The sequence below is a fragment of the Arvicola amphibius genome, chromosome 2 (assembly GCF_903992535.2).
Source record: "Arvicola amphibius chromosome 2, mArvAmp1.2, whole genome shotgun sequence".
Taxonomy (NCBI): Eukaryota; Metazoa; Chordata; class Mammalia; order Rodentia; family Cricetidae; genus Arvicola; species Arvicola amphibius.
The window spans coordinates 98,000,287-98,071,985 of NC_052048.2; the positions used below are offsets into that span (position 1 = coordinate 98,000,287).

Below are 71,699 nucleotides of genomic sequence, written 5' to 3' on the forward strand. Positions count from 1 at the left end.
TATCAGAGATTTACATTACAGTTCATAACAGTAGCAAAGTTACAGTTATGAAGTAGCAATGAAAATAGCTGTGTGGTTGGGGGGTCACCACAACATGAGGAGCTGTCTTAAAGGGTCGTGGCATTAGAAAGGGTGAGGAAACACTGGGTTAGAGGAAGGGGGATTAAAATTAAATTAAAGTCACCACAAATGGAAGTGTCACCACGGGAAAACTCAGTCTTTTAACTTTGCATGAAATCGCCTGTGTAGACTCCTGTCCAGAAATATTGTATCTCACGATTTCTTTCCCAAATGCTTACAAGTCAAGAACATGTCAGTTCTCAGAGTTCCCAAATGATGAATTCCCCACACACACCCTTGTCTTTCCACAGTCGGTAATGCCCTATGCATTCACCTTGTGGGCTTCCAGGCCTGGAAGGGAGGAAAATGCACCCTGTTCACGAGGGTCCAGGGATCGAACCTAGGTTCTCATGCATGCAAGGCAAGCACTTTAGTGGTTGAGCTACCTTCCCAGCCCTGGTCTCGATCCTTTACACTCATAGCTATGTTGGCTATATTCATGGAGTAATGTTTTTTAAACCTGACTATAATCCGAGACACCTGAAGTCAAAGAGTTTCTGAGTAGGTCTAAGTGGGGACCCAAGAATGCACATTTTGTAATGCTGACCCAGACACTACAACTTATTAGCATCACAGTCAATGAAAAAGTCAAAGCTTACAAACAAAATTAAAGTGAGAAGGAAGCTTGTAGGTGACCTAGGTCAACTTCCTTAAGGGGCAAATGGGAACAAGTGTCCTGAGAGAAGAACCAGTTCCCTCAAGGTCACAGGGAATGGTAAAACAGGTTCCCTGACTCCAGACCCTGGGCCATTCTGTTACACAACCGTAGGTCATCAGGGCACGCTGATCTAGCTTTGTAATTTCCCATAAAGAAGAGTCACGAGAATCAACTGGATCAAGATTTATCCTGGAGCGGGGAAGCAGAGAGAATTTCAGCAGCTAGAAACAGGATGCTCTTGAAGAGTTCCTGAGTTCTGTTCCCAGCGTCCACATCAAGTCACTCACAACCACCAGTAACTCCAGCTCTGTGGGCTACAACGCCCTCTCCTGGCATCTATAGGTAACTGCATTTACATGCACAGGCACACGAGCATACACACATATTTAAATCTTGTTTTTAAAAAGATTTACATTGAATGTTTCCAAGAGAGCTGGGTTTTCACACACACTGAAATATATCTCTTTCACTCAAAAGAAAACAGAACAACATTATACACACATCCATGTCAAACCAGACCCTAGTAAACAAAATTAAGGCACAAATTTCTGTCTCCCAAAACCCTTAATTTGGCAGCATAACTACAATGCAAATTGTATCCTAGGGATGGCTAAATGACCTCAAAACTGGCTTTTAAAAACTAGATAATTTCTGCCGAGACCAAGAGAGCTCCAGCCAGACTTCATTCATTTAGCCTCTGGTCCTAGAAGTCAAATATCTTGTGCCACCTCTTAAGAGCAGGAAGTTTGAGATACACCATTACCATCAGTTGGGGGTGTTTTCTCGCTATAGAAAGAATGTCAAAAGAACACAAGTGTAGGAAATTGCTATAGAAATGGTTAGATTAAGTCAGGCATAGTGGTACATGCCTTTAATCCCAGCACTCGGGAGGCAGAGGCAGGTGGAGTTCGAGGCCAGCCTGGTCTACAGAGTGAGTTTCAGGGCAGTTAGAGCTGGTACGCAGAGAAACCCAGTCTCGAAAAACCAAAATATATGGATCAATTATAATTTGTCTACATAATATGCAATCATTATCTAAAATAAGATACTCAATACTCATAATCATTATGTAGAGAAACCAGATACAAAATGACAAAAATTGAATATCTTATAATTCTGACCAACTTCTTGGCATAGTTACATAGGCCTTTAATTCCAGTACTCTGGAGGCAGAGGCAGATGGATCAGTGAAGGTCAGATCACGTCAAGGTCAGCCTGGTCTCCATAGTGGTTCCAAGGCAGTCATAGATACACAATGAGACCCTGTCTCAATTTAAAAAAAAAAAAAACAACTTTTAGAAACAACCAAAAACTCATTTTTATGCCAAGAAAATAAAATATGGATCATAATTATAATTTCTGGTTTGTTTTTAATTCTTATGCTTTTTTCTAACTCCTTTGCTTTTTTTGGTTTTTTGAGACAGGGTTTCTCTGTGTAGCCTTGGCTATCCTAGAGCTTGTTCTATAGACCAGGCTAGCCTCAAAGTCAAAAATTCATCTGTCTCTGCCTCCAGAGAATTAAAGGCATGTGCCACCATGCCCAGCTCCCCTGTGTGTTCTTAAAGTTGAGGTCACAAGGGGGCTGGAGAGATGTCTCTGTGGTTAAGAGCATTGCCTGCTCTTCCAAAGGTCCTGAGTTCAATTCCCAGCAACCACATGGTGGCTCACAACCATCTGTAATGAGGTCTGGTGCCCTCTTCTGGCCTGCAGGCAGACACACAGACAGAATATTGTATACATAATAAATAGATAGATAGATAGATAGAGATAGATAGATAGATAGATATTTAAAAAAAAGTTGAGGTCACAAATGTGTATTACTTCCGCCATAGCCTTCTCCTGCTATATTTTTTTTTACTATAATTAGCCTTAAAGTACTACAATTTACCACCATATCTAGAAACTGAACCAAAAGCCAAAATTATCCATTAAGCAATACCTGACTGACAGGATTAACTGCCTGGGGTGTTGTGGGCAGGATTAGACATCCACTAATTAGCTGCCCGATCTCAACTCCATCACTTCCACAAAAGCTCTAACGGAATCCTCACCACATCTGGAGCACCAAGCTGGAAGGGGAAAGGTGAGGCGCACCAAAGCAAACTCCCTTCTCCTGACGAAGGACATATTGGTCCTGAGGCTTCTGATCTTCAAATTTGGGAGTGGGGCAGCGGGCAGGAGGCTCGCCCTCTCTCTTTGTCACACTTCCCCTTTGGATTTTCTGACCTGTTTTTGGCTGTGCTTGGAGGCTGCCTCAGAACCGCTACATAATTCAAATGCTGAAGCCCCAAATTGGACACAGTTAAAGGAAACTTCTAATGTCAAGTGAATCGGTAGGGCCAGATGGAGCACGGGCAAGGTCAGGGAGACTCCATCAGGCGTTTCCTAAATGGAAACGCAATCAATGCACAGAAACCTTAGCTGGTCTAGAAGATTACAACATCTGGTTAAAATTACTAAACAAGGGGACAGATACAAAGCAATACCTACCAGTCAAAGATTGCCACTGTTGTCCCAGGTTTAAAACATTTTAAGCCACAAACCACGTAAACCACCTTCAATGACAATAAGGGCCAAAATGGGTCGCCAGTTTCAGATCAAAATGACTCCTAACTCCATAAAGAATATGAGTATCAGAATGAGAAGGAATGGAACGCCTTGTGCAAATGTTACAGGAGAACCAAAACGTCACAGATCACATTGCAAACTTTAAATGAACCAGAGTTAGGAATGGGGTGGGGAGGACGACCCACAGACACAGCCCCTGGCCCATAAAGGTGTTTTACATTTAAATCTAGCTTGCTTGCTGGGAGCCAGCTTCTGAGCAAGCATTTGGAATCAGTGCTTCTTCGAGAAAGGCGCCCTGTAAAGTTGCTGAGACTGAAGCAAACATCCTGTTGAAAACTCCCAGCAATGTAATTCCACCAAGCACTGCAAACCTAGAAGTAGGCACAAGACTAAGTTCGGAATCCTCTTGTGGAACAGTCAGTGTTAAAGGCAAAAGAGTGTCCTTGGTGCGACTAAATGAGCTTTATTTTCAGGTTAAATTTACACATTAATCGTTTTTTAAAGGACTAATAAAAAAATTTTTCAAGCCCCGAGGCAACACTTGACTCTATAATAAAAGTTGATTCAAGAAAAACTTCAGTCTATAAAGTAAGTAATTTCTTTTGACTGCTCCTCAGGAGGAGGGATTTAATGATCCATGACAGCAAAATGGCCCAGTGTCTTTCTGCGTGGAGGGTCTCCTGGCCTCACCATTCACCCTTGATCACTGGCGACCTGGCAGGCGTGCACACACACACACACACACACACACACACACACACACCACATTCTTGGACTTCAGGCCAGTAGCCTTTGTTTCAAGCTCTCTGCTGGGATCCAGTAGCCAAAACTCCTCAACCAATGGCCACCACTGCCATCAGCCTTTCACAGGTTCCCATAGCCACTTTGGGGAAAAGTCGCGTTTCTCCCAAGTCCAGGTACTGCAGAAGACGTGGATGCCACCTCGGGGTGCAAACAGGCTCCCTAACACAAAACCACGGAACACACAACCCGGAGCAGTGCTGTCTTTCTTCCTAAAGTTCTTAACTAGGCAGCAGGAGCTTTCACCATGTGCCAGGAGCGCTTTAGCTTTGGCTCTGGCTGGCTGTCTCTCTCACTCACAGACACAGACACACAGACACACAGGCACACACACACACGGACACACGGACACACACACACACACACACACGAACACCTCCCACAGCCTTTTGCGCTCTCCCCTCTCCCCGCGGCCACCCTCACCTCGCGCCCTTTGTCCTCGCCCGAGGTCCTCGGAGCCCGCGCTGCCCGAGCCGGAGCTGCGTAAAGCCCGGAATCGCGGAGTCCTCCCGTCCGGGTCTTGCCGGCGGCCGTGCTTGGGGGAGACCTGAGCTGGGGCAACGGCTCTGTCCAGGTGTGGGCGCAGGAGGGGACTGACCAACCCTGCGGGTGTTGCGGCCGCCCTGTTCCGCCTCAGCTGCACTCACTAGCAGCCTCGTTGGGAATCTCACAGCGTTCACAGCTCGGGAGGGGTCCGCGCGGAAGTCGGAAGCCTCCAGGGACAGAGGTCAATTGTTGCTTGGCCGCAGTAGCCCGAGGAGGAGGTAGGGTGGGGGGAACGCGATAGGGAGCAAGACCCCCTCCCCCTGACGGCTCCACCCGACGCTGGGCGTGTCCGTGGACCGCAGGACAGCACCCTTGGCAGTTCAAGAGGACAGAGGTAGGGGACTCGAGTTCCAGACGTGCAGGTTAGTGAGCCCCTTGCAGTAAGGAACCTACCTAAGACCAGCAGATGACGATTCTGGGACCTGGACACCGCGGGTGGAACCCGAACTTCCCCAGATGCGAGCGTGGGTCAGAAAGATGAGCGCGGGAAGGAAGGAACAAACCTGATTGCCACGGCAGACCTCTCTGCCGCCGCAGAGGTGGTCACAAGCAGCTGGCAGAGGAGGTGGGGCAAATCAAACAACAGAAGGCACCCAGGACCGTCCTCATCATCTCCTCTGCCGCCACCATCCCTTTATGGGCAGTTCTGTGTTTTCAGAACTCGGCCAGGACGTACCCAGCGCCTTGTCCCCTCCTGCCATTCAAGAACTCCAGGAGGGGTGATGAGGTAGCTCAGTGGGTGCAGGAACTCGCAGCCAAAAACTGAACCCCTCTGTTGGATCCAGGAGCTCCCACAAGTTGTCCTCTGACCTCTGCAACACACGCGCGCGCGCGCGCGCGCACACACACACACACACACACACACAGGAGAGAGAGAGAGAGAGAGAGAGAGAGAGAGAGAGAGACTCTTTTTAAAAATGTACCAGAGCAGATGGCTTGGGCCAAGGTCCTAGAAAAACAGAGAGCCGGTCTGGCTAGGAGAGGAAGACAATGGGAGAATAAGGGTCAATCTCCTGCAAAAGTGGGCAGGTTAAGGGATGCTCCTCCTCTCCATTTTCACAATGGTATTGGCACCAGCTTCCTTTTCTAATTAGGAAATATATTCCAAGCACAGGCCAGACTAGGACAGTTATGTGAAGAACCCTGTCCTGATCCTAAGACCCAGCCAAGCCTAACTGGATGCAGATGTTTCTGTAATAAAAGTATTTCACGAAGTTGGGAGTCTAAGTAACCCTGCCTAGGATGCAGCGAGTTCCCCAGTACTGCATGAGCCTAAGCCAGGCATGGTGGCCCATGATGTAAAAAAGCCCTCCAGGAAATGGGGAATGGAGAATCAGAAGTTCAAAGTCATCACTGGTTACATTGAGTTTGAGGCCAGCCTGGGCTAAGTAAAACTGCAGATCAAGAAAAGAAAACATTTTCTTGCCTCCCCACCTAGACTTTATCAGCATAGCGCTCTCCATGTGGAATCCCACCCCTTCATTTGTAACCTAGACTCTTTGTTCTGCTCTGCTTATGAGAATGTTCCAGAGATTCGACTGGCCTTGCAGTCTGTTCATTGGAAGTGCTGAGTAATACTCCCTGTCAGGAGCCTGGGACAACTTTGTTTCCATTCTTCTGTTGATGGACATTTAAGTTGACCTAGCTTGCAAGAGTGCAAACAAGGCAGAAGTGAACATTCTTGAATTACAGAGTTACTGTAATTCAACCAATATGGCAACCAACATATTTACTTTGTGGTTTGGGTTTGAAACTGAAGTTGCTTTTAAAATATATATAAAGTTTCATATGCACATACGTATACAATGTGCTTTAATCATACTCCCCCACAACAATATTCTCTCTTCTTCTTCCTCCTGTTGAACTCCTTCCCCTATAGTTTTCATGTCTGTGTGTGTGTGTGTTTGTGTGTGTGTGTCTATATATGTGTGTCTGTCTGTGTGTCTGTAGGGGTGTGTGTCTGTGGGTGTGTGTGTGTCTGTGGATGGGTGTGTCTGTGGGCGTGTGTCTGTGTCTACATGTGTGTCTATGGGTGGGGTGCCTGTGGGTGGCTGTGTCTGTGGATGGGTATGTCTGTGGGTGTATGTACCTGTGTTTAATGAGACAACATGATCCCTGGGTGGGAGAGTTATTTGCCTGAAAGCATCCTTACAGTTTGGCTGCTCATCTGCCACACAAAATACAGGTCAAAAGTCAGCAAACTTTTTATAAAGGCAAGGAATAGTTAGTTTCCCCAGCATAATTGAGGCCAAGTTCTCTTATAAGTGTTTACAATGTACCCCTTAAAACTTTGAAAGAGGCTGGGATGTCATTCAGTGGAAGACACTTGCATGAGGAGTACTTGGTGGGCCCTGGGTTCTAGCCCCAATGCTACAAAACAAACAAATAACAAATAGCACCAGACTTAGCTCATGGCTGTAAAAGCAGAACCTAACAAAGCTGCAGTCAGCTTGCTAGAGAGGAAAGAGACTCCAAGTCCCTTCCTCTCTCATTCAGAAGGTCACCCTCCCCCCCACCCCACACACACAAAAAGATAACCACTTTCAACAAAGACCAAAGTACAATTGGGCTCAACATCAAACTTAATATGACCACGGTGTTACACTAAGAGGGGGGAGCACCTCCTCACACACAGATTCCTCTCTCATCCCTATGCTCACATACATTTCTTCCTCTGTGCCTTTTTATCTGTGTGTACCGAACAATCCCCTGCACGCATAAATGCATGGATGCTTCCGGCAAACCTTCACTGCTTATTATAATGACTTTGGGGGAAACACTGAATATTAACTTTGAAAATCTGTAATGAATTTTAGGAATGCATAGGCTCATACCAATTAGGCAGTAATTAGGAAACAAAGTGGGGCTCACTAGAAAAGGCACTGATTGTTTTGTAGCCTAATGAACCATCTTCCTGTTCCGAGTTCATTATCTTAAACACCAGCACAAAGAGAAACGCTTTTGATTGCTTTTTCCTGGAACTGAACCTGACCGGCTGATTTTATGTCTTTATTGAACTTGAGCCAAAACTTGAGAATAGAAAAAGAAGTGGTTTCAAAATATATTCTTAAAGGAATCGAATCAACCTGATTTAAAACGTTTTATTATCGACAAGAATAGGGCCAAACCAAAACCTGTGGTGGCTGACCTCAAACTTACTAAGGAACTGTCAGTCTCCAAGCCCATTCAGTGATTTGAGGTCTTTTCCCTAGAGGCCGTGAGGTCAGCCAGGCAATTAGACATGGCTTCTGGGCACCTTTGTCTCTTTGCCCAGCATTATCCTTTCAGTCACACACACACATTCCTCTCTGCCCCATTCATGCCCATCGTCCCGTGCATTCCTTTCTTACGAGGCTATTCATGTGTGGCTCCACCCCCTACACACATGTACATCTGTAAATGTGTAAAGCACATGTGGTTCTTTCCCACATACATCCGTGATTCTCCATGGTACATCTTTCCACACACACGGGCCCTCCCCATGTACCTTGTGACTCACACGTTTCTCCACTTGATCACAGACACGCTCTCCTTGAGCTTGTGTTTCCTTCCTGCCCCGCTCCTCTCAGACATTTAACTTTCTGCCATTCACGTGTTTTCACACCACTTTGCCAAATACAAATTCATTCTCTAGTATCTTTGTGTATTTGTCTAGCTGGATGCACACACACCAAGTAAGTGAATAGTCTTAAAAGACTAAGTGAAAATACAGCATTCATTCATTTCGAGTTGTGGCAGTTATTTAAGCAGTTGGAGCTGGCATGCAAGTGGAGGCAGCTTTTGGAACCTCCACTTGTGCCTGTCAAGCAGGTTAGGATCTTGTACGAGTCTCCTGCCACTTGTTCCTATACAAAGAAGGCTTTTAAATGACGTGAGGGTCCTTGGTGTTTGTTCTCTGATATAAGTAAATTGTACTCCGTTTATGTAGTTAAGTGGCACTCCCTAGGGTGAGTGTGTGCCTCCCCCCCCCCCATAGGGAAATGCTTACATCCAGTTTCCTTAGATGATCCCAAGATGTAAGGGTGAATAGCCACCAAGGCTGCCACAAAGGGACCCAGACTTACGGACTCACAGGCAGGGATGAAAAAGGATCTCAAGTCAAAGTGTGAGCAGGTTAGGGCCTTCTCTCAGCCTCCAGAAAAAAACTGTACAAGCCCCTCTTGTTGTCTCTCTTCTCCCTATGTTTCTTTACAAAATCTTTCCTCTGTGCCCCTCTGTGTCCCAATTTATTCCTATAGTGATACTAGACACATTGGATTGGGTTCTACCCTGAGAACCTCATTTGATGTAAATTCATTGTAAATATCCCCTCTCTAAAGAAGGCCACATTCTAAGCTATTGTTATGACTGAGTTGGGGGAAGGAACACAGCAGACTTTGATTTGTTTCTGCATATGGTAGTTTATTAGCAAGAGATAGTAATTCTAAACTCCACCTTTATCGATAAATAAGTCTGGGGCTGGGGATGTATCTCAGTTTATAGGGTGCTTGTCCAGCATGCAGAAAGTGCTGAGTTCAGTCCCCAGCACTGTATTAAACCAGACAAATGGTGCATACCATCCTGGGTTCCATAGCATGTTTGAAGGCCAGTCTGGCATACGTTGAGTCTCTATTACAAATAGTGTACCAGTGGTCTGATGTAGCAATTCCTCATTTCAAACTTGAAGTTCGAATCTAACTGAATCTCCTCCACTCCACCTTTCAAGGGATATAGCCCATTCCAACACACACACGCACACACACACACACACACACACACGCACGCACGCACGCACACGCACGCACGCGCGCGGGGTGGGGGGCGGGAGGGCGGGGGAGACTGGACTCCTAAGGTGACATTGCTCCACCTGGTGGCAAGCCAAGGAACTTGACGGTGCATTCACTGAGTATGGCAGGTCCGCAGCAGGGTGCATTCGATGGACAGCTCCTGTGAAGGAATCAGAGGCAAAGCCAACATATATCTCAGAGGCAGGGTGCAGAAGATTATCAGTTAAACGAAGCACTTTAGCAATCAACAGATCACCAAACAAACTTGAACAAATGGAACAGAAAAAAATTAACTCTACTCTGACAAGACATTCCTTCAAAATCAGGCTGCAGAATTGCACTTCCATAAAAACCACTCTGGGCTGTGCCATGGGGATTACAAATTCCAGAGCAACCTGGACTACACAGGAAGCTCAAGACAAGCCTGAGCTACACACTGAGTTCAAGGCCCATCTGGGTTATAAGGTAAGGCCTTGTTTAAAGATGAAGAGGAGGGAGAAGGAGCAGGAAGAGGAAGAAAAGAATGAAAGGGAAGAGAGGAGGAGGAAGGGGAAGAGATACAAGAAGAAGAAGGGGAGGAGAGGGAGCAAGAAGGGAGGAAAGGGAGAAGGAGGGATGAGTATTGTGTGATGTTTTACTCTTTTGGTTTTGGGGAGAGCACCACCCAGATCCCAAATAAATCACATTCATGAATGCCTGGTCTTAGCTCGGCTTGTTTCTTGCCACCTTTTCTTAAATTATCCTGACTACCTTTTGCCTCTGGGCTTTTATCTTTCTCTATTTCTGTATACATTTCTTTACTTCCTGCTCCGTGGCCTGCTGTGTGGCTGTGTGGCTGGTCCCTCATGTCCTTCTCTCCTTGTTCTCTTGCTCCTTCTTCCTCATTTCTCCTTCTATTTATTCTCTCTGCCTGCTAGCCCTGCCTATTGTTGCTCCTGCCTCACTACTGGCCATTCAGCTCTTTATTAGACCATCAGGTGTTTTAGACAGACAAGAACCACAGCTTCACAGAGTTAAATAAATGCAGCATAAACAAAAACAACACACTCTAAAATAATATTACTCAACATTTCCTCTTTTTTTCTTTTTAAACAAAAAAATTTAACTTGAGTATAGTAAGACTGTATGTATACAATAAGAACAATGATCATAGCCGGGCGGTGGTGGTGCACGCCTTTAATCCCAGCACTCGGGAGGCAGAGGCAGGCGGATCTCTGAGTTCGAGGCCAGCCTGGTCTACAAGAGCTAGTTCCAGGACAGGCTCTAGAAACTACAGGGAAACCCTGTCTCAAAAAACAAAACAAACAAACAAAAAGAACAGTGATCATATAAAGATTACATTCACAATGTACTGAATTCCAATTCATTTGTGTCTGGTAAATTTAAAGAAAATATTCCATTATCTATGCTATCTTAAAGAATCTAAAGTTTTGTACCTAACTTACTTTCTATCATATCTAAGAAAAAGTGCAACTATAACTATCTAGTTTTCAACTCCATCAAAGACACTAGAAGGATATATTATTTAAATAAATAAGAGTGCATTGCAAATGACTTCCAAACTCTTTAGAAATGACAGAGACATCTGACTGCCTGGATAGTTCCCCAAAGTTCCTTTGCAATGTTGGGGCATCCACCTTCAGCCTACAGGCCCATAGTATCTGGAAGACTTCTCAATGAAGCAAGAAATTTGAAAGAATGTCCCACCTACATTGACAGTTTGTCAGCCACTTTCTTCTGCATCCTGAAGAATGTCTGGCAGTTTCTTCTGTGAAGCAGGAATCCTGAAGGACCATCCCACCTTGTCTTGGTAAAATTCAGCAGTCACTTTCCTGTGGGTCCTGATTGTCCAGGTTTATACAGCATACTGTCAAGAGGTCCAGGCAAGAGCAGCTTCTTGCCCAAATGGCTAGCCTTGCCACATTGAAAGCAAACACCATAAGGAATTTCTTCAGCATCCATCATCTCTGAAGTAAGTTGGTGCTGCAGGAGCAGATGTGTCTCATTGTCATAAAAAAGCAAAAATTAGCAAAACATTTTAAATGTTTTGTAGGTCTTTGAAAGGTTTAAAGACCATCTATCTATCTAAAGTATATCTCCATATGATCTGGAAAACATACCTAGCATATTTACAAATTTGATTGTCATAGATCACTAACTACTGACCTGTGTTTCTTGATTATCCTAAATAGTTCATAATAATAATTTTCAAAAACTAGAATTTTGCCTTACATTTTTAAATAATCTGCATAGGTACAAAACCTTAAACAAGAACAGAAACATACATACAATATGTTGAACAAAAATAACCTTAAATTTGTATCAATATGTAAAAATCCTTTAAACAAGAGTAGAAACATATGTACAATGTGTTGTAACAAAAATTACCTTAAATTTGTATCAATATACAAAAGTCCTTTAAACAAGGGTAAAAACATATATACAATGTAACGAAATTGACTTTGAATTTGTATTCATATACCAAAATCCATGCCAAGGCAAAATATCTGCAATTACCTATTTTTCCTATATTCCCATATTCCCCTAAATTATAACAAACATCCATCACCCACAAAATAACCAAAAGCCTCCCATAACCCACTCTTGGGAATGTGGACATTGTATTCTCTAGACTGCTTTCTGCTGAATGTGGGTCAAGGCATCTTTAGGGTCCCAGAGGGAAAACTGAGATAATGACTAAGTCCTGGGAAGAGCAGCACTAACCTTTGTTGATAGATATCACCTGTCAAGATTCAGGAGGTCTCCCTGATCAAACCAGATCCAAATCAACCTGGAACAAATCCAGTCTCTTGTTTCCCGGGGGGGGGTGGGGGGGGTGGGGGGAGGGTGGTGGGAGCAAAACCACTCCTCCAAAGCATGTTTGATTCTCATTTGTCAAACATACTTTTTGACTTTTTTAAAGTTAAGGCATTCTTTAAATAGCTAGCCTGGTTTATTCCACAGTCCTGCTTTCAGTTCCAGGTCTCTTAGCACCTGCCCTTGGCTTCTCAGCAATCAAAAAATTCAAAATCAACACAAGTGCATACAGGATTCAGACTCTCTGTGTATTTCCCATCTTTATGTGGCTTTTTTCTTTTATATTACTTTTACTGTCTCATTAAAGACTTTACTAATTTTTAAAACTATTTCTTTCTATAACTGCCTATAGCCATTTTCTTTCTTATTCTATGCACATTGTAAAACACACTGGAACTTATTTAGAGTGTTTTTTTTATGTCTGGACCTCTTTTACTGTGTATCGCTAGTCTTTTTTGACCACACAAGCATTTAGACTGTTAAGCTACACCTGGCTCTTCCGCATTCTCCATAGGCTGACTCCGCCCACTCTCGAGCCTAAAGCTTGCCAAGAACTACATTACACTTTTCTAGCTGTGAAAGCCGGTACCTGTGTTGCCACATGCGGTTTTTACTTACCTTGTTAGTTCTAGTTTCTATTCTGTCTGCTGAACATCAGCACCACTTAAAGGAGCCATATCCTTTTTCCCCCCAGTTTTCTCAGGCTCTAGATGGATATTTGAGCCACAACTTGGTACACCAAAATGTTGTGTGAAATTTTATTCTTCACTGGGTGTCACCCAGTTTCCAAATAAATCACACACAGAGGCTTATTCTTAGTTATGAATGCCAGCCTTAGCTTGGATTGTTTCTTGCCAGCTTTTCTTAAATTATCCTGACTACCTTTTGCCTCTGGGCTTTTATCTTTCTCTATTTCTGTATACATTTCTTTACTTTTTGCTCCATGGCCTCCTGTGTGGCTGTGTGGCTGGTCCCTGATGTCCTCCTCTCCTTGTTCTCTTGCTCCTTCTTCCTCATTTCTCCTTCTATTTATTCTCTCTGCCTGCCAGCCCTGCCTATCATTGCTCCTGTCTTACTATTGGATGTTCAGCTCTTTATTAGACCATCAGGTGTTTTAGACAGGCAAGGAACCACAACTTCACAGAGTTAAACAAATGCAGTATAAACAAAAGTCACACACCTTAAAATACCACACTTAAAAATTTTGTCACACACCTCCCAACAGACAAGGGGAGGGGAAGATGAACAGGAAGAAGGAGAAGAGGGAGAGCAGGATGGGAGGAAGGGGAGGAGGAGGATTGATACACAGGTTTGAATAAGAAGATTCTCTGTGTGCACAGAAACAACTCTGTAGCATGAAGCAACATTTAAGGCCCTCTCTAATCATAACAGCAGCGACAAGAAAACAGGCTTTACTAAAACACAAAGGCCATAAACGCTGTCGGCGTGGGTGACGGCCTTGTCACTCTAAGCATCATTCACCTTCCCTGTCTCCAAAGGACATTGTGTCCATTACAACACACCTGCTTATTGAGTGCATCCAATCAGAACCTAGTCAGGGTCACCATGGCTGTGATGAAACACCATGACCAAACGCAACTTGGAGAAGAAAGTATTTATTTGGCTTAGGCTTCCACATCACAGTTCATTACCAAAGGAAGTCAGGGCAGGAATTCAAACAGGGCAATAACCTGGAAGCAGGAGCTGATGCAGAGGCCAGGGAGCTTACTGGCTTGTTCCCCATGGCTTGCTCAGCCTGCTTTCTTAGAAAACCTAGGACTACCAGCCCAGGGTTGGCTCCACCCCTCCTCCACCAATCACTAATTAAGAAAATGTCCTACAGTTTGAGATTGTGGAGGCATTCTCTCATTCTCTCTTTTGTGGTTCCTTCCTTTCAGATGGCTCTAGCTTGTGTCAAGATGACACAAAACTAGCCAGGACACCATCCACATTTGTTCTAAGCCTTCAATCTCAAAATACCATATCAGAAAAAAAATGAACTTGGTTTTGATATAATAAAGTATCAGTTTAGGAGACTGGGGACTTGCAGAGCCAGCAGGAACTAGTTTTCTATTTGGACAGTAAAAACCAGACCAGGACCCAGCCAGTGCCTTGTCGAGCACATCCAAACCCTCTGGGTTTTTAATGCGGTGGTTCTAGAGAGGACCTTAGAACCTGCATTTCTAGCAAACCCCCACCTCAGTAATGGCAATGCTGAGACCCATGCTTCAATGTCACACGGCAGAAGGAATAAGAGACATAAGCTCTCTCTCTCTTGTGTTCTTGTTCTATCTCTCTGTCTCTCTCCCTCCCTCTGACCCCCTCTAGGGCCAGGTATCCCAGGCTAGCCTCAAACTCATTTAGCTGTGGATGACCCTGTACTCCTGACCTTTCTGCTTCCACCTCCCAAGTGCCTGAGATTAAAAGTGTGCTACCACACCTGGTTTACACGGTGATGGAAACCGAATCTAGGTGTTGTACACACTAGTCACACACTCTAATCTTGTCCAATCTAATCTAATCCAATTGATCATCACCCATGCCCCCGTTAATATCTTTTATAAGGGCAGCCCAACTCTTGAGAGTTTTGTCCTGGTTACCTCCCAAGAGTCTAATTACCAGTTCTTTGGGCACCATCAGTTGTGAGCACATGGACTTCAGAAGGGAACAGGAATTCAGTCTCCAGTGACCGGCACAAAGGATCCACTGGCTAAAGCTCTGCTGAGTCACCGCAAACCCCTTAGTGCGCTGTCTAGTCTGTCAGCCTCGCACCTCCAATTAGTGTTCTTGGTATCTCTGCTTTACAGGGTGATGCATGAACAAGTCCCAAAGTCGGTCATTAATTTTCTCTCCTCCCCTGCATTGCCATGGTGTGTTAGGCATATCCAATTTCTTACACTTTCTGGTCATATGTCTTCGCCAACCTGGGAGCTCCTAGTATGCAGGACAAATCCCTGTCGCAGTTAGGCGACCCTTCAGCTCCTGGCCTACTGCCAGACACCTAAAAGATGCTCAGACAACCCAGGAAGGATTTGGACCTCAGGGAGCAGCCACATGACTAGGCTTTTTTTTTTTTTTTTTTTTGATTGTGGAAAGATTGTTGTCCTACAGGATTTTACTGACAGTCAAAGTTTTTCTTTTCTATCTTTCTTTATGTTTCTGTTTTTGTTTTGTTTTGGTTTGGTTTTTCAAGACTCATCATTGAAGAGATGGCTCAGCAATTAAGAGCACTTGCTGTTCAATTCCCAGCACCCACATGGCAGCTCACAACTGTCTGTAACTCCAGTTCCAGGGGATCTGACGCCTTCACACCAATGCACATAAAAATAAAGTTAGATAAATTATTAATAAAAAAGACATGGTTGCTCACTATCTAGCCCAGGCTGACCTCTAACTGCCGGTGGTCTTGCCTCAGCATCCAGAAGTGCTGTGATTCCGAGCATACAGTACCACACTTGGCCACGTCCTTCAGATCTGCTATGAGATTTACACAAACAAAGGTGTGCAGAGTACCAGACATACAGCAGAGGATGAATAGATGGGGCCTTAAAATTAGCCATGCCTGTTCTCCAGGGCTGGATCTCTCCAAACTCCTTTTGGTAAATGCTCTTCTGGTTGCTCTAAGAAACTCTTCCCCTCTGCACAAAAATGTGCTCTTCCTCTTCTAGAGATAACCCCTCCAAGGCTGTATTTTACCTCTACCAATTTTTGGTGAGCATTTCCTGAGCACTTGCTACTTGCCATGTTCCACACTAAATGCTGGAGATCCAAAGACTACGGAAGCCTTCTGACCCTTAGAAGTGTAAAATCTAGTGGGAAGCCCTTTCTGCCCTCATGAAGCCCCAGGTCTCACTCCAGCGGCTCAGGCACTTCCCTCCAGCCCAGAATTTCCACGGTGTGCTACCCTTTCAAACACGCAGGGGCTGGAGACATGGCTCTGCAGTTAAGAGCACTTTCTGCCCTTCTGAGAGAGCCAGAGCATCCAAGAACAGAGAGGCTCACAATCATTTGCAACTCCAGCTCTGATGGAACCTGAAGCCTCAAGTCTTTCCGGACATTGCACTCATGTGCACACACATACATACACATAAAAATAAGTGAATAGGGGCTGGAGAGGTGGCTCAGTGGTTAAGAGCACTGATTGTTCTTCCAGAGGACCCAGTTTCAAATCCCAGCACCCACATAAAGGCTCACAACCATCTGTAACTCCAGTTCCGGGGCACCTGGCAATCCTCACACAGACATGCTTGCAGGCACACCACCAATGTACATAAAATAAAAATAAATTATTTTGAAACAAATTTAAAAATGAATAAATCTTTTTAAAAGTATACATGTCTCGCCAGGTGTGTTGGTGCTTGCCTTTAATCCCAGCACTTAAGAGGCAGAGGCAGGAGGATCTCTGTGAGTTCCAGGGAGCTCCAGGATGGCCAGAAATACATAGAGAGACCCTGTCTCAAGCAAACAAAAAGGTACCCATCTCTTTTTAAGTAAATTATCCATTAAGTTGTTTGACCCCTCCCCCCCAGCAAGTTTATGCAGTAGGAACTCCCCATTTGACAAATTGAGAAACTAAGGCATAGAAAGGTTTTAGCACCTGGCATAAGACCTTCTGATTTCAAAACATGTCTTATGACTACAGGTAAATTTTTTAAGCTTAGTTTTTGTATGCATAGGTGTTTTGCCTGCATGTAAGTCTGTATAACATGTGTGTGCCCGGTGCCTGTGGAGACTAGAAGAGGGCATTAGATTCCCTGAGCCCGGAGTTAACAGATGGTTGCACATGGGTTATTGGAATTGAGCTAGGGTTCTCTGGAAGGGCAGACAGTGGTCTTAAAAACAGAGACATCAGGGCTGGAGAGATGGCTCAGAGGTTAAGAGCACTGCCTGCTCTTTCAAAGGTCCTGAGTTCAATTCCCAGCAACCACATGGTGGCTCACAACCATCTGTAATGGGGTCTGGTGCCCTCTTCTGGCCTGCAGGTATACACACATTGTATACATAATAAATAAATAAATAAATAAATAAATAAATAAATAAATAAATAAATAAATATTTAAAAAAAAAAAAAAACAGAGACATCTCTCCAGCCCCCAGTTAAAATGTTTTGTCTGTCTCCTTCACCGGAATTTGAGATCCAGTCTGTCATATTCAAAACAGTATCTTCTTGAGCCCAGTCCAATACGTGACACAATAAGGAATCAAAAACTGATTTAGCAAATGAAAAGGGGGGGGGGGATTACTCTGGTTTTGAGACAAAGTCTACCGCAGCAAGCTTCGAATTCAAGCACATGATCTCCCCGTATCAGCCTCTATGGTACAGGGCTTAGAAGCATGCGCCTTCCGGTTCCTCCAGGGTGGCTTGTTTAAGAGCATGTGCTAAGTATCATTTGATGCGTAGTGGGAGCCCGACAGTCAATACCCAATGTCCCTGGGCGCTGAGAAGGTACAGCCCACGGGTAGGAGATTCGGGAACGCCCGTTCCGATCCCCTGGAATCCCTACTCCGCCTCTTTCTTCTCCCTCTCCATCCCCTCCGAGGATCCATCCTCCGGGATACCGGGATACCGGGCCCCCAGCAGCAGGCGAGGACTCCTGTGCGCGGGATCGCGCCACAGAAGGCGGTGCGCATGTGCAAGGGCCAGCGCACTGCGCATGCGGGAAGATGGCCGGCCCGGGAACCTGAGCTCCTGCGCGGTCACCGTGGTCCCCTCCGCGCCTAAGCGCATCGGTGGGCAAGTGGGACCGCGGCGCTCCGTGGGTGGAGCCGAAGTGTTCCGTGGGTGGAGCAGGCGGCCAGACGCGGCGCCCAAAGGGGCCGCGGAGCCGGAATCGCGCGCGCCGAGCCGCCCGGGAAGGCGGGAGAGCGCGTGGGGCGCGAGGGGCGCGGGGCAGCATGAGTCAGCAGCGGCCGGCGCGGAGACTGCCCAGCCTGCTGGTGGATCCGGCGCAGGAGACGGTGCGCCGCCGCTGCCGGGACCCCATCAACGTGGAGAGCCTACTGGTGAGAGCGGGCCAGGACCACCGGGGGTCACGTGCTGCAGGGCGCGCTCTTTGCGTCTGGCCCTTTGCAGCCTTGTCGCTTGAGTGCCCCGGGGCTCTTCCTGCAGCTCCCCATCCAGGAACCGCCCTCTGCTTTTTACATATTTCTATTGCATTTACTTATTTTGTGGGTGGGCGGGCGGGCGCGTGGATTCCACGAGGCAACTTGGGGAAGTCTGTCCTTTGCTTCCACCTTTGCGGTTCGCAGGATGGAACTCAGGTTGAGTTTGTAAAGCTTGGTGGCAAGTGCCTTCCCGAACTGAGCGATCTCGCCCGCCCATCTGTACTGTTTGACAGGGGCAATGAAAGAGCGGCAATTCCCTCCATTCCCGGCTTCCCACAGTTCTCAGGGCCCCTGCTGGGTCCGTCCTTTGTCCGCTTCTCCTGTTCGCTGTTTTCTCTCCAAGACAAGCTATATCCATGCCGTTATGGCCAGTCCCGTGCCAGCTAGTTCAAGAGCATTGTCTGCTCACACTAACCTTGAGATTGTTATTCTTAGAGTTTGTCAGAACAGACTTGTTCTGATGTTATGTGGCTGGCTTGTGGCTAGGTAATAAGGAAGCTGGAGGAATCTCAGAATGACTGCAGCCTTTTCCCTAATTTCTTTCTCTTCTTTTAAAACAGTGATTTCTGCTTGGTAACCACTTGCTCTTGCATTCCCACCCAGTCTTAAGCACTCTGTAAGGTTCTAAATAAGAGCTCTCGGTTTTTGTCAATTCTAGTATCGGTTTCATACCTTATCCTGTGTAACTAACCACTCACTCTTGGCTGAGAATTCTCTACTGTGTTTTTGACAGCCACCGTGGGGGCCCCTTGTCCCCTTCTCTTTCCTTTTCAGACATGTGGGTGGCATCCAGGGTTCTCTACCCTCTGTTCATGTAGATGGCCTGTAATACTCCTGACTTGTGACCTGTAACCGTGGATTTCTTGAGGATTTCCTAAAGCCCCTCTACATGCTCACACTGGTAAAACAACACTTAACTTTTCATACTGCATCAGAAGATACTGTCCTCTGAAGTCTTAGATATTCTAATCCAAGCTGATGATTTCAGTAGCATCGAGGTAACTCCCAAATCCATATATCTTTCCCAGAGCTGTCCAACTGTATGTTAAATGTCCCTACTTAGATCTAAAACTTAAGAAAAATATGTCTGTGCAGATGTCATGTGTGTACTGGTGCCCACAGAGGCCAGAAGAGGGAGTTGAAGTTAGCAAGCGGTTTTGAGTTGGTATGTGGATGCTGGGAATTGAACTCAGCCCTCTGGAAGAGCAGCAAGCACTTTTAACTGCTGAGCCATCTCTCCAGCCGCAGATTACAAACTCTTACATCCAAAGCCAGATTTATGGACCCCTTCTTACCTAGGATAGCATTCTCTTTCTCACATCCCACCCCAGTGGTGGCATACCTACCTACCCTGCTGCCCAAGCCAGCACTCTAGACATTGCTGTTGCCTTTTTTTTCTTTTCCAGAATTGGCCCCTCCCTGCAAATCTATGAAATAACATCAGTAGAGCTGCCTCTCCTCCTGTCACATACTATCTGGCACTACAGGGCCATCCTGACCGATTTTCCTGCCACTCTTGCTGCCCCTCACTGTTGATGTGAACTTCTGTTATGAAAGTGTGTTTCTGATCTCATTTGCCCAGAAGAATTCATTGTGATTCCCTGGTGCTCCCAGGATAGGGTAGAAACCTCTTAATATAATCTAGCTGCAGGTTTTTCTTTTCTTACATTATTATTCTGTGGTTCCGTACTCTGTCCAGGCCTCGTTTCCTCAGGCTGACACCTGTGCATACATTTCAATATTGTCACCAATGTGTCTGAAGTCAAGCTTCATGGGTAACTTGTCTTTAGACAAGTGTCTTTACCCCTTCCTCAGCCTCCAGGCTGTTGTGTTAGCACCCTGTATGCCCCCAGACTTCTGTGCTCACTGCTCCGTCTTCTGCAGAACTTGGGTCTTTCCGCTCATTTCGTGCTATCGTGAAGACCTGGCCACACACAAAAACATTAAGCAAAAAGTTAATCCAGTGGAGACTCTGTGTTTTCTTGCCTGTAAAATAGTGACAACATGTCAATGGTTTTTTTAATCAACTAAAACAATGCCAAAGCTTAATAAGCCATTGTGCAGAGCAGTTCCGTGTCTTGCTGGGTGTTGGTTGCCAGGATGAGTGGCTTAAACCTGGTGTGGGCTCTGGAGCAGGGAGAAAATAGCACTGGAAGGAGGTGAAGTTGGTTTGCACGTTAGCAGATAAGGACGATCTGGGTGGTTGACATTAATGCAGTCACCTCTGAGAGATCAGTGTGCGCTGAACTTATGGAGCATTGTTCCCCCGTGGGGAGCTGGTCCAGAGAAACCTCTGCATAGAGAGAATTAACCATTTTGGAGACAGTGCCTTGGACACTAGTCTCTACAAGTCACCTTTCATTTTTATCACCCACCTTTAAAACTAGCCAGGCGTGGTGGCCCTGCTCTGTCGTGTCAGTCCTTGGGAGACAGAGGCAGAAGGGTGATGAGTTAAAGGTCTGCTGGGGCTGCATAGCAAGTTCCAGCCAACCTGGGGTGTACACTGAGATCCCGTCCCAGTTCTTACCCCCATCCTCTAAACCGAGAAGATTCTGAAGCCACTTAATCCGTATATAAGGGGAATGGGGCCAGGGGATGGTAATGCTCCCCTGTTGTTCCCAGATGTGACACAGAGGTTTTTTAAACGTGGGAACGGAGCATCAGGGAAGTAGTTTGGAAAATGCCAAGTGTGTAACTCATCAAGGCCATTGCTGATTGTTCTCTGAAAGTCCTGAGGTCTCTAATAGTGTCTACTGGGCAGTGGGGGACTTCTGCCCTCTATCCTTGTGGCAGCAAAGTGGCTCTGCAGAGTATTGTACAGGCATGGTGAGCACACTTATGTGGTCCTAGCACTCAGGAGGCTGAAGCAGGAGGATGGCATATTTAAAAACAGCCTGAGTTACATAGGAAGTTCTAGAATAGCCAGGATGTAATAACAAGAAGCTGTTTGAGAAACAGGAGGGATTTCATACAAGGGAAGAAAGCCAGTGGTGGAGTGAGAAACTGTTTCCGGTGTCCCTGCAGGCACAATGTATCTACGTTTATTGTAGAGTATGGAGCAGGAGAAGGACTTCTTTCTTATGTCTCATTGGAGTGTTGTCCCTGTACCAACCTGCGAAAGCAGAATTGCTGGCCCTTTAAAGGAAATGGGCAGCCAATAGGTAGGCAGTCTGTGTACAGGGCTTAGTCCTGTATCTCTGGGTTAAGAAAGGCAGCTTCTGCAGCAGGCAGCTATGAGTGCATAGTAACACTTCTGAATACTTGTTGACATACTTTTCACATAAGTGTGAGGAGGCTGGGCTTGTTACTCGATTCAAGAACCTTGCTATGAGGCGAGAGTACGTGGCTCAGTTGGTAGACTTTCTTAGCATGCGTGGAAGAACCCCAGTTCAATCCCAGGACCAAATGAACGGACATTGGGTACATATCTGCAGTCCTGGCACTCAAGAGATGGAGGCAAGGTCGAGTTTTAAGGCTAGCCTGGGCTATATAAAAGACCTCCCCTTCTCAAAAAGCCTTGCAGGCCAGCAAAATAGCACAGTAGGTTATGGTACTTGCTGCCAAGCCTGGCAGCCTGGATTCAAACCCCAACTGAGAACCGCATGGTGGAAGGAGAGCACTGACTGCCGCCACAGAGTGTCCTCCGGCCTCCACATGTACACCACGACACATACATGCACAAAATACATAAGTGTAAGAAGGAGAAGAGGACCCTTGCTTCAGTAGCCAGCCCCTGTCTCATACTGTGTTTGGAGAAGGCTCTATGTAAAAATAGCAATGACAGTTGGTCATACTTCCCTGTGGTCGAATTTCCCAAGTCTGCTTCAGAGTGTTGAGCTAGTCCCTGCCCACAGAAGTGTCAACTTCGGGGTTGTACACCCTGCAGGCCACATGCTCATTTCAGTCCTAAACTGTCCTAAAACTGGTTTTGTGGCAGGATGTCATCTCAAGCTACTATCAGATGTCTGTCATCTATTTCAGAGGTGACAAGACTCATATGCAGAGGCTCTGTAGCTCTGGTGTGAGCTGCTTTTCTGTCCTGCCTGGGCTCTGAGTGCCCCACCCCTGTCCCAGCTGGGCTCTAGCTGGACCAACTGGCTCTGGCTGCCCCACCCCTAGCCCACCTGGGCTCTAGCTGGCCCACCTGGGCTCTAACTACCCCACCCCTGCCCCAGCTGGCCTCTGGCTGGCCCACCCTGCCTTAAGCCAGCTTGCTGTCCCTTTCGTGCCACATTTCTTAGACCGCGAATGAGATTGTGTTGTGGTCTTGTTCAGAAGTCTTTGGTGGGTCTCTGCTGGTTAAAACAAGACTTTGGCATGGCCTTGATGTGGTTGGCCATCTCTTCAGGTACAAACCTGGACCACTCCCGTGTGGCCATAGCGTGTACGCAGGCAGGGAACAGTATTTCTATCTCTCTATCCATAGCTGCTTTGAGTCATGTCCTAACTATCATTCTTTACCGTCTTCTCCCCAGCACCTGCTGCGGTCAGTATAGGAGTGTCTGTCAGGACTTGTTTCCCACCTAAGTACCCTGTCTCCCACCCGCCTGCCCTTATCCACACAGAAGTCTGCAGCCTGAGAGGCCTGAGCCTGGGCGGGCCCTTAGAGGGAGTCACGCACCAGGTGAAAAGATGGACAGAATGATGATTAGAACATGACCCCAAGCCCCGTGGGCTACAGAGCCTCTGCATGTGATTCTCGTCACCTGACAAACTGCACCAGCTGTAGTTTGCGAGGATTCATTTACTCTCGCCTCATTACTTCGGGTGGAAAAGAAAATTTAAAAAAAAAAAAAGTATCATGGCCTGGCATGGTGGTCCATGTTTAATGCCAGCACTCAGGAAGCAGAGGCAAGCAGATCTCTGAGTTCGAGGCCAGCCTGGTCTACAAAGCAAGATCCAGGACAGCCAGGGCTACACAGAGAAACCCTGTCTCAAGGGAGGGTGGGGGGAACGGATGAATGTATCGTAGAACAATATTAACTCATTTACATTGCTGTTTATAAAATGCTAAGTTTGTTTTTTGTGTTTTCTTTTTTTCCAGCCGTCAAAAATAAGGATTAACCTAGAGGAAAACGTGCAGTATGTGTCCATGCGAAGTAAGTCGACTCCTGAGTGGGTTGAGTTTTGTAGTTTGAGTGTCACACGGTGAATGTGGCTAGATTTTTGTTTGTTTGGTTTTTAGTTTGGAGTTTTTTGTTTTGTTTTTCTACCGGCCTCTGCTTCCTGAGTGCTGGGGTTAGAGGCGTGCACCGCCACCACTACCCCGGAACGTGGTTGGTTTTGAGCGTGCACAAGGTCGTAGAGCAGAAGTGAAACGATTGTGAAGGGTACCTCCGTGACTGAGTTGGGGCGCAGTGACATCACTGAACATGTCACCGCCGCCTCCTATCCGCGTGGTTTCTTGTGGCCCCTTCACTCTTGCTGGCTTTACTCTGCCATAGGTTCATGTCTAGGGTATCGGATGATCTTTGTGATTGATGGCCCCATCATTGATTTCCTCCTGATTTGGTTCCTGCCATGGGGACCCTTTTCATTTACAGGCACCCAGACGTAGATCCTACAGACTGTCCTTTGTTTCCCTCAGTGTCTGCCACTCCTCTGTGGCTGGTCAGCAAGCTGGGTCAGCTTGACCCTTGAGGTGTTTCTTCCCACTGTCCCACGCCAGCTGATTAGGGCATCTGTACTCGAGTGACTAATACAAAATACAGCTGTGGATTGTCATCCATCGTGAACGAGGAGGCCAAGGCCCAGAGATTCATTAAGCAGCTTGTTTAAAGTCAGTGTCCACGCGGTCAGCTCTGAAGCCCACGTCTTCATCCCGTCCGTGTAGACCACCTCTTAACCGCCAGCTCTGGCTCTCCCAAACCCAGCCAGGGCTCTGTTGCCTCTTCCCCTCTAGCCTGAACCCCACTGTGAGCCCACTTTGTCCTTCCTTGGAGTGGGGAGCACCGTGCGTCATCCTACTGTGCTGCTCCTAGCGTCCTCCTCTATGAGCACCCAGTCCGTTCTCCACTCCAGTAAAGATGGCGCTTCTTGTTCTCAAGTGGCTTTGAGTACCACTCAGCATACCACGGTTTATAGCAGATCTCCTTATCCGGTCCATGCAGTTCTTTTGGTAGGGGAGCTGTCCCCAGCAGAGATGTTCAGTTAGATTTGTTCTTATAAAATGGCTGACACCCTCGGAATGTGCTTAACCTACGCTAACAGGACTAAAACGTACCCAATAAATGTCTAGCCAGTGAGTGGGTGTAAAATGAGAATAATGAACCCTGGCTTGTCTTGTAAGCATCATTCGATATCGTGTTCCCACATACTGCGATAACTCAGCAGATTCTGCGTGAAGTTAAATGTGCAGCCTTTAAGAATAATGAAGTGCACCTTGGCATGGTGTGCACACCTTAAATCCCAGCACTCAGGAGGCAGAAACAACAGATCTCTGAGTTTGAGGCCAGCCTGGTTTACAGAGCAAGTTTCAGGATAGCCAGGACTACACAGAGAAACCCTGCCTTGAAAAAAACCAAAGAAAAAGGGGAAAGAATAAAGAATGAAGTACATTTGCTCATACATCACGATTGTGATTTTAAAAGATCATACTAAAAACCCTTTGCCTCGAGAGATGGCTCAGCAGTTAAGAGCACTTGTTACTCTACCAGGGAACCCCGGCACCTCCGTAGTGGCTCGCAACCACTGCAGCTGCAGTTCTAGGGGATCCCATGCCATTTTCTGACCTCAGTGGGCACTAGACATACACACGGTACACACACATGCAGGCAAAGCACTCATACACATAAAATAAGTAAATATTTTTAACATTAAGAAAAACTATACCTGTGACCTGAGAATGTTGCTCAGCGGTAATGTGCTTGTCTGGTACCTGTAAAGCCGGGCTCACACCTCAATGTGCCCCAAAGAAGAATGAATACCGACTGTATATTGACACACAAACGTGTATTGTCAGATAATACGTATGAAATGAAGGCATTCGATTCTAATCCTATTTCTGAGAAGCAGAGATGATTATAGAAATTTCTTGAAGGGATATGAAACTTGAGAAAATAGTTACTAGAGGAAACTCACTCCAGCCTTTAAGGGAACCTGATGCCTTTGCTCAGACCAGCCAAGGTCGATTTGCCTTTCATCCAGTTAGAGAACTGTTGCCATAGAAACTAGCATGGGTCTCTGTTGCTGTCTTCTCTGATCCTAAGGGACTAAGCAGCTGTCCGAGAGGGCTGAGCATTGTCAGCTCACGTGCCGTGCTCTCGTTCACAGAGGCTCTGAAAGTGAAAAGGCCCCGTTTTGATGTGTCGCTGGTGTACTTGACTCGCAAGTTCATGGATCTCGTCAGATCTGCCCCCGGGGGCATTCTTGACTTAAACAAGGTTGCCACAAAACTGGGAGTCCGAAAACGGCGCGTCTATGACATCACCAATGTCCTGGATGGAATCGAGCTGGTGGAAAAGAAGTCCAAGAACCACATTCGGTGGATGTGAGTTTACGTCCATCATTCCCATTCTTTCTCCTTCTCATTAAGCCCTGTACAGCTGCAGCAGTGTTCAGGAATAGAGAACGAGGCTTTTATGATTCTTCTTAGGCAAAGACTGAGGTTTTCTTGTATCGCAGTGTACTTAAATGTAAGTGACTACTTAGGTCTAAATGGGAACATTAGGTGTAGAAGAATATCATTCAGATGGTGTGGAAAAGTTAAATGGAATAAGGTGGTTAATTAACTAATTTTCCCTATAAGATGCTAATAATGAAACATCTGATAAAGAGGAAATTTTAAAAATGTATTTTCTTAGCGTGACGTTAATAACAGAAGACATGATTCCCATGGGGCAGTAGAGTATACAGCCAGAAACCCAGCCCCTTCCTGGCTTGGGTTGGGTTTTTCTGGAGAGGAGCAGGCATCTGCCTTCTTAGCAGGTCCACTGCATGGCGGTGGTGCAGGTGAGCAGACACACTCCCCTGGGGGTAAACACAGACTCCATGGCCAAAAGGCAAGTTGCTAAAGAGTTGACATGACTGGGAAGGGTCCTGTAGAAAGGAAGCCTGAGGCTAAGACACAGACAGAGCTGTGTGTGCACAGAAAAAAAGCTGTATACTTGGGAAAAAGAATTTCGGCATTGGAGTACATTAGAGATACAACAGGGAGATGTAAAGCCCGAAGGTCTTCAGATAGCTAAGGAATGGCTGAGGAAAAGCGCCTGAAGGACACTGGTTTAGGACAGAATGCAGGCAAGTTTGATGAGAATTGTTTCAGCCATTCTGAACCTTTAATCCCAGACTCAGGAGACAGAGGCAGGTGGCTTTGTGTGCTTGAGGCCAGCCGAGTCTATATTTAGAGAGACCGGCCCAAGAAAAGAAGAAGGATGGGCATAACCACATAGATGGTGTTAAAGGAAACGCAGACGCTCTCACTTAGCCTGCTCCACTCCACAGGCAGCCTGCTTCCCTCCTGGCCCCTGCTGACCACATGTCTGTTTCCTTCCGTAGAGGATCCGACCTGAAGAACTTTGGAGCTGCACCCCAGCAGAAGAAGCTCCAGGCCGAGCTCTCGGACCTGTCGGCCATGGAAGACGCCTTGGACGAGTTGATTAAAGATTGCGCTCAGCAGCTGTTGGAGTTAACCGATGACAAAGAAAACGAAAGATATCCTTCCATCCGATAGGATGTCTGAGGGAGAGTTTGGGGGTTAATTTTCTTATTCGGGACATGAAATTAGGCCCTTAAGAGTTAAAGTAAACACAAGTATAGTGCTGTGGCCTCGAACATACATGAGCAATTCATGTTGGTGTAGACTCTCTGTGCTCCTGGGCCAAGTCTGCATGACGGCCGTTGTCAGGGACATAACCCAGTTTGTTGTGGCTTCTTAAAATTAAGGAGTATTTGTTTGTTTGGTTGGCTGGTTGGGTTTTGTTGTTGTGTTTTTTTGTTTTGTTTTTGTAATCCTGGATGGTAAATTGTTTATCAGCTTTTGTGAAAATCAGGTTTTCCCAAGTCTGTGAACAAGTTTCTTTCTGAAGCAAACTGGGGGCCCTGGGCCTGGGAGCCTGCCCCTGCTGGGCCCCCAGACCGTCCTGCTGGCTGTGACTCAGTGCCCTCTGTGAGTGTCGGTAATTCTGCTCCCTCCTCTCTCCACAGCAGTCAAATCCTATTACCACAGGACAGCTCTTAGAAAATCAAAGCAGGGCTCCCAGCGCAACAGCCATGCAGAGAATCTAGTCTAAAAGGAAGAAAGCCAGAGCAACTGGACTGAGGGAGTGCAGTGTCTGGCAACCTCGTAGGAGAGGTTGAAGGCACTGAGTGACAGAAAGGTGCTTAGAGGCCATGGGTGTGTGATGGCACTGGGAACTTGCTCTCTGGGGTCTTCCTATTTTGTAGACTCTTTCTTTCTTTCTTTCTTTCTTTCTTTCTTTCTTTCTTTCTTTCTTTCTTTCTTTCTTTCTTTCTTATGTATACAATATTCTGTCTGTGTGTATGCCTGCACGCCAGAAGAGGGCACCAGACCCCATTAGAGATGGTTGTGAGCCACCATGTGGTTGCTGGGAATCAAACTCAGGACCTTTGGAAGAGCAGGCAATGCTCTTAACCTCTGAGCCATCTCTCCAGCCCCTGTAGACTTTTTTTCTACCTTCTGGAGGGTTCTTACCCTAACCCTGAATGCTTTTTTCTTAAGCTCCCATAGTAAGAGCGAACCCTAGGCTCTTAACAGTGAATGAGAATTCACTCTGACTGTAGCGTAGGTGGGAATTTGAACATACTGCTTTCCCCTTTTCTGTGGTTCTGCTTTCTGTAATTTCTGTTGCCCACAATCAGGTATGATCTAAAAAATACTAAGTGAAAATTGTAGAAGTAAAAACTTTCAGTATGTTGTAAATGCACTATTATTATTGATTTATTTGGAGGTTTTTTGGGTTTGGGGATTTTTGGGGGGGTTTCTTGTGTGTTTTTTTTTTTTTGTTTTTGTTTTGGTTTTGGTTTTGGTTTTTCGAGACAGGGTTTCTCAGTAGCTATGGAGTAAGTCCTGGAACTCGCTCTTTAGACCAGGCTGGCCTTGATGTCACAGAAATCCGCCTGCGTCTGCCTCCCGAGTGCTGGGATTAAAGGCATGCGCCTAATTTATAAATTGAACCTCACTGTAGAAGCATGTATGAAGAGTGCATATAGGGAGATGCATGCTATGTATAGGGTTTAGTTTTGGCCCGTGACTACTGGGGATTTGGAACATCCACCCAGCACCCCATCCCAAGGGGATGATTACCTTCATAAGTTGTGTCTACATTCAGTATCTTTCTCCAGAAATTGCTCCAGTCAGTATTTGGTTTAAAATAATTCTTCGTTATAAATATTATAAAACACCATAAAAATCTTAATTTTTTCTGGGGGGTTATTTATTATATTTTACTTATATGAATGTTCTGTTTGCATGTATGTGTGTGCACTCCTTATGTACCTGGAGGCCCAAGGAAATGAAAAGATAGCTTCAGATCTCTTGAAACTGGAGTTAGGGTTGTGAGCCACCATGTGAGTGCTGGGAATTGAACCTGGGTCCTCTACAAGAGCAGCCAGTGCTCTTAACCACTGAGCCACCTCTCCAGCCCCAAGGATTCTTTTTGAAATAAAGTTACCATGAAGTTTTGGCTTTTCTTTGAACTGTTTACCTTCATTGTAAGTTTGTATCCCATAAAAGCCAAGCTATTCTAGTACCCGCATTTACATAAGAGGTGATCCGCCCATGAGTGCTGGTGCAGGCCTTTATTTCCAGCCCTGGGGAGTCAGAGAAAGGCAGGTCTCTGAGTGCAAGGCTAGCCTTGTCTGTATAGCAAGTACCAGGCTAGCCAGAAGTAAATAGTGAAACTTTGCCTCAAAAACAAAAACAAAAACGGGGGGCGGGGCTAGGGGTGGTGTCCTGTCTGTCCTGTCAGATCCTTGACCATCTCTCACACTAGCATATGTCACCTATCAGGACATCCACAACATCCAAGCCTTCCACGAACAGATTGTCATTGCAGTGAAGGCTCCGGAGGAAACCCGACTAGACGTTCCCGCTCCCAGAGAAGTAGGTAGCGCCACTCTGCAAGGAGTAAAAGAGGGAGGTGGGTTAGCTTCCAGGTCTGTGACCACTACAGTCGCTTGTCGTCTGTGTCCTTGTCAAGCTGTGTACCTGTCAGCTTAACCGTGAGCGAGGTGGGAGAGCCAAGCACAGAGGAGCGGGTGTGCTTCGGGAACCCACACAGTGACCAGCAGGACCGGACTTAGGACAGAGTTTGGCTGGCAAGTGCTGTCAACCATGCTGCCGCTGTCGGGCTCCATTGGCCTTAGTCTTCAGGTTCCAGAAGGAATAGCTGGTACAGCCGGAGCTCGACACCGAGTCATGGGCGTAGAGCCTGTGTAAGGCCAGCCTTCCTATCTGCTGCCAGGTATGCCAGGAAGGCTCATGTTGAGAGTAATTGTCCCCAGAAGGCCACGTGATAAGGACAGAGTCCAAACCAAAGCCGGTGGCCCTCAGCATTTGGATGGCTGGGTAGCCTCCATGCTGCTCATAGGCAGCCGTCACATACGTAAGGATTATTTCCACCACCCTCCTTTCTTTTGTCCCCAGCAGAGCACTGTTCGAGGGAGACCCCCTTACCTGACAGTATGCTGTCAGTCACAAAGAAGCACTGACTTTTCCCTCAGTCTCATTCAAATTGTGACTTGGTGACGTTCCCTAGTTGGATTTGAATTGAGACAGTGTCCAAGTAATGTATTCAGGAGGAGTTATTTGCACAGATGCTCAGCTCTTTAAATAGCCATTGATCTTGCAGAATGGCTTTTCTTTGGGGCGTGGTAATCCATTCTACAGGACTTAGTGGGGTTTGGTCTCCTAGTGCTCTGAGCTGCTTGGCCGGAATTGCTAAATCGCTCTGAACCTCTGAGCTCTCCCAGTCCCATTTAGAGCTCTGTGATTGATGTCCTCCAGGCTGGCTGTTCCCGGCAGTGTCCTGAATCAGTAGACTGACTATGTGTGGCTCTAGTGGGGACTGTGCACCTACTATAGGGCTTGCACTGTGGCCTTCAACTCGCTCTGGCTTCCTACTTGTCCTTGTAAATAGTTTTGTTGGAACAAGGCCACCTGTTTAGATATCACCCATCTGCTTTCATGCCACCATGGTAGAGTTAATAGTTGTGACAGACAGCATAGCCTAAGAAGTCATCTCCTCTGTCCACTTTTTAAAATGTTTTTGAAAACATGGGTATGGGTATGCTCACGTCAGTGCAGATGCCCTGGAAGCCTTGGCGCTGGCTCTTCTGGAGCTGGGATCACAGGTGGCTGCGATCCCCCTGACATGGGTGCTAACATCCAAGCGCTAATCCTCTGCAGAAGGAGCACACACTCTGTTTTTTGGGTTTTTTTGTTTGTTTGTTTGTTTGTTTGTTTTTGTTTTTTGTTTTGTTTTTGAGGCATGGTTTCTCTATAGCTTTGGAACCTGTTCTGGAACTCACTATGTAGACCAGGCTGTCCTCAAACTCATGGAGATCCGCCTGTCTTTACCTCCTGAGTGCTGAGGTTAAAGGTGTGTGCTGCCACCACCCAGCGGAGCGCACCCTGTGAGCCTCTCTTAGTTCCCCAGGAATCCCCTTTACAGAATGACTTAGTGGCTGGTGGAGTTTGGGGAACAACATTGTTCTCATGCATTGTCTAATGATAAAAGGTTTCTGTTTAAACCAGACCTGCCCTGGCTTTCCAGCCACAGAGCACAAAGGTGGTTGGCCTGTCTCTCCTACCTGGTACCAGGAAGGACATAAGAGGGTCCAAGTCTCTCTGAGAAGCAGAATCTCACCAGCTTGCTTGAATAAGATCCCAGAAAGGGGAGGAGCTAGAGCAACGGTGCTGTCTTGACTGTCCCATCCATGTGGGTGTGGGTGTGGGAAGGGTGGACTTGAGGAGAGCCAGGCCAGCTCCCAATGGGAAAGATGAGGAATCGTACGAAAATGCCTCTAAATATACTCAACCACTTTTTTAATCTCTTATGGGAAAGCCATTGGAATTTGCTTCTGGGTAAATAAAACTGAAGCCAGAGGATAATAGTCATTTAATCTAGTTTCTCTCTTTTTGTCTGATGTTTCAAACTCCATGAGTCATGTTACAATTTCATCTTTTCCTCTTACATCTTTTAACTGGACAGAAGACTCGCCTTCCTGTGAGCTCAGTACCTCTGCACTAGTTTGGAAACCCAGGCACCTTCTTGTGCAATACAGTGGGATACTCCAGAGCTCCCTGTCACCAGAGAAGGGGAAGGGGCTCCCAAGGACTCAGCTGCCATCTGATAGCTCCAAGACCGCTGGCTGCCTGCATGGTTAAGAGGCCTTTCCTGTGAATTGGCCAGTAGTGTAGAATGTAGTAACAGTCAAAAACATGATTTTCTCAAACACATGGTGGAAAGGAAACTATAAGAATTGAAGTTCATTGAAAACCTGTGACTAGTGGGACCAGTGCTCACTTTGACGGTTTCTGTGTCCCTTGTTAGGACTCTATCACGGTACATATCAGGAGCACCAAAGGACCCATTGATGTATATTTGTGTGAAGTAGACCAGAACCACCCAAGTGGTAAAACAGCCGATGGAGCAGGGGCCTCTCCATCTAAAAGCAAACATCGAGAATGCCCAGAGAAAGGTAAACATTCCAATTTTGTGATTAGAGAAACTTTATAGATAACTTGAATACATATCTTTAAGGTTTTTTATGATTTTTTTTAAATTATGTCTGTGTTTGCGTGTGGGTATATGCACATGAGTGCAGGCGCCCTTGGAGGCCAAAGGCATTGGATCCCTGGAGCTGGAATTACAGGCACTTGTTTGTGCACGTGAGGGGCACCCTTGGAGGCCAGTGGTACTGCATCTCATGGAGTTAGAATCACGGCACTCGTGAGCCAGCAGGTGTGGGTGCGGGAAAAAGAGCCCTGGTCCTTGGGAAGAGCGGTGGAGCTCTCCACTGCCGAGCCATCTCTCTAGCCTCTCCGTAAGGAATCAGTACACTCCTGTAATCCCAGTTTAGGGGATGCTGAAGCAGGCAGATCCGAATTACAAGTCAGCCTCAGCTCCATTGTGAGAGTCAATTTGTGGGGGCACCAGCTGGTAGACTCTTGTCAGAGAAAGCTGTCTGCGCTCTCTGGCAGGTGCTTTCCAGCCACAGGCTGGAGTTCCTGTTTGTCCTATGAGCCTGAAAAGATCATTCCAAGAGAGAATTCTGTGTAAGAGAAGGTTCTGGACCAGACAGCTTCATTTCTTTCAACTGTTGAGTAGTGCGCCCAGCTTCTGTTCCGGCCTTCACTCCGTGTCTTTGTGTGTCTCATTTCAGAAGACAGGCTTCCTCAGTGAAAGCCACTCAAAGTGGGCGACTGATAGCCGTGCACAGTGATGAAGGTTTCTGGGGCCTCCTGCATGGACGGATTATATCCTGGTTTGATCCTCAGCAATAAGTCTTCGTGGAGCGCACTGGGTCTCCCGTTCTAGATTCATAGCAGCGTTGAAGGCCAGTAGTGTTCTTGAGTAGCTTCCTGCTTAGGTTCCTGGATGGTTTCCACGTTCAAAATTAGCTTTCGATAACTCTTCACTGCCTCTTGTCAGTGAGACGGACCTCTGCCTCCTGAAATCATTTTATCAGAAAGAATGTCATGAGGACAGACAGATGACCAGCTGGTCGTGGACTCTGCCCTTCTCTGATGGACGTTGTTAGCTTCTAAGAAGAATTGCCTTACACTGGCTCACATCCGCGATTGATTAGGTGTCGTACACTGGCCAAACGCGGCGCCTTTGTACATATCTGTATCATGTTGAGATTGCTTATGAAATATGTCTGAGTGACACCTCTAACCTAGAGCAACCAAAATAATGTATATAAGGAAAAATGACAGACAGATCTCTACTTCAGTATCGATAACTTATTAGAACCCTCTGGATGGGGTGAGTGGAGTTTTCTAAAGATTTCCATGTAGGAGTTTCACAGATACACGGTGCATTTAGGTTCACGTACTTCAAGTATTTTAATACAGCTCCCAGTACTATTATGGGAGTCAGATACTTCTTGATCTTAAGCTGCCTGCAGAATTCACTGTGTCCCAGTAGAATGGTGGCGTGCCTCGAAGCATTGGGGGCACATAAAGGAATGCCCTCCGGCAACGGGTCAGTTCAGGGTGAACCTGGTCCTGGTGAAAGGGAAAGCATTATCACGCTTTCTGCGAGCAGATTTTATAGTGTTTGTGTGTGTAGCCTGGCTCCTCTGTCAGAGGGGCTCCCTCCCCTGCATTCATTGTACCCTGCCCCCGCTCAGCTCTCATCCCGCCTTCCCAAGCACCTAGCTACTTCTACCTCAGTGGGTAAGTCATTTACCTCTCTGTGCCTCAGTTTACTCAGTAACTTACCACTAGACTGTGAGCTCCGTGAGAAGCCTTTCCATAGTTGTGCTCGGCACCTCGCCCCACACCTAGTCCGGAACAAGTGCCCAATAGACGTCTAGCAAACCGGTGAGCGGGTGAGTGCGGCGTGCGGCCCATGGGACCTGGCTTGTTGTTGTCTCGGGGTCTGGGGAGCATCATTGGTATGTTAAATCTCTCATTTTACAAAAAAATGGGAGCAATTTGAAATAATGATCATGTATACAAAAAAATTCAAGTAGGGTATCCAAAAATTAAAGTATTAAAAAGATAATCCTGCCTGGTGCTTTTGATTCTCACAGTCTCTGCTGGTGTATTTTTCTTTTAAAGACATTTATTCAGCCTCATGATCAGGCTGTTACATTTAGCAATCAACAGCATGAGTAAAAAAGGTCCACAGTAAAACCCTTTGTTGACACTTTCCTCAGGACAGAATCTAAAATAGCCTGTTATGCAATTAGCCACAAATTCAGTCCTGGAGTTGTTTTGCCCATACACATGAGTATTGTCTAAAACATGGCTTCTTTGTAGCAGCCAGGCCCTGCCACCACTGTGTTTGGCTGAGTTCACAAATCTGTTGTGACCTGTAGCTTCCCTGGCTCTCCTCTCCTGCTAAGTTTTGTCTCCTGACTATAATTAGAACCTCCTGCCACTGCCATAGCTGCTGCTACTGCTGCTGCTGCTGCTGCTGCCGCTGCTGCTGCTGCAACCACCAGAGCTACCTTGTTTTCGTGGTTTAGCAAAGTACTGGTCTCCACCACCATAAAGGCCAGAGTTCCTGCCTCCAAAGTCTCCTCCTTTCATTGGTCCAAAAACTGTAGACTGATCATTGTAATTGCCAAAATCATTGTAGCTTCCAGCACCACCCAAACTGCTTCCATCATTACCGAATCCATTACAGCCATCCCCACTGCCACCATATCCACCACCACCACGGCTGCCACCAAAGCCACCACAACCACTGAAGTTTCCCCCACGACCAAAACTGTCATTGCTGCCAAAACCACCTCCATGACCACCACCAAGGGTTTCCGGAACCACTTGGACCTCTTTGGCTGGACGAAGCACTAGCCATCTCCTGCTTGGACAGGGCTTTTCTTACTTCACACTGTGCCGTGCACACTATGGTATTTCTGAGTAACAGTCTTGACCACAGAGTCATGGTCCTCAAAGGTGGCAAAAGCAAAACCTCTTTTTTTCTATTGACTCTGTCGGTCATGATTTCAATCGCTTCAATTTTCCCATACTGCTCAAAATAATCTCACAGGTGATGATATTCTTCTGTGTCTCCTTTGATACCACCAGCAAAGATCTTCACAGTTAAGTGGGCGCCTGGTTTCTGAGGATCCTCTCTTGACACAGCTTTCTTAGGTTCCACAGCTCTTCCAGCCACCTTACGGGGTCTTGGATTCATAGCAGTATCCACGTCCTCTACAGTGGCGGCGTGTGTAACAAACCCAAAGGCCCAGGATTGCTTGGTGTTTGGGTAACCATAACCACAGTCTATGAGTATTCCCCATTTCTCAAAATAGCTCCTCAGACTCTCATCGGTTGTTTCGAGACTCTCGTGGGTTGTTTCGAAGCTCAGCCTTCCAGTGAAGAGCTTCCACAGCTGTTCCTTGACGGCAGGGAAATGAGAGCCTTCAGCGATGCTTTCTTGGTCGCATCAGTAGGCAGAAAGGAATAAGCCAATGAACGTATCCTCTGCCGGTGTATTTTCAGATTCCTAGAAATTACTGGTAATCAGTATGTTTGGCCTCCAGATGTTCCTTCCTTTCTTATGTATAAAATGTTATCGTTTGAAATTAGCCAAAGGATTTAGCAACAGTTGTTCTCAACCTCCCTAACGCTGTGACTCTTTAATATAGTTCCTCGTTTTGCCGTGACCTCCAACCATCAAACATTTCATTTCAGTTATTTTCATTGCTACCTCATAACTGTAACTTTGCTGCTGTTATGAATTGCAATAACAAATAATAAATATCTGTGTTTTCTGATGGTCTTAGGCAACCCCCTGTGGAAAGGTTGTTCTATTCCCACAGGGGTCATTACCTACAGGTTGAGAGCTGCTCGCTTAGAAGCTACTCCATTTCCTCATTGGTTTAGTTAGTGGAATGATCGGAGGAGACAGGGAGCACAAGAGCAACAGCAAAGTGGGTAACAGTTACTGTCGACACATTTGATGGAAGGGAAAGTTCCGGCATCTGTGTGTAGTGGCCCTGGCCCTGGGGAGAGCTGAGCTCTGTGGAATGCACTGGCAGATGGTTCGTGTGTGCCTGTTAAACAGGAGAGGGAAGGGGCTCATCTGGTGAGGGCACCGACTGCCAGAGATCGGAGGGCACAGAAGAAAGGATAACAAGAGGAGGGAAAGCTGTGGGTAGTGTCCCAGATTCAAAGGGATCATTAGCAAAGGGAAGCAAAGGTTTCCGAGCCGTGGGACTGGCAGACTGCGTGAAGTTTGACACGCGTGAAACCCTGTGAACAAGAACCTCTCCAAGTTGTAAATGTGTCTAAATGAAGTATCCTCCATAGCTTCAGTCTGCTGTTTGGTCTCCTTTTAGAACTGATGGAATGGAGTCCAATGCAGGTTAGTTTCCAGGCCTTTCCTTCACTGTTCCCCACGAGGATGCTACCCACTCTCCTCCTAGTGCCTGGGCCACCCCTTCTGAGCTCCAGCAGACTCCTGAATCTAGACCTACGGAGGTACATGCCTGAGTGTCCGCGCGCATGCGCATGCTCCTGCCTTTCCCCAGTTCGCCACGAGGAGCAGTGGCTTGGTTCTTCTTTATTAGCTGTTTCTGTGAAGTGTCTCCAAGCAAGTGTTCACAGCCACCCTAGGGAAGTGGCTCTCTGTACCGAGATGTGTAACAGGAGAAGGGAACGTCGGAAGAGAGAACTCCAGTGTCAGGTCTCTGTGAAGAATGTTTGGTATTGCTCCTGCCTCCCTGCTTCAGACACAGTCACAAGAAAAGGGCTTGGCTTCCCTATCAGTCTGGAAAAGGAACCAAATATCAAGGGTCCTATCACTTGGGCTGACTCTTGGAGAACTTCGTGCCTAGGGAAGTATACACTGTTGTTTTGAGGAAATGGGCTAGTCAGTGATGTGCTTGCTGCACAAGGTCTGAGGACCTAAGCTTGGATCACCAGCACCCACATGGAAGGCTGGGCATCGGGCACATCCCTGTCACACCAGCACTGGGAGTTCATTGGCCAACTGCCTAGCCACATGGAGCTCCATGTTCAGAAATAAAATGGAATGTGCCCAAGGGTGCTCTTGGTGGTTTTTTGCTCTTTACTCTTTGTCCTTTTTTAGGGGACCTGCCACCCAGCTCCCTAATGAATCACACACGGTCTTATTAGTACTGATGAATGTTCAGCCTTAGCTCGGCTTGTTGCTAGCCAGCTTCTCTTTAAATTAGCCCTTCTCTCTTTTCCCTCTGGGCTTTTATCTTTCTTACTTTCCTTCTTACTCCGTGACTGGCTGGCCCCTGGCGTCCTCCTCTCCTTGTACCCTTGCTTCTACTTCTCTCTCCAGATTTCTCCTTCTATTTATTTTCTCTGCCTGTCAGCCCCACCTAGCCTTGCTCCTGCATTCAGCTCTTTATTAGACCATCAAACGTTTTAGGCGGGCAAAGAATCACAGCTTCACGGAGGTAAACAAATGCAGCATAGACAAAAGCAACACACCTTTACATTTTAAACAAGTGTTCCAAAGCATAAACAAAAGTAGCACATCTTTTTTTCAAGATTTATTTATCTATTACATATGCAGTGTCCTGCTTGCATGTATACTTGCAGGCCAGAAGAGGGCACCAGATCTCATTACAGATGGTTGTGAGCCACCATGTGGTTGCTGGAAACTGAACTCAGGACCTCTGGAAGAGCAGTCAGTGCTCTTAACCTCTGAGCCATCTCTCCAACCCCCAAAGTAGCACATCTTAAAATAATTTTCCACAACACAAGGGGTCACCTAGTATCAACCTGACCATTACATACACCATAGAACACATGCACACATTTTAAAAAGTTCTCCTGTGGAGGGCAGGTACAGCTACAGTTAGTTACTACACAGACATTCAGCAAAATCTAGAATGCTTTGGGGGCATAACTAGTGTGCTGCTGACAGCTGTGACGACAGGGATGTCACATGATAAACCTAGGCAGCAGATTTACCAAGTCCAGAGTGTCAGTTGGGTTGAGGTCAAGAAGCCCAAATTAAGGTAACAGGCAGGTACCCTATCCAGTTCACTGATGACAACAACCTTGTCCCCAGACAGCTCCATCAGTAATGAGATTGTTTGTGTGAGACAGGATCTCTCTATGTAGCCCTGGCTATTCTGGAATTTGTTCTATAGGCCAAGCTGACCTCAAGCTAACAGAGATCCACCTGCCTCTGCTTCCCAAGTGCTGGGATTAAAGGCAGGTGCCACCGCAGCATCATCTTAGTGATGAGATCTTGACCCATCTCAGGTTTCTGTGCTGAGCTGACACTGCACATGGAAGAGGAAAAGAAAGAATTTCCTGGGGAAAGGCTCCGACAGCATTGGGGCTCCACACTACCAGTAAGGACTAAATGCAGCTGCTAACAACAAAAATCTCCAGCAAAGTGCCTGAAACAAGATGAACGTGTGTTTATGGAATCCAGAGTGGGAAATTCACTCCCTTCAGGCCGCCTCCCAGGTGATGTCAGGCTTGTCTTTTGCTACCAGGGTCACACCAGAGTCCAAGGACACCCAGCCCATCTACATACTAGCCAATAGGAAGGGCGAAGACAGAAGATGATGCTCCTTTGGCCTTTTATGGGGTTTTTATTGCTGTGAAGAGACACTATGACCATGGCAACTCTTATGAGGCGGCTCCCTTACAGCTCAAAGGTTCAGTCCATTATCATCATGGCCGGAAGCATGATGGCATGCATGCAGACATGGTGCTGGCTACATCTTTTTTAATTATTTAATTTATGTTTTATGTACATTGTTGTTTTGCCTGCATGTATGTCTGTGTGAGGGTGTCAGAGCCCCTGGAATAGGAGTTATAGATGGTTATGAGCTACCATATAGGTGCTGGGAATTGAACCCAGGTCCTCTGGAAGATCAGCCAGTGCTCTTAACTGCTGAGCCATCTCTCCAACCCGATAAGTGGCTTATGATTCTGGGTGGTATCTTGAGCATAGGAAATCTCAAAGTCCTCACGGTAACACAACTTCTTCCAACGAGGCCATACCTACTCCACCAAAGCCACATGTCCTGATAGTGCCACTCCCTATGAGTTTATAGAGGCCAATTACATTTAAACTACCAGAGGGCCCTTCTGCAGGCTCACACTGACGGCACTGACCACTTCATAACCACAGACTTAGAATGAGACCTTGGGGTGGGCTTAGCCACATGCCGGGCTAACCAGGAGCTTTGCTCCTGAAGAAGGGCGGGATAGATCAGTATGGAGTGCTCATGAGAATGGTTAGCAAGCCCTGGTTCTCCCCTTCTGGAGACTAGCAGTCTACAGCTAGTTTCAGCCGGTTGACTGTGAGGCAGTTACAGGTTCCAAGCCACGTGTCCAGCAGACACAAAGGCCACAGTTGACCTCGATGTCTGAATACCTGCATGGAATCTGGCCATTCTGCCAGTCCTCTCTCGGTCCCCACGTTTGGGCAAAAAATGTGTCAGATTTTTAGCTGAAATATTCTCTAACCCATCTTAACTAGCGTGTGTACGGAGACAGCAGCTTTCTGCAGCCCAGAGTGAGAGGATAATCCAGTCAGAACATCCCCATTAAGCCAGAGCTGAAATAAATCCCTTGACAAACCCAGGACTGTTGTCAGTCACCTCTGTTCAACAGGACTGAAATAGTAGTCGCTTAGTAACATGACTGAACCCAGTTGCCCTCGGGTAGTATGAATGGAACCCAACACAAGACTGTGGTGATTGACATCTAGTGAAGAATCAATCAAACAGTTTTTTTCCTAAGTAAATACTGCTAGAATTTTTTTTTTTTTTTTTTTTTTTTTTGGTTTTTCAAAACAGTTTCTCTCTGTAGCCCTGGCAGTCCTGGAGCTGACTGTAGACCAAGCTGGCCTCCAACTCATAGATCTGCCTGCCTCTGCCTCCCATGTGATGGGATTAAAGAAATGCACTACTATGCCCTGCTTCGCATGGATTTTCTTTTCTTTTGTTTCTTGAGACAGGGTTTCTCTGTGTAGTTTTGGCTGTCCTGGAACTAACGTTATAGACCAGACTGGCCTCGAACTCACTCAGAGATCCACCTGCCTCTGCCTCTCATGTGCTGGGATTAAAGGTGTGCCCAGCTTTAGTATGGATTTTCAACAGGCATTTTCAGGTACCAGTTTGTTTAATGAGAGAATTAATACATAAGCAGAGGACATTTTTTTATTTGATTCTCAGCACCCATGTAAAAAGCCTTGTGATGGGATCTCCAGGACTCACTAGCTAGCCAACGTTGTCAATCAGTGAGCCCCTAGCCAATGGAAGATCCTGTCTCAGAAAACAAGGTGGACAGCTCCTGAGGTGTGACACCATTGGTTGTCCTGTAGCCTACACACACACACACACACACACACACACACACACACACACACATGCACACACAGAAGGGGCAGGGAAAATTGAGTGAGTATCAGACTCTAGGCTGATGAGATAGATCAGCTTTTTGCAAGCATGAAGACTTGAGTTTGGTCCCCAGTACCCATATAAAAAGGCTAGATATAGTGGTAAGCCCTTGTAATCCTATTGCTGGAGAGGTGGAGATGGGGTTCCTGAGGCTTGCTGGCTTAGATTGCTCAGCAGCTTCCAAGCCAGTGAAAGACATGATTTCAAAAATAAGGTGGATGTCACTTGAGACATGCCACCCAGAGCTGACCTCTGCCGTCCGCAGTGCACACATACAAGTACACCTGAACATATGAATACATGCACACATGCACGTGGGAACACAGGCACTATACTCCTGTAGTTACTTGACTATGAAATATTTCCCATAGGCTCTCTTGTTTGAACACCTTCCTCCAACTGGTGGTACTGTTTGGGAAGGTGGTGAGGCCTGGGTGGTGGAGCCTTGCTGGAGGAAATTACTGGTCACTAAAAGTGACCCTTGTGGAATTTATACCCAGCCGTACTATTCAGTCTGCCTGTGGATTGCGGATGCAATGTGTCCAGCCAGCTTCTGCTCCTGCTCTCATGCCTCCCCCACCTGCTCCCATGCCTCCTCCTCCGTTGTAGACCATAACCCTCAGGAAACTGTAAACCAAAAATCAACCATTTTTTCCCTGAAGTTGCTTTGCAGGGTATGTTAGGACAGCAATGAGAAAGTAAAACGCATGCTTGTGAGCATTTTCTGTCCTCCACAACTCACTGCACAGACTTCGACTGTCGGATCCATCCATGACGCTGGCCCTGTCGAAGAGGAAGCATCGTCTTCCTTAGATGTCTTAGTAAAACATGTATGAACTACAGGGCTGTAGATCAACCCATCCTTGGTACCAAGTACAGTCTCCTTTTACAGGAAACCACAGAGGCAAGTTGATACAAGAAATGAATTACTCAGAAGCTGGAGGGCTGTGGTAGCCAAAAGGAGCATTGAGTTAACACATTCATAAATCCAGAAGTGGCTGCAGCAAGGACATCATAACCCAGATGTTAGAGGAGAGCCTCCACCCTGCTGGCCCTAAACTCGGAGTAGAGGCCACATAAGCCCTTGGACTTCTGCTGAGAAAAGAGTCTCCTTCATATAGTTGGTGCTCAAGTCTCTGAAGGCTTCTGACATGTCTAATGTGCTTGTCACTAAGGGGGCCACCGTCCGTTCTGGCACTTCCAAGGGACACCATCACTGCTACTAGCTGCCAGGAGAATCTGGAGAAGGAGCTGTTCTCTTCTGTTGCCGCAGGAAGGCTGATGAGAGCTGGGACTGGAAAGAGCTCCTCTGCATGCCTTCCAGTCCACCACTGCCAGTCAGTCAGCAAGGGAAGTGCAGGGGGAGTGGTTTGCAGAGCCCCAGTCCCAGGGCCATGGGTCAGGAAGTAAAAGGGGGAACTTGGACGTGAGAGACAGTAGAAAATATTTGGCATTCCCTTCCCACTCAAGATCACTCCATGGAGTGGCAGTCGGCTCTGTCCCTGGCTCACTGCCACAGACTCATCTTACAAATAGAAATGATTGATTTCAATGATAAAATGCCTTTGTGGTTCTCATTCTGGACTCCTAATGGACTTCTGAGTCCTAATTGACACACACATGCATTGTTTCTCAGAGCTCTTGTCCCCATGGTGTGTTTTGTCGCATGACCCTAGCTGGCAAATGTGTACCATTCTCTTCCAGATGTGGCCCCTCTGTGACAATTGGTACACGTCTTGGCAATGCCGGTATAAAATTCCTTCATCTCCAGGGTCACCATAGTCTCCCAATTCTCAGCAGGCCTGCCCACATGCCCTCAAACCACACTCTCCATCCCTGCACACTGGGCTTCCTGGCAGTGGTGTCTGCAAAGGTGGCACCTTCAGCTGTTCACACTGTCCTGAACCTCTGTGCCAAGAACACAGATCCACCAGTCTTTAAGCCGGACATGTCTCAATGCAGAACCACAGGGCACACAAATGCAGTGGCCATGCGATTAGGGGCTAGGAAGTGTGCCCGGGCATTTTTTTTTTTTTTTTGTAGCATTCCAGTCAGGAAGCCTACCACCTATCATGTTGTGTAGGTAGAAGCCAAACAACCATCCACCCTACATCAGACTAGTATTCTGATATCCTATGCTTGTGTGGCTGGCCCCTGAGGACAGCTGGAGGGCTAAACTAGGAAGCAGAAATCTAAAGAATAGATTACTAGAGCGAGGGATGCCTTCAGGTTTTCTCAGAGGTATGTGGAATGACTTCTAAGTGTCCGGTGTCACTTATGGCTAATTTATCCATAAAGACAAAAATTGCATTTGAGGGGCTGGAGAGATGGCTCAGATGTTAAGAGCACTGCCTGCTCTTCCAAAGGTCCTGAGTTCAATTCCCAGCAACCACATGGTAGCTCACAACCATCTGTAATGGGGTCTGGCGCCCTCTTCTGGCCTGCAGGCATACACACAGACAGAATATTGTATACATAATAAATAAATAAATATTTTTTAAAAAAGAATTGCATTTGAAGCCCAAAGGTTGTCTCAGGAATCTTTTTATTGGGTTTTGTTCTCCCCAGGAGTTTAGCCAGCTTCCTTTGAGTGTGTCTCTGCTTCTCTTATGCTAAAAAGCACATAGATTTCTGAGCTCTGCTCCAGATCACAGTCTTGATATAGCGAAGTGGCATCTGCCATGGGAATAGGGGTAGAAGAGAAGAAGCTAGGGGACTCTGTGGTAGTCACCTCATGCATGACAGACTCTGGAACACATGTAAATTGTCTTCACATGCTGTCATTTCAAGTGTCGTAACACAGCGGTGATGTGTTTCTTTTGTTTGCTTGGGTTTTATTATTGCGTGTAGGGGGAAGTGATGCATGCATATGGACATGGGTGGGTGTGGAGGCGGGGGAACAACTCTGAGGGTTCACGAATTGGACTCAGGTCGCCAGGCCTGTGTAGCAAGCACCTTCACCTGCTGCACCACCTCACCGCTTACTAAATAGTCCAGGCTGACCCTAAACTAAGAGGCAATCCTCCTGCCTCGGTCTCTCAAATGTCGAAATGACATGCATGGAACCACTTTGCTGAACTATGTAACATTCTTGAAAGATCATAATTATGGATTCACAATGCTCTGTGGTGCCAGGGCTCTGCTGTGCCAGGGCACTGGGACGAGAGGAGGAGGCATGGGAAACTGGCTGTTTGGGGATGAGCAGCACTGAACCTTCATGGTGATGGGAACATCCTGTGTCTCAGCTGCTGCACAGTCAGCATCCGGCCTGGGATTTTCTGACTGTCCCTGGTGAGGAAGTTAGGTAGACAGTACATAGGTTCTTTCCATATTGGTTCTCAAAACTACCTGTGACTCTAAATTCCAGCAAAATAAAGTCTTAAACAAAGAAGAGAGAGAGAGGGGGGGGGGGGGAGGGAGGGAGGGAGGGAGGGAGGGAGGGAGGAAGGAAGGAAGGAAGGAAGGAAGGAAGAAAGAAAGAAAGAAAGAAAGAAAGAAAGAAAGAAAGAAAGAAAGAAAGAAAGAAAGAAAAACTGAAGGCTTTCTTTATTTGGTTTTCCAGACAGGGTTTCTCCGTGTAGCCTTGGCTGTCCTAGAACTCACTCTGTTAACCAGGCTAGCTGCGAATTTGGAGGTCCACCTGCCCCTGCCTCCCGAGTGCTGGGATGGGAGGTGTGTGCCACCATCCCCCAGAAGTTTCCCTCATCTCTACTGAGACCTTCTTTCAGGTTCTCAACCATGTGGGTCTTTACACCTCCCCTCCAGACATCGTTCTTCTTACTCTCACAAGAACCTGGTATGTAATGATTGATCTTTAAAACAGCCATGTCTGTCAGTTTCACGTGTAGCCACTGTGTTTTCTATTTTTTTTTTTTTGACTAAATACAACTGGGGTCCAGAGAGAAGGTTCAGTGGGGAAAGTCACTTGCTGCCAAGTGTGACAACACAGGCCTCACATGGCAGAGAGAGAGAAAAGACTCTTAAGTTGTTCTCTGGCCTCCACGCATGCAACACAGGATGCACGTGTGTGACAAGGGCTGACACAACAATACATAAGGAAATAACACATAAATAAGTTGGATTTATAGGTAGTGTGGATTCCAAAGTAAAAGCATCAAAATAGCTGAGGAAAAGACAGTGTAAAAAAGTATTTTTTCAGGAAACTGGGGCGGTAGCACCACTGAACACCTTCCTAACATTCACAGTGCCCTAGGTTTGATCCTTGACACCACATAAGCGGTATGGTGGAGCCTGTCTGTCGTCCCAGAGCATGAGAGACCAAGACAAAAGGATCAAAGTGTGATGGCCGGGCCAGGGACATGGCCAGAGCTCAGATTCCCAGAACCCACATCATAGAGAGGGCACAGTGTACATCCATTACCCCAGGGTGCCTACAGCAAGATGAGAACCAGAGTCAGGAGACTCCCCAGCAACCTGCAGGCCAGCAGACCCACCCACCACACACATTGCGGCACAGCAGGAAAACCCTGCCTCAAACGGGAAAGGCGAAGAGCAACCTAGAGCCAAGGTTGTTGTCTGACCTCCACTAAAACGACGAAGGTGAAGAGCATCCTAGAGCCAAGGTTGTCATCTGACTTCTACTCAAATAGAGGGAAGGCAAAGAGTAACCTAGAGCCAAGGTTATTGTCTGACCTCCATTTATGTTCTTGTGGTTCTTGCCTATACCTGCGCTCACATTTCATATGTCCGACACACTACACACACCTACTAAAAAGTCCAAGGTCATCCTGGGCTGCATGGTTTGTTCAAGCCCAGCCTAAGATAGGTGAGACCCTGTCTCAAAAGAAAGAAAAAAAAGGAGGAAGAAAAAGAGAGGAAGAGGAGAAGAGATCAGTCAATAGTGAATGCATATTTACTCATGTGTGTTGGTGTGTGTATATGTGTATATGTATATATACGTAAGTACAATCATTGCCTCTATCATTGCCAACTCATGACCTCTCGCCATTGCACACGACAACCTCGCTGATGAAGATACCATTTATGGAGATGAACATGTCAGCCATTCAGGGTCAGCATCCTGCATACATTCCTCCATTCCCAGCTGTCCCTCCAGCTTTCTCCATACTTGTTTAACTGCTGATTACAGTGGGCTAGCCGGAGATCACAAGAAGATGATCAGAGACTGATTACTAAGCTTTCGGATGCCCTTTGTAAACGAGGATTTGCTTCTGTTTTCTCTTTAACCACAAGCTTGAAAAGGCCAGGGAGCCAGGACATCAGAGCCCTGGAGAGCAGCTGGGGTAGGCAGCACTCAACAGTGCTTAGAGTCAGACATTCAATTTCCCTATTTTATAAAGCGACATATGCCCTGGCTATTTCCTAAATAACTTCTGGTTGACCGAGGTGATGATATTAGGATAAATGAAATGCTGTTTGCTCCTAGTGGAAAAAAAAATCTGTCTTCAAAGGAATATTAAAATGCTGCTCTGCCGAGCCTCGTTAAATGCGTTTGCATCGAACCATGTAATGGCTTATTCAATCACAGAGCTAATGAATGGGAACAAATGCCTTGACTCCGACTTGATGCTGAAAGTTTCCAGAAGGAGCCAAATACCATGTTCAGGACGTGACAAAAGTCTTCCAGATCTGCTCCCATCAGCCAAAAATACGCTCACACCGCCCCGCTATCTGCAGACAGGCTCTGTTTCACATCTGACTTAGAAAATCTATTTGTCAGTCTTCAAAACAAATTTATAATCATCTAGAACAAGTCTTGGTTGCGCCGCTTCTCCGTGGCCCAGGCAGATTCTGATGGAGAAAGCTAAAGTAGAGCTGGATTTGGAGCTTGTTGAGACAGTGCTTGCCCAGCATGCATGAGGCAATGGGTTCTTCTGCACCGCAAAGAGAAAGACACGAGAAGGAAAGCGGGCTCGAGGTAACACATCCTGTTTGGTTAGGTACTAGTGGCTGTTTCAGACTGCAACGCAGTTGTACATTCCACAGCTGCTAAAGCTGTATCTACTTACAGCCACCACCCATGTGGATCAGCGCCTTGTTCTGCGACAGCCACTGAGTAGACAGGATTCCATCTTCCCACCATCCTCATTGTAGGAAACAGAGGCCAAGGCTCTGGAGTGTGAACAAAGTGTTACCCAGAGCTCCGTGGTTGGGGAAGACAAAGCCACAGCGAGGACCTCCAAGCAGGCAATGTGATACATGAGCAGCCCAAGTGCCTTTCCAAACTGAAGGTGACCTCTGGTCAGGCTATGTCATTTGAGGCTTTAACACCATAGACGAAGTCTTGATTTTCAGACATCCCTCATGAGTTAGGACGAACTTTATCTCTCTAGTTGGTAGACCTGGGCTGCCTAGCCCATTAGACTGACCAGTGACCACACCCATCCTTGAACCAGTAAGAATGAATGCACATAGGATGGTGGGGGCTTATGACAATAAGAGGTGCACCTCAATCCAGGGCTGCTTTCTAAGTTTGGTTTTGAATGTCACTCATAATGTCATTGTATTGTCTCTCTAAACTCCTGACAGTTCGTGTTAAGTGTTCAGGAAGATTAGATATGTAATTTGTAGGTAGATGATGATGATAGATGAAAGAAAGAAAGAAAGAAAGAAAGAAAGAAAGAAAGAAAGAAAGAAAAAAAGAAAGATAGAAGAAAAACTCTTGAGAGCTCTGCTTTCCATTTGTTTATTTGTATGTGTTGTGCTCTGTTGTGTAAAATGTGCCAGAGGACAACTTGTGAGAGTTTGTTCTCTTTTTATCATTTGGGTTCTGGGGATTGAATTCAGTTTGTCAGGCTTGCTGGCAGGGGCCTTAATAGCTGAATCATCTCAACAGCAAGATTGTGTGTGTGTGTGTGTGCCTGAGTGTGTGTATACACATGTGGGAGGGATGCATTGTACAAGTACCTGTGTGTATACACAGATGCCAGCAGAAGGCATTGGGTGTCCTCATCACTGCCCACATATTTCTCTGAAACAAGGTCTCTCCCTGAACCTGGAGCTCACATTTTCCTTGCTAACGCTAGAAGCCAAGAAGCCCCCAAACTCCTCATACTTCTGTCCCTCTGGAGCTTGGATTATAGGCGTTTGTGAGACTCCCATCTGGTTACCTTGGTCCCGGGACTGGAATCCAAAGTCTAGTCTTTTGTGTTGTTTTTTGAGACCGGGTTTCTTTGTGTAACTTTGTTGCCTGTCTTGGAACTAGCTCTTGTAGACCAGACTGAGCTTGAACTCATAGAGGTCCGCCTGCCTCTCCAAAGTCTAGTCTTTATGAGCACACAGCAAGCAGTCTGAACTGCTAAGCCATCTCTCCAGCCCTCCTGGAATAACCCTCTACCCCAGCAGTTCTCAGCCTGTGGGTTGTGACCATCAGAAGACACATATTTCGGATGGTCTTAGAATCCCCCACCCATGCATTTATTTTCGTTGCTACTTCATAACTGTAATTTTGCTCCTGAGAGGAGTCTCAGTTCCTAAAACCATCGGAATCTGTGTTTTCCCATGGACACCACCCACAGGTTGAGAATGGCTGCTTTACATCCTGATTTCAGGAATTGGAAATGTTCCTCTTAATACTCAACTGGGATATTTGATTTCTGGTATTTTGAGTGGCTCACAGAAACTAATCTGTCACAGGACCAAGGGCTCATGGGTGGGGTGGGGGAATCTTAGTTAGGGTTTACTATTGCTGTGAAGAGACACTATAACCACAGCAACATTATAAAGAAAAGATTTAATTGAGGGCTGGCTTACAATTTCCAAGGTCCAGTCAATGATCATGGTGGGAAGCATGGCTGCATGCAGGCAGATGTGACGCTGGAGCTGAGAGTCCTCACATATTGACCCAGAGGCAACAGGAAGTCAGCTGACACCCTGCGCCGTATCCTGAGAATATGAAACCTCAAAGCCCACCTTCACAGTGACACACTTCCTCCAACAAGGCCACGCCCACTCCAACAAGGCCACACCCACTCCAACAAAGCCACACCTCCTAATAGGCCACTCCCTATGAAATATGGGATTATGCGGGGCCAATTACATTCAAACTACCACGGGGGTGGGAGGGTCTTAGGCTTAATCCCCAAGGTCACAAGGAAAAATAAGGATCTGCCACCAAAAAGGTACACAGTCAACATGAAATTGACATTTTTTTCCTCAATATTTGACAGCATCTCGAATAGTACTCTCAGAACCTTGTTAAAATACACAGTACAGTTTTGTTTTTTAAAAGTTGGAGAAATTGGGGCAAAGGCTAAAGAAGGCAGAAATTAACATGAGTCCCAGAGGGCATGCTGTGTGTATGTCATTTATTACATTTTGTCCTAAAAATAACTTTCCTGAAAATGTGGCCCCTGCCTTGGGAACCATCATCTCTGAGTCAGCACAGACCCGCCTGTCCCTTTTGTACTTGGCTCTTTGGGGCCAGCACTGGGAAAGGTTCCTCTTGATCCTGTCCCTTATCGGGTGGCAGGATTCTTGGCTTTTGTTCTCCTATGAGAAACCACCTAACACAGCATCTGGGATAACAAAGGGTCATTTGAGCTTTTTCAAACAAGTGACCCTGAGGAGCATTTGAGGATTCGTTTGTCAAGAGGAGCTGGACCATCTTCTGTGGGCAAGCTCCTGTTTCCAATTTGGGACTCAGAGCAATCAGCTGCGGAGCATCTCGTATCCGCTTGACGTCAGCACTGAGCCCTGCGGTATCTTTAGTAGCTCCCCGTGCACAGTGACACCAAGGGATGAGCTGTCTCCTAAAAAACAGCTTGTTTGACATATGTTTATGCGGCTACAACCTGGCAATGATATCGGAACTCTCTTCTAGACATTTCTACCACCGCTACACACAATGCACAAATCTGAAAGGGAGAGCTTCTGTTTCCTAATGGCCCTCCCTTTCCTGAGAGGGTCATGTGCTACACCCTCATGTAACCACAACCTGGGCTATACAAACATTGACAGAATTCCTGCCGTCAGCGTTCAAACGGATGAGCTGAACATATAAAAGGAAAACTAAAATGCCCCAGGGTAGAGCCAAATTCTGTTTTACATGGAATGTGTGCTGTTTTCATTTGTGCTGCTGTATAAATGGAAATATTAAATACACCAAGTGCAAAATTCTAAAATCAATATTATTTTGCTTTAATGACGTTGGGATACACTCACACACTGTATAAGTGTGCTACACACTTGGGCACGTGTGTGCGCATCCGTGTTGAAGCCACAGGAGGACCTCAGGTATCATTCCTCGGGATGCTCTGCACCTTGTATTGTGAGAGTCTCCCACTGAGCCAGGGCTCCAGCTGTGTTAGCTAGCTTGCAAGTGCCCTGAAGTCATCTCCTTGTCCCCACCATCTCTGCACTGTGATTACCAGTGGAGATTGCACCTGACTCCTGCATGAGAGAGGGGACCGAACTGAAATCCTTATACTTGTGGAGCAAGCACCACCCCAAACTTAATACTTTTGAAAACTTTGTTTTACAAGACTGAAGAGATAGCCCTGTATCGGACTTGCTTTGTGTCTCATCACCTCTGCTCCTTAAGCTTCATGGAGATACAGTCACAGTCTGCCTTGGTCTCTTGCTTCATCTAGAAAGCCTAAGACAATGTCTGTTATGTAGAGACTGCACCACACCGTCATGTCTGTCACAATGTTTATTGAATGTGCGAATGGGCATGTTAACAAGCTAACATACAAACCCCGGGGTAAGCCAGGCCAGTGAGGTGGCTCAGAAGTTAAAGGTGTTTACTGCCAAGCCTGACAAACTGAGTTTGACCTCCCAGAAGCCACACGATAGAAGGGAGAACCCTCAAGTTTCCACTGTCTTATTTAGGGTTTCTGTGGCTGTGAAGAGACATCATGATCGCAGCAACTCTCATAAAGAAAAACATTTCACTGGGACTGGCATACAGTTTCAGAGGTTTAACCCATTATCCATAGCGGGACATGGCAGCATGCAGACAAACATGGTGCTGGAGAAGGAGCTGGGAGTTCTGCATCTTGATTCATAGGCTGCTGAAGGAGTCTGTTCAAAACTGGGAATAGCTTGAGCATAGGAGACCTCAAAACCCACCCCCACAGTGAAATATTTCCTCCAACAAGGCCACACCTACTCTAACAAAGCCTCACCTCCTAATAGTGCTACTCTTACAGGAACCATTTTCTTTCAAGCCATATCCTCTGGCCTCAACATGCGCAACATGGTACTAGTACACACACACACACACACACACACACACACTAAATGTAAGAAAACAAAACAGAACAACAGCAAAAAAAGAAAAAAAGCCAATAATGGGGCAGTGCAGAATTTATTAGATAGGCAATGGCGAAGACACCAGTGTTTTTGGCAAAGGGCTTGTGTGGAGGTGATTTTAACTGGAATGAGTTTAGCAAAGGGCTGCACAGCTCACAACAGAGAGGGGAATCATATGTTTATAATGTTTTTATGCCGGGAATGCACTGTGTCTGTTGTTGTGGTAAAGCAACTTAAGGGAGAAAAAAGTTCATTGTAGAGCACAGACTGAGGTATAATCCACCCTGGTGAGGACGGCAAAGCAGCAGGAGCTCGAAGCACCTGTCACATTGAAAGCTGTGACACATCAGAAAACTGGAGAGAGCTGGGCGAGGTGGCACATCTTTAACCCCAACACTCAGGAGGCAGAGGCAGGTGGATCTCTGTGAGTTCGAGACCAGCCAATTCTTACAAGTGCTCACCTAATTTTCTTCTTTTTATACAGTCCAGGATCCCCCTGCCCAGGGGATGGTCTTATCCATGGTTAAGAAGGCTCGTCTCATACAAATTAACATAATCAAAATAACCACCCACAGGCACATTCAGAGACCATCTCCTGGGTCATTCTAGGTCATCCTTGTCGAGTTGACACACTAGCCAGCATGGGCTGTGAGGCTTTTGGAGTCCCTGCTTGATTCTTGGTTCCCTTGCACCACCAGCATAGACATACTGATGTGCAACCTCAGACCTTGTACATTCCCCAGGGCTGGCGGTCCCCAGCAGAGCGGTGGATCACCTCTATGTAGCCGCAGCATTTCTTCTGCAAATTACCATTAAAGTCTCTCCAGAACCCCTTTCACAGTGGACCTCCAGGGATATCCAGGAAGGAATGAGCCCTGTAGGGGTGCTTATGGCAAGCATCTGTTCTGGATCCCCTCAGCAAACCCAAGTCCAGAAATGGCTATTTTTTCAAGTGGAGTGGATTAAAGAGGTCACTGATTTTTTTTTTAAAATCAGGCAAGATGTTTTCTTGCTCCTAAGAAATTCAAATTCAAAGTTTTTTTTTTGTTTGGTTGGTTTTTTTTTTTTTTTTTTTTTTTTGTTTTTTTTTTTTTTTTTTTTTTTTTTTTTGGTTTTCGAGACAAGGTTTCTCTGTGTAACTATGGCTGTCCTGGAACTAGCTCTGTAGACCAAGCTGGTCTCGAACTCACAGAGATCTGCCTGCCTCTGCCTCCCGAGTCCTGGGATTAAAGACATGCACCTAAAATTCAATGATTCTTAAGACTCGAAATCTCAAGTGATCAAATTGGGTTTGTGCAGTCTGTGTGAGTCAGGATTTTCTCTAACTCTGGGACCACTTGCACTTCATGGACAGATCTAGACTTCTTCTTCAACCTTGTCTAAGGGCATGGTCAACCGGGTGGCGCCAAATTATTTAAATGTTAAAGAAATAATGTCAAGCCTCTTCCTGGAAGAGCACAAGTCAGCTCTCAACCGCACCTGGAACCTGGGCTTGCTGAGAAGCCCAGAACTTTGCCTTATGCAAAGGAGCACCACATACTATACAATGTAGTCTTTCCTATTTAGGTCTCCAAATACGAAACAAAGTGTCAATTGTCCTCCAGGTCTATTATTTACAATGCTGGAGCTGGGGGTCCTGGCTTGGATCTACAATGCCCCCCCCCCCAGAGGCTCTCTCCATGTTAAAGTCTTGGCTGCCAACTGATGGGTTTTGGGGAGTCACTGAATCCTGGGGGCTCTGATTTCATCAGTAAATTAACCCATAGATTGATTCGTAATTTCATGGCATTGTTAAGGAGTGAAGGAACATTAAGAGGTAGAGCTTGATTTGGGGAGGAGGTTCCTGGGGCCATGACTTTGTAGGATATGGTCCTCCATAAGGTGAGCAGCTGCCGTGTGCCCTGCTGAGCTGGCTAGTTTTACTTTAACTTGACTCAAGCTGAGGCCATTTGAAAGGAGGGGACCTCAATTAAGAAAATGCCTCCATAAGCTCCTGCTGCAGGCAAGCTTGTAAGGCATTTTCTTGATTAGTGATTGATTGGGGAGAGTCCAGCCCAGAGTGAGTGGTGTCATCCTTGGCTGAGGGTCATGAGTTCTAGAAGAAAGCAAGCTTGAGCAAGCCATGGGGAGCAAGCTAGTAAGGAGCTCCCCTCCGTGGCCTCTGCATCAGCTCCTGCGGCCAGGTTCCTGCCTTGAACCCTTGCCTTAGCTTCTCTCAGTGATGGGCTATAACCTGTTAGTTGAAATAAACCCTTCCCTCCTAAGTTGCTTTTGGTCACGGTGTTTATGACAGCTGCAGAGGAGCAAACGTCTAGTGTTCTTACACCAGTGAAAATGCTTGTGGGGAGGACTGACCAGGTGAATTAAGTTCATCATGGGAATACCTGCCCTCAGGCCATTTGCAGCCACCAACATCCTAGGCCAAGGTTAATACAGCCAACTAATACAGCCGACTAAAACAGCAACTTGTTTCTTGGGTTCCAGAATGGCCATCTGTCAGAATCTTCTGGCTGACTGTCAAAAAGTGGGCTCAGTTTTAGTTATATGGAATTCAGCCGTGGGGAGAAGGAAAGCAGCAGAGGGAACCAGTATGAAATGTTAACATGTAATCCCACAGCTCTGAGTTCAGAAAACACGCAAGAAATCAAGGTTGTTTGGGTTCCCAAAGGGCATGTCACCTGTGTCCCTGCCAGGGAAGAAAGACAATTCACAGGAAACTGAGTGTAGATAGGAAGAAAGCAAATATCGCCTGTAGACTTAAAAGGAGACTATCATGTTAGATACCCTGTTTTCTACGGCAAAGGATTCGACCAGCCTCGAGCTGAAAATTGGAAGCATGTGTGAATGGGGGCTGGAGGTTGACTGTGCTTTCTCTATAGATTTTTTTTTGTCATTAACCTAGAAAAGGCCTCATAATGAGTATAATACATAGCATTAGGTGTTAAGACTATAAATATGGACATGATATAATGTATATAGAAGAATGGTTGGAGTGTATAAGTGAATCTTAAGCCAGCTGGTAAAAGAGACTTGAGCATCAAGGGAGATTCTAGAATCATTCTCCAGGGCGATCTTTATTTATTTTACTTTATGTAAACAAATGCTTTGCCTGCCCATATGTCTGTGCCTCGTGTGCAATCCTGGTACCTGAGGAGATCAGAAGAGGGGGGGAGGATTCCTTGGAACTGGAGTTGCAGGTGGTTATGAGCATCCCTGTGGGTGCTGGGTACCAGTCCTGGGTCCTCTGCAAGAACAAGTGCTCTAAACCCCTGAGTTGTTTCTCCAGTCCTTTTCCCACAGCCTTTTAAGGGAAGCCCTAGATGTAGATAAATGTGTGCCATTTTGGCTTAAGCCACTCTCTTGACTTCACAGAGTCCTTATGAAATGATGAGCATTTTCCAACCTTAACACTGTAGAGAATATGAAATCTATTCCCAAACCTCTTGGGACTACTTTCCGGGCCCACCGAGTCTACTTCCTCCTTTTGCCTGATGTCCAAGGTTATCCACAGCTAAACCAATGTTTAGCCTAGGCTAAAAAGCCTATCTCAAACAGAAATCAGGTCCCAACATGGTTCAGGCTTTTGAGTTGCAAAGCTAGATTTGCATCTGGAGAATGGATAATCTATGGTGACTCATCTGAAAGGCTTTCTCCTGGGCCCTGATCAACAGCTGAGTCACTGATTTGCTTAGACTGACAAACTGAACCATGTCTCCCTTCCAAACCTTTTCTTTTCATGTGACCCACCACTTCCAGGCCATTGCTCACCCCAGAAACAAATGCCCAGAAGGCACCACACTGGTCTCCTTTTGGTTCAGTTCTTTTCCCCACACTACACTGCTAAAAATAGTGGAAAACAAAATTTGTAAATTCAGGGGCCTATCTCAAGGCTTCGGATGTACTGCGCAGCGAGCTTCTCTGCATCTGCTTTAACTTGGCTTTCCTAGCTAGCCAGACACTAAGGTGGTTTGCTGAACTTCCATTCTGCCTTTGATATTTTTCCTTCTATGCCAACAAAAGAGTAAGAAAACGTGAGTTCGATGCTTAAAAAAACGCACCCCTGTGTCTCAGCTCTGCCCCATCCCCCCAAAGCAGCCTGCTTCACTTTGATCCTTATCCACAAAGAGAAGTGGTCGGGCCTCCCTTCTTCATGCCTCCTCTTCCTCACTTCCAAAGCCTTACCAAGTTCAAATGTCAAGTTCAAAGCCCAAACTCAAGGGAGAAGCTGTGACCCAGTACTTCTTTCAAAGTCCTCTGCACCTTAGGTCTTCTTCTATCAAGATGGTGCAGTGCATCTCAGGACTGCAGGGACACCCCACAGCGAGCAGGATGCCCTGAGGTCAGATCCTCAGCATCCACGTAAAGGCCAGAGACAGCAGGAGGACCCCTGGAAATCACTGAGAAGTTCCAGGTTAAGCAGGATGCTGTGTCTCAAAAAACTAAGGTAGAGGGACCAGAGAGATGGTTCAGCAGTTAAGAGCACTGGCTGCTCTTTTAGAGGTTCGAGTCTGAGCACCCACGTGGTAGCTCTCAACCACCTGCGATTCCAGTTCAAGAAGATCTGGTGCCCTCTTTTTGCTTCCTCAGACACCACACATGTGCATGGCACACATGTATACATGCAGATAAAACACCTGTCCAATAATAATATGATAAAATTAAAGGGTAGGAGGGACTGGGGAAGAACTCCCAACATCAACCTCTGGCCTCCATGCAATGTGTATACACACAAGGGCAGACACACAGACACATACAAAAGTGGGCAGGACTGTGTGTGGTTCGTAGGCAGAATGAGTGTTTGTGAACCAAAGCCTATCCAAGGCCTCAGTGGGGGCACTGATATAAATTGTAGAGAACCAGTTAGCTATTGCTCCTCCCTAATGTTGGGGTGCTGCTCACAGCCTCACACAAGCTAGGCAAGCGTGCTTCTACTGAGACACATTCTCGGCCCTTTAACACTTTTATTTTGAGGCACAGTCTCACTACGTAGTCCAGGCTAGCCTGGTACTCTGAATCATCCTGCCTCAGCCTTCTGAGCACCCAGCATGGTTTTCCATGTCTGCCTCCCAGATCTGTGAGAGAACAGAATGTTTGGATTTTGTTGTTGTTGTTGTTGTTGCTGTTGCTTGTTTTTCCAAACAGGATTTCTCTGTATAGCCCTGGCTATCCTGGAACTCACTTTGTAGATCAGGCTGGCCTCAAACTCAGAGATCCTCCTGCCTCTGCCACCCAACCACCACTGTCCAGCTGTAAATGTTTGTTTTAAGCTAATTAATTTGCAGTAATTTATTATGACAGTCCCGAGACACTAACTTAACTCTCACCTAAACCTCCTGGCTTTGTCTTATAGTTGAGCCCCACCTTGACCTGCAGACCTCTGTACAGCAAATGCTTACACACAGAATGAACCCCTGGGACCTGAGGAGGGATCTGAGGTGAAAGGATCAACACCAATTGCACCCTACAGACACACACTCAGTACCACGTTCCCTGGGTATTCTCCATCACTCCCCCTGACCTGACCCAGCCTGGTCTTTCCAGACCTAAGCTCAGTAAGCTTCAGCCTCAGGGACATCCCTGTTCTTATTTCTCTGATCCACGTGGTACTCATCTTTGGGTTTTAGGTACCACACTGCCTTCTACAGGAAATATCCTTGACTCCATCCCGCACCGCTGTGTTGGGTTCCCTTTCTCATGGCTGCTACGGCATTCCTGACAAAAGCAACTTAAGCCAGGGAGGGTTCATTTGGCCTTATGGTTGGAGGGTACCGTCGTGGAGGCAGGAGTGTGAGGCCACTGGGTCACATTCTCCACAGTCAGGAAATGGAGAGAGATGAACACTGGTGCTCAGCTGTGTCCCGTTCATAAGGACAAACGGCTAACGGAGGCGCTTATTAGCATACCAAAGTGTCTGCTGTTCTCCCAGGCTCACTCAGTGCCTGTAGCTCCTCTCAAGCCCGTCTCACCCCTCTCCACTCCCACCCCTACCCTAAACTCCAGCTGCTGGGCTTCCCTTCCCCCAGCTTCCCATTCTATAAAACCCTGCCCTTTTGATCACACACTCTTGGCCCATTCTCTTCTCTCTCTCTCTCTTATCTTCCCTTCCCTCGCCTCTCCTCTCATGGCCCGGTTCAATCTGCTGGCCTTGTTTGGTCTACTCCTTTCTCTCCCTGCTCTGGACTCTTCCAGATGCCTCTGTCTGTACTCTCCCTCATGTCTACAACAAAAATCTCTCTAACCGCACCCTGGAGAGTTCATGTCATCATTTCACGAGAGCTGGCCTTCTCTTTTTTATGCAGTCTGGCCCCCTAGCCCATAATATGGTACTACCCATATTTATCTCCCCACTTCAACTAACCCCATCTAAAATTACCTCCCAGACATACCCAGAGCTCCATCTCCCGGGTGATTCTAGATCCTATCAAGTTAATAATGTTAACCAGCAACATGAGCAAAGGTGCTTTGGGTTAGAAGTACTGAAAGAACCAACTCAAACAATTGGGGGATTTCTTGACTCGTGGCCAAAAAAAAAAAAAAAAAAAGAAAGAAAGAATCAGAAAATTTAGGTAAGGGATCGTCTGATGGTTCAGGAACTAGTTTCTGTGTCTTCGCTCACACTGCTGCCAGCAGCACCTTGGCAGCTCTTTTGCCTTGTTAACAAACTCCCTGGCCTGTTTCAGCAGCCTCTCTCCCCACCCACAGCTCACAGACCTTGAGAAGGTACAGTCATTTTGAAACAAGCAGCTGCCTTCGGAAGGGACAGAGCGCTCTGAACATCCAAGCCAGCCAAGAGGGAGAACCACCTTCTCTAGAACCAAGTGGTCCCTGAATAAACAGGATGTGGAGATGTGCCAACTGAATGCCCATCTTGACCACTCCCTCTTCGTGAGCCAGCTCCTCCACTAAGACCCTGATCGTCCTTGTCAGGTATTTTGTTTTAGCATCTGTACCTTGCTCACAAGACTGTCAGTCCTTCGGGAGCAAAGCCTTTGTCATCACATCTAGGCTTCAAATAGACCTTCCTTGTGGCTGCTGTTCAATCAAGTTTTGTTAGAGTAAATCACAGTGTGTGTGTGTGTGTGTGTGTGTGTGTGTGTGTGTGTGTGTGTATGTGTGTATTCAGGTACATGATGTGGCAAGACAAGGCCAAGTGCACATATGTGTTCATACAAGTAGAGGCCAGAGGTCAACCACAAATGTCGTTCCTGAGGCTCTGTCTGACGTGGGTTTTCAGACACAGTTTCTCACTGCCAGGAACTTGCTGACTGCATCGCAGTGAACCTAGGGATCCCCTGTCTCTGTCTCTGGCATTATGTCCCCAGGGTTTGTTTTTTATATGGGCTCTGGTATTGAACTCAGGTCTTCGTGATTGCAAAGCAAACACTTCACCAAATGATCTGTCTCTCCAGCCCTGAGTGACATTTTAAAAAGGAAATAAAAAAGAGTTGTTTACATACTTCCAAATTCCCAAAGGATCCTGTTACCCCACCCCCACACGTGATTAATCCCTTCTCCAGTAAAGGAGGCTAATCACAGGCAACAAAAAGGCTCCCACGTGCTGGAACCTGATACATTCAGAACATTCTAGTCATTTTAAAGCTAAGTCCAATGTCCCCTGCATTTTTTGTGTATGAATGTGTACAGAATTATAAATAGAAATGGAAAAACAGTGAGACTATGTGAACTCAGTTGGCGGGGGCCCTGGATCCAGACCCCCAAATATAGCCAGCTGACGGTTCACCACAGGCAGCTTTTTTTGTTTTGAATTCAACTCAGCTCATCATTTTATACATTCTGAGCAACCGTCCTGAATATTTGTTCAATAGTACATTTTTTCCCACTTTTATTTTTTCCCTCAATTGTGTGGCTTTTTCTTTAAAAAGAGATGAAGATCTCAGGCAGATAAATATATACTCTGGCAGTTGGCTGTAATACAATTCTCTATAGGCAGTTCTGTCTCATGTTTGTGGGGTTGGTTTAAATTTGGAAGCTTCCGGAAGGCCTTAGTCCCATGCTCCTTTTCCCATAACTTAAGTCGATGGCAGCAGTCCTGAGAAGAGAGCGAGACAGACAGAAAGGGAAGCTCGGCCCGGAGGTTCTCAAGAGAGGAGGCTTTGGGGAATCTTTATGACCCATCTAGTGACCACCACAAATAGGCAGGCAATTCTAGAACTTTCCCAGCATCCCCACACTCTTGTTCCACCTGTTTCTTTCCTCTGCTTCCCCCACTCCAAATCCCCCACAGCTTCCCAGGGCTAGCCCCACTGCTGAATATGATGTGTCTGATTATAGTTGATTCAGGCATTCTCCGGTGTGCAGTGGCCCACACTGAAAATGTCAAGCCTATCTTGAGACTTTCCCGTGGTGTTGTGTCATTAATGAGGGGTTAGACTTCTAAGCGGGACCAAACACGTTTGTCTTGGTCTCCCTGTCGCTGTGATAGAAAACTGACAAACCAACTTAAGGGAGGACACAGGGCAGTCTGGGAAGCAGGCTTTTGAAGCACCTGGTTCACATCACATCCACAACAGGAAGCCGAGTGATGGAAGGGCTGCTACTGCGCAGTTCTCTTTCTCTATTTACGCAGGCCAGGATCTGGCAGAGTTTGGTGCCACCCACAGTGGGCAGATCTTCCAACCTCAATTAGCATAACCAAGCTAATACTTAACAGGGCTTCCCAGAGACCTGTCATCCAAGCGATTCTAGATCCTGTCAAATTGACAATTAATACTGGCCAATCACAGTATCCATGTTGCCCAAATGGGCTAGTGATGCCCCTATGGGAGACTTTAAAAAGGAATGGACCTGACTGAATTCATGACTTTTTTTCTCAGGGCCTCTTTCTTCCCATCGCTGATGCTTGGTGGATTCCAGGGATGAGCCACCACAAAATCAAAGGCCACACATTCCTGAGTATCTGCCATAGTCCCAGGTTGCCAATGTCTAGGTCTCCTCATAAGCAGGAAAGGGGTGCTGGAGAGATGGCTCAGTGGTTAAGAGCATCTTAACCAGAGGACCAGAGTTCAGTTCCCACCACCCACATAGCAGCTCACAACTGTCTCTAACTCCCATTCCAGGGGATCTGACGCGCTCATACAGACATGCATGCAGACAAAACACCAGTGCACATAAAATGAAACTAAATAAAAATTTAAAATATGTTTAGAAAGTAGAAAAGGAAAGAGAAACTCCTATGACTTTTGAGTGTATCAGACTTTCTCTGTACCACCAATTCCCTAATAATGAATGACTTCTTAAGTATGAAAACTTGTCCCACCACCAATACCATTACCATCATCTCCAGGAGAGCCATGAAGGGAGTCTTTACAAAAGTGTGGCTAGGGTTAAGGGCACCCATGCAGGGATAGTGACGGGTCAACCAGAAGAAACAAGAAAAAGCCCTTGCCACCCACGTGCCTGCAAGAGCCAAAAGGGAGGACAGGGTCTATCAGAGCTGTTAAGAGCTCTACCTATAGGATGGAGCCACTAGGAGAGAGCTAGGAGAAGGGCAAGAAAGGGTTTCCTTCCTCTCACCCCTCCCACTTCCTGCTGGTGCCTCCCATTGGCCAAAAGCAACTGGAAGCCAGTTGCATTGAGGCAGTGAGGTCAGCTTCCCACAGCCAGAAGCCTGTGCGTAAGTAAGCATGTGGAGCAGACCAGAGGAAATGGAAGGTATCCAACAATGATCTAGCATGCGCTTATTTCATGGCAGAGACCACACCAGGGAGTTTACACGGTGGTTTCCTGTCACCTTTGCCCCATCCTGTGCCGTGCGCTACACAATCTCAGCTGCCCAACTCTGGCAAAACAAAGCCTTATTTTTCTAGAATTTTATTTCATTTCTATATTGAACTTCCACATTGGTGAGTGGTAGAAACCTTATCTCCATCCACATATTAAATGTGGTTTTGGTTTGGTTTGGTTGTTTACGTTGTTTTGGGTGGGACCAGGGGATTAAACTCAGTGCCTCCATCCAATGTGGTTTTGCCAGTGACAACGTGAATGCTAAGTTTTCCCAGGGACTTCAAGTGGGTTCACCGGGCTTCCATGGGGTAGAGTCAACACTTGCTTTCATATATGCTTCAACACCAGCATCTCTCAAAGTGTCTTTGTTGTCATCTAGATTCTTGTCACTGGGTCAAAGTCATAATGGCCTGCCTTACTTCATGACCCCTCTAGACTCCCTTCTCTTCTGGTCCTCTAAGAATTCATTTGTCTGCTGCCCATAGTGTCATGAAGGTGGGAATGGTGCATGGGCCGGTGGCGGTGGGTATGGTAAAGGACACACAGGAGTAGGGTAATGACTCAGGCTTTCAAAAAAGAGCAAAGGGGGTACAGAAGAAGAAAGGTGCCAAGTGATGTGACTGGCCTTGAAGAAACTCATAAATAGGTTGGTGCCCTATGGGGTAAAAGCAGAGTAGAAAAAAAAAAAAAACAAGAAAGCCTTTGATCTAGTCTCCATCCTGAGCCTCAGCCAAGGGAGTATAAAATAAAAGCAGCACCCATCCCAGGGATGGGGTAAGAATGTTCCATGTGTGCCCTTAAGTAACTCAAGGGTGATTTATTGTGTCTCCATTTAACTGTCTGATCTGGGCCCTGCAGAAGCTAGAAGGAACCTGCTAAACATGACCCCCACAGTGGCTTTGCAAGATCCTATATGACAGCTCAAGCATGTGGCCTTTGATCTAATGAGTGCATTCTTTTTCACACCAATCAGAAAGGATCAGAAACATTTTGTGTTCCTATGGAATACACATTCATAGTTCCATCCTTGGTCTCTCTGGCTCTCTTAATCTCTGTCATAATACAGAGAGGGGAATCTGGATCAGAGGGGCCACAGAGCATCTTGTTGACCTGTTTCATTTGTTTATGTTTTGTGTTGTGTTGTGTTGTTTTGTTTTGTTTTGTTTTTGAGACAGGGTCTCTCACTGTGCAGCCCAGACTAGCCTGGAAGTCCGTAAGTAGACCTCAAACACAGACAGTCCTCCTGCTCACCCTCCCAAGTACTGGGATTACAGGTATGTGCCCCAACATATCACTGATCCATTGCACTGATGGATTTTTCAAATTTGCCAGGATGAGGAAAGGGTCTGTAGCCTGGAGGACTGAATAATGCATATATGCTTGTGAAGATTTAGAAACCAGTATATCAATAAAGTGCTGATGGGAGCAGTGGCCAGGAGCATGCTGGGGAGCTTCTCCAAAGAAAGACATAGTTGTTACTTGTTATAGCTCCCGCCACCAAGGAATCATGATGTCCACAGGCCTTCTGGATCCTACAGCTAGGAATATGATTCAAGGTGACACCGAAGGCTTCTAGCTTTGGATAGCCCGGGGTAGGACAGGATCTGTAGCAGATTCGGGCTTCAGAGCAACCCTCCTACTTGCACTGTGTAAATGAGCCAACACTGTAGTAATGGAGGTGTTAGTGGGACAGAGAATGCATACCTTTTGCCAGATAGCTCCTGCTGTGTTACTGGGCCCTGGTAGGAAGCAAAGAGTTATCCATGGAATGCCCCATGATCTGGTTATTTAGCCAAGTGATGAAAAGGAATAAGGGTCATCCCTGAGCTGAGAGATGCATCGGGAAAGTTGTTTGAACTGGTATCCACAAACCTGTATGTGATGGTTAATGCCATCAGCATGAATGGATCTTGTAGACAGAAGTTTCTGTCCCTCTCAGTCGCACAGTCATTCAGTCCCAAATAAGCACAGAAACTTATATTAATTATAAACTCTTTGGCCTATTGCTCAAGCTTATTACTAACTAGCTCTTACAACTTAAATTAATGTGACTTAGTACCTTTCTCAGTAAGGCAATCTCATTTTGCTTCCTCTGCATCTGGCTTGTGACTGTGTCTCTGCCCTTCCTCTTCCCAGAATTCTCCTAGTCTGGTTGCCCCACCTATACATCCTGCCTGGCTATTGGTCAATCAGCGTTTTATTAAACCAATGCAAGTGACAAATCTTGATAGTGTACAAAAGCATTATCCCATAGCAGGGTCTAGAATCAGCGAGGATACAAACATCTGAGCATGTGCAGGGAAGAGTTTGGGGATTTAATTAGCCATGGTAAGAAGACCTATTGTAAGATTGGAGCATTTCATGGGCTAGGGCCCCAGACTGCATAAAAGGAAGAAAGTGGGCTGGCACAGTGTTCATCTCTCTCTGCTTCCTGACTGTGGATGACGCAGAGTGACCAACTGCCTTTCCCACCATGATGGACTACATCCTCCAACTGTGAATCAAAATAAACACTTCCTTCCTTAAGTTGCTTTTCTCGGGCATTTTATTACCACCACAATGAAAGTAACTAATATGACATGACATGCCCACAGTTATGCCAGCATGCCTCCCTCATTGCATCATCTCTATGGCCATTGGCGGGGAGAAGAGTGGGGAGTCACAACAGACTGACTGAAGGATAAGAAAGATTCTGAATTTGATTTGCAAATAGGTTGGCTTTGCCTGTGGCTGCAAGCTGAAGCTGCAGGATAGTTGCCTTACAATAACACCCCTGGATGGGCCATTAATGACTCTAGGCTGTGTCCTAGGCATGTGCGCTCTCTCTCTCTCTCTCTCTCTCTCTCTCTCTCTCTCTCTCTCTCTCTCTCTCTCTCTCTCTTTCTCTCTCTCTCTCTGTGGTATGTGTGGTGTGTGTGTCTGTGTGTGTGTCTGTGTGTGTGATATAAAAGGATGGAGACAGCGGGCAGCAGGTATGGGAAAGGGACATATTCATAGCTGGAGCATATGTAAATGGACACAGAGAACCTAGGTGTTTGTATCCTGTGTTACTAATGAGGAAACATTAATCATGAAAGGCTATTAAATATCCAAGTAGGTAAAATAGCTCCCCCATTGCAGAATGAGCCTGGAAACTGGCATTAGAAACACACAAACAGATGGCGGCAGAGGCAGAAACTTGGGTGGATTACCCACATCGCCCCCACTCACCAAGCTCTCGCCACCTTTGTGGACTGAGAGCTTGCTACTCTGCCACAAGGAACACAGCCCAGAGACGAAGGCTGAGTGAGGTCCCTGTGGTTCCCTGCAACAACTTCAGAGTGGTCTAGCAGTGACTGACCTGGAGAGACTCTTCTGCTGAGGCAGGGCTCCAAACAGGCAGTCTGCACTCTGCAGCTGCCTGCTGGGCTGACCATGCGTTCGTTCACAGGACCTGCACGGCAGTAGGGACCTGTTGCAATCATTTCTGCCCTCTGCCTTCCGCCCTTGCCAGGTGTCATACCAGCTTGGCTGTCTGGAGACGTTTACTGACCTCTTGGCCCTTCACAAATTTTACTCGCCAGGGAACCAACCCCCTTGCAGCCTTCCCTCCGCTCTAGCACCTGGTTCTCAAAGGCCAAAGCACCATGGTCACGTGATATGGGATTCCTTAGCAGTGACATCAAGAGTGCCAGCTGTTAACAGGGTTCCGTGGGGGCCGTTGCTCACTCTCGTCCCGGAGACTAGCTCACATTCTGGTGTGCAAACCCTGCGACCTGACAGCGGGGCCAGCGAGCGAACGAACTGTACTCAGATCTCAGACCCAGAGTCTATGAGGCCCCCCTTGTGGGTGCAAACGTGGTGTCCGCTGCAAGAGAAGGAGGCAGCAGAGAGCCACGGGGAGAAGCCAGCTTTCTCATTTGACAACTTCCTCGCAGGAAATTCTGAGGATTCCGAGAATTCTAAATTTGAATCTGGCCTTTCAGGGTGTCAAGGTAGGTGGATGGAACATTATGTAACAGTGTCTTCGCTTGACTGATGACTTTCAAAGTGTTTATTTTAGACATTTAAACTCAGGCTGCAGAGATAGCTCAGTGGTTAAGAGTATGTACTGCTTTTCTAGAGGATCTGAGTTCAAGTCCCAGCACCCACATCAGGCAGCTTGGAACTGCCTGTAACTCAGCCTGGAGGGGATCTGACACTGTTGAGCTACACAAGCACCTGTACACACTTACACACTTATATACAGATTTAAAAATAATAAAAATATATTTTAAAAACATTTAAATTCCTGAAAATGTTAGGAGTGAGCCTCGGGATTCATTTCCTTCGGGTCTGTAGGATGTAGTGATGGTTTCAAAATTGCTTCAGCTATCACTAGCCGTCCTACAGAAAGAAGGGCTTCTACGAACCTTCCTGAGCTCTTTCACGCCCACTCACCAGGCATACAGACAGTGCAGGACTTAGATGTCACCCTGCGATGACTAAAGTGGCATCTAAAGTAAGCGACAAGTCAGATGGTCATGGAAGAGTCTCCCAATGATGAAGACAAATTCAAACTGTAAGCAGAAAATTCGTTCCTCATACACGTAATCAAGACTTTGAGGCGGGTGGTGCTCTGTGAGTTCGAGGCCAGCCTGGTCTACATACAGAGTAAGTTCCAGAATAACCAGGACTGTTTCACAGAAAAACTCTGTTGCAAAAGCCAAAAAACAAAACAAAACAAAACAACAACCAAAACAAAAAAAAACAACAAAAAACAAAAACAACTCAGAGATACTGGGGGAGGGGAATAAGAGTAGTTCAATGGCAGAATACCTGGCATCTTCAAGTCTCTTGTTCCCATCTCCAGCCCCACCAAACAGAAAACAAACAAAAGCCCACAACTTGCCAAACCTGCCAGGGCTATATAGCAAGATCCTACCTCAAAAACAAAAAGAAAGGCAGCCCTCAGGAGGCAGAGGCAGGCAAATCTCTGTGAGCTTAAGGTCAGCATGATCTTCAAAGCTAGTTCTAGGACAGTCAAGACTACACAAAGAAACCCTGTCTCAGGAAAAATAAAAAATAAAAAACAAAACCAAAAAGAAACAACCAAAACCCCCTAGGTTTGGGATGTGGCTCAGTTGGTAGAGTGCTTCCTCAGCATCCAGGAAAGCCTGGGTTCAATTCCTAGAACCCTATAAACATAGCAGGGTGGCACGTGCCTATAATCCTACCGTGTGCGCAGTGGAAAGTAAACGATCAGAAGTTCAAGTTCAAAGGTTTTGAGGCCAGTGTGGTATACCTGAGACCCTGTCTCCAAATATGTAAATAAATAAACAAGCCAAACCCTCATAATTACTGATAATAAAAAATAAATTTCGACCAACCATACTGATAAAGAGACTGAATTTACTTAATTATCTAAATTAATTTTACTGTATCATTGCCATATGAAGAGTCTATTGGCTATAAGCATCAGATCAGAAATGTAGGCAGAAGTAAGGGTGCTGGAGGGATGGCTCAGAGATTAAAATTACTTGCTGCTTTTTCAGAGGACTCAGGATCAATTCCCTGCACCCACACAGGGCGGTTCACAACTGCCTGTAAGGTCAGTTCCAGGGGATCCAACGTCTTCTTCTGGCCTCTGTAGGCTCTGAAACACAATGAGCATACACACATAAATAATAATTAATAATAATCATAATAATAGCCTGATATTGGCACATACCTGTAATCCCTGCACTCAGGAGGCAGTTAACAGGTGGATTTCTGTGAGTCTGAGGCCAGTCTACATAGAAAATTCCAGACCAGCCAGGGAAATATATATATAAGTGTGTGTGTGTGTGTGTGTGTGTGTGTGTGTGTGTATCTTGTCTCAGTAATAACAATAATAATTATCATCATCACCTGAAAGCTATTTTTAAAAATAATCATGCAAGAGAGTTATAAACACGGTTTATTTTAGATTTTGTGATATTCGAAGTGTTTTCTAGGCTTTCTGTTTTTATTATTTTCGTATTTACTATTGTGTCAGATTAGAGTGTACACGGGGGGGGGTCAAAGAAACACCTTCTGGAGTCAGTTCCCGCCTCCCACCTTGTTTCTGAGGGAGGATCGAGTCATCTTTCCGTTGCTCTGGGTCCTCCGGGCTAGCTGACCTGAGAGTTGCTAAGAGGTCCTCCTGACTCCTCGTCCAGTCTCACAGTAGGAGTGCAGAGATTATAGATAGGAGCCACCACATCTGACTTTCTGTGGGTTCCAGGGATCGAACTCAAGTCCTCAGACTTGCCTGGTGAGCCATCTCGCTGACACCAGACTTTCTCGTTATGCTGTATTTGTTGTTGGACAGCCCAAGCAAATATTCCGGTCAGGATTGGGATGGAACCTAGTGGTAGTACTGACTTGCCTAGCATGTGCAAGCCCAGCATCCTTCCCCAAACTAATCTTTTTTTTCTTTTTTTAAATGTGCGTTGGTGTTTGAGCTTCATGTCTCTATGAGGGTGTGGGAACCGCTGGAACTTGTGTTACAGACACTTGTGAGCTGCCGTGTGGATACTGGAATTGAACCTGGGTCCTCTGGAAGAGCAATCAGTGTGATTCACAGCTGAGCCATCTCTCCAGCCCGCTTTGCTTCTCTCTCTCTCCCTCCCTCTCTCTCTCTCTCTCTCTCTCTCTCTCTCTCTCTCTCTCTCTCTCTCTCTCTCTCTCTCTCTCTGAGACAGGGTTTCTCTGTAGCTTTGGAGCCTGTCCTGGAACTAGCTCTTGTAGACCAGGCCGGCCTGAACTCACAGAGATCCACCTGCCTCTGCCTCTGCCTCTGCCGCCTCTGCCTCCCAAGTGCTGGGATTAAAGGCGTGCACCACCACCGCCGGGCAACTCATCTTTCTCTTCAAGGGCTAAACTTCAGGCCCTACTAAACCTGGATCCACTCCTGAAAACCTGTTATGATTTTGGGAGGCAAAGTGGATCGCCCTGGTTTTACAGACAAATCAAGGACCAGGGTGAAGTTACTCACCCACTCTGAGTCTGGGTTGTTTTCTGCTACATTCTGCTATCTCCAGGCTTCAACTTGCCAGTCTGTGTGTGGACCCTCCATTCACTCCAACTCCCCAAGTTCCCACAGGGAAAGCCAGAAGGGCTCTGGCGAGAAACAGGCCTCAGGAGTGAGCCTCTGTCAAGAGCATCCAGCTCTGCTACAGCCCACACAGGGAGGTGGGGATGGAGAAACACAAACCCGAGCCAAGGGACACAAACAGCCAGCTTCTTCAAGAGTGTGAGACAGGTGCACTCAGGACCCTGGACCTCATACAAACACTAGTGTGGCTTCCACACTGCTTGGTCACATGATCAAGAGGGGCAAGGACAGACTGTGGAATGATTTCAAGTCTGTACTTGCAGGCTCCTGAAACAGCCCCGCAAAGAAATGGCTTAGCTGTGTATAGCCAAGACCACACCTAGTTTCAGGATTGTTGCCAAATGGCCTGAATGACCTCTCATCTTTGGCCTTGGGCCTATGGACACTCCTTTAATTAATCAGGGCTCTTGAGAATCAATCACAGAAGCCTTGCCTATCCTGCGTAACCCAACAGAGTCAATCCCTAATCCAGCAAACAAAATATATTTTTAAGATAATAAAGTAAGCACTCGGGAGGCAGAGGCAGGTGGATCTCTGTGAGTTCGAGACCAGCCTGGTCTACAAGTGCTAGTTCCAGGACAGGCTCCAAAGCCACAGAGAAACCCTGTCTCGAAAAACCAAAAAAAAAAAAAAAAAAAAAAAAAAAAAAGATAATAAAGTAAAATCATTAAAGCATTGCCTCTGAGAACAAAGAGTACCTAAATGTCACTGGAGGGTGTGAGTCGTAAAGGTTGACTCTGGTAAAGTATTGACAAGATGAAAATGTGGACAAGGGACTGGAGAGGTGGCTCAGAGGCTAAGTACACATAACTGCTTTTGTAGAAGACCCGAGTTTACTTCCCAGCATCCACATCAGGTGGCCCACAATTCCCTGTAACTCCAACTCCAGGGACCTGATGCCCTCTTCTGGCCTCCAAAGGTAGCAGCGTACACTTGCACATACCCACATACATACACACACATATTTAAACTATAACCAGGGACTGGAGAGATGGGTCAGCAGTTAAGTGTACTTTTTGCTCTTCCAGACGGCCAAGGTTTGATTCCCAGACCCCATTTGGGGGGTTCACAATCAATCATCTGTAACTCCAGTTCCTGGAGATTTGAAGTCTTCTCCTGGCCTCCATGGCCATGCCCAAGGTGTACAGGCATACATGCATGCAAAACACCCATACACATAAAATAACATGAAATAATTAAATACATAGACATGTTAGATAAAAAGAAATCTTTAAAAATTGTATCAGTGGGGATATTATAGTAGCTTTTTTTCCCAAAATGTACGGTATACAACTTGAGAGTCACCATCTTGACTAAGGTTGTATCTTGTTTCATTGATATGGTTAAGATCTCCCTCTTTCATGAAGTGATGGGGACCATGACAATACTGGCCCACAGTTGTTTGGTGTCGCCATGTGCTGGGTGGACACTGTGCAGTGTATCTCATTTAACCACTATAAGAACCTTAAGAGATAGACACTGTTGTTAACCCAGCTTCACTTCTGAAAGAGCCGGCTTAGGGGTAGCCCCGTGTGCTCATGTCCCCATAGCCACATGTCCTGAGTCAGGATTTGAACCCAGCCAGTCTGATTTTATCAGGCATACCCACTTCCATCCTGTCATCCTGCTGCAGTAGACTAAAAGTGATCTTAGAAGTTTTGTCTGTTATCTCTCAGGATAAAGGTCTGGACTGGGGCCGGGGGTTGGGGGGGCTGGAGTGCTTGCCTTGTATGCATGAGGCTCCAGATTCTGTCCCCCAGCACTGCAAATACTAGGCACAGTGTCACACCAGCATTTAGGAAATAAGGGCAGGAGGATCAGAAGTTCAAGGTCATTCTTCGCTTCATGATGAGTTCAAGGCCAGCTTGGGCTACATGAGACCCTATCTAAAAGAATAATAATAAATAAGATAGTGTGAACCTAATGTTTTCTTCACCAGCTTCAGTAGCCGGACATCTGAAGGCCTGAGAGCCACTTAGGTAGCCGGTTTGAAGCATAGGATGCTTAAGGGGGCGAGGGGGAGGGGTAACACATTGTCGTCCTGGTCAGATGGACACAGCGCCAGATAAAAAGAAGTCCCGCCGACTGCACCTTCGGCGTTTGTGACACACAGGCATCTGGGGATTTCCCTTGGTGTAGACAATAGCTGACTTGAGGATGAATTCTGAAAATAATTCCAACCTGCATTCCCGGGGACATCCTGCCTTTGACAATGCACTTCTGTGCAGCCCCAAGAACAAGGCTGCATTCCTCCGCTCGGTGGGAATTTCCAGCACCGTGGGAGGGGGGGGGCTGGAGGCTCCACCTCCTCCTACTCAAGGACGGGGCTTCCAGGTTGGCCGTCTCCATGGTGAAGGTGAGAAGAAGAGAGAGGTTGGATCATTTCCATGACAACGACACAGGAGTGGTGGTTTCCTTGGCAACAGTGGGAAGGTAGAAGCAGCTGGGCTTAAAAGATCCCTTCCCCATCCCAGCTCCTTCACCACAGAGACCATGTGGCAATAAAGACGCTTGCTGCTGGGATAGAGGGCCAGGGTTCTGTTCCGTCTGGACTCTAGGATCAGAAAGACCATTTGGAGCACATCATTTCATTATTTGGTTTCTCATCTATAACATCTATTATTATCCTATAATAATAGAAGTGATTGAGTTGGATGGTGAGAAATGTCAACACAAAACTGGGTATGCAGCAGCCACGGTAAAGCTCAGTACCATGATTACCACACAGCCATTACCATTATTGCTGTGATGCAGGGGGGGGGGGGCAAATCAGATTTTATGAAACCATCCAAGAAACAAGGAGCCTGGGAGTCAGGGGCCAGGGGGGTCATGCTGAGTTTTGCTGGTCAAGATCTGGTATTGGGACTGGATGCTAAGCACTGGGACTGAAGATCCAACCTTTTTCTTCCTCGTCCTCCTCTTCTCCTCCTCCTCCTCCTCCTTTTTTTTTTTAAAAAAAATTAATTTATATGTATGAATGTTTTGCCTGCATGTATGTCTGCTCACCATATGTATGCCTAGTCTGTGCTCACAGATGACAAAAGAGAGTACAAGATTCCTTGGAACTGGAGTTATAGATAGTTGTGAGCCACCACGTGGGTATTGGGAATCTAATGTGGGTCCTCTGGAAGAGCAGCCAGTGTTCTCAGACACTGAACCATCTATCCAGGCTCTCAACATTCTTCTCGTAACATACCATGACCCTCACACTGCGGTCTTGCTTGCCTGAGTGGGATGCCTTTGTCTCCGTTCCTTAACCCTCAGAGACACCCACCCCCAAGCAGAACTTCTACACCTGCTCCTTTCCCATACAACCCATGCTTTGCACCCTAAGTCTCAAGTTCACGGTAGAGGCCATGCATACAGTAAGTAAATACAATAACAGAGGAATGGACTCTCTCCAGTGATGTCTCCTAACCCATCAACTACTGATTATCTGTTTAGACCACAATCTAGTCTGCCTGAAGATTATCAAGTACCCTGCTGTGTTCCTGAGTGACTTGGCCATTATGAGCCTCTTGTGGCCTTCTTGAAACATACAATATATGAATTGCTATGGCTTTGTTCTACCATCTATTTTGCTTAGAAAGTAAGGCATCATCCTGAGGAGACAAACAGCCTGGAGACCAAGCTGGTGCTAAGAATACAATCCTAAATTCTGCTACGTTCTAGCAGTGTGACTCTGGGTGAGTAAACCTCCCAAGCTTCACTTTTCTGATATATAATTTTTTTTCCATTTTTTGAGACAGGGTTTCTTTGTGTAGCCCTGGCTGTCCTGAATCTTGCTCTGTAGATGAGGCTGGCCTCAAACTCACAGAGATCCACCTACCTCTGTCTCCCAAATGCTGGAATTAAAAGTGTGAGCCATCACCACCCAGTCTGATATATAAATTTCTTATGACACTATTTCTCCACAGATTTGTGCAGTTAAGAGATAATATATATGGCTAATAATATATATGTATTATCATGATAATATGTTATTGATATGATGGTATAAAAACATATGTGATATATTATATGATAGCATAAGATAATATGAAATATATTATAATATTATGTATTTATACATCATCTTTAATCCCAGTGCACCTTTAGTCCCAGTAATCCAGAGGCAGAGGTAGAGGCAGAAAGACCTCTATGAGTTTGAAGCCAGTCTGTGGGCATGTCTAGGGGGATTATCTTGATTATTAAT

At 46.4% G+C, this 71,699-nt stretch overlaps 1 protein-coding gene and 1 pseudogene across 2 annotated transcripts; one reads left to right on the top strand and one right to left on the bottom strand.

Moving 5' to 3' along the window:
* Positions 1-17,939: 17,939 nt before the first annotated feature.
* Positions 17,940-33,161, top strand: E2f6 (E2F transcription factor 6). 2 transcript variants are annotated; one of them, XR_005284403.1, is made up of 7 exons: positions 17,940-18,279; positions 23,426-23,480; positions 25,654-25,870; positions 26,878-27,033; positions 29,329-29,480; positions 31,896-32,043; positions 32,728-33,161. XR_005284403.1 is itself a non-coding variant. In XM_038320453.1 (7 exons), the coding sequence occupies exons 1-7, from the start codon at positions 18,172-18,174 to the stop codon at positions 32,745-32,747; spliced, it is 819 nt and encodes a 272-aa protein (XP_038176381.1). In that variant the 5' UTR covers positions 17,940-18,171; the 3' UTR covers positions 32,748-33,161. The 2 variants fall into 2 exon arrangements, 1 of the variants encoding a protein (XP_038176381.1); XM_038320453.1 differs by having other exon boundaries at positions 29,329-29,443.
* A 1,277-nt stretch (positions 33,162-34,438) lies between these two features.
* LOC119807270 lies at positions 34,439-44,895 on the bottom strand (annotated as a pseudogene).
* Positions 44,896-71,699: the final 26,804 nt, after the last annotated feature.

Bases quoted from the DNA above. Each gene is read 5' to 3' on its own strand.
- E2f6 (XM_038320453.1), top strand. From the start codon at position 18,172: ATGAGTCAGCAGCGGCCGGCGCGGAGACTGCCCAGCCTGCTGGTGGAT. The intron at 25,871-26,877 runs GTGAGTTTACGT...TTCCTTCCGTAG, and splicing joins AAGAACCACATTCGGTGGAT to AGGATCCGACCTGAAGAACT. The intron at 32,044-32,727 runs GTAAACATTCCA...GTCTCATTTCAG, and splicing joins TCGAGAATGCCCAGAGAAAG to AAGACAGGCTTCCTCAGTGA.